Source organism: Pseudorasbora parva, chromosome 5 (assembly GCF_024679245.1).
Source record: "Pseudorasbora parva isolate DD20220531a chromosome 5, ASM2467924v1, whole genome shotgun sequence".
In the NCBI taxonomy this organism is placed as follows: domain Eukaryota; kingdom Metazoa; phylum Chordata; class Actinopteri; order Cypriniformes; family Gobionidae; genus Pseudorasbora; species Pseudorasbora parva.
In genome coordinates this window covers 2,350,424-2,408,429 of record NC_090176.1, presented here as the reverse complement: position 1 = coordinate 2,408,429, position 58,006 = coordinate 2,350,424, and the positions used below count along the sequence as shown (strand labels likewise).

General features: G+C 38.5%; 3 protein-coding genes across 5 annotated transcripts; all 3 read left to right on the top strand.

Annotated features, from left to right (window-relative positions):
- The first annotated feature begins 5,342 nt into the window (after window positions 1–5,342).
- On the top strand, window positions 5,343–13,485 carry LOC137074936 (gastrula zinc finger protein XlCGF57.1-like). The gene is made up of 3 exons (XM_067443036.1): window positions 5,343–5,416; window positions 9,263–9,392; window positions 12,647–13,485. The coding sequence occupies exons 2-3, from the start codon at window positions 9,308–9,310 to the stop codon at window positions 13,441–13,443; spliced, it is 882 nt and encodes a 293-aa protein (XP_067299137.1). The 5' UTR covers window positions 5,343–5,416; window positions 9,263–9,307; the 3' UTR covers window positions 13,444–13,485.
- A 2,327-nt stretch (window positions 13,486–15,812) lies between these two features.
- LOC137075905 (gastrula zinc finger protein XlCGF8.2DB-like) lies at window positions 15,813–33,748 on the top strand. Of its 2 annotated transcripts, none has more exons than XM_067444857.1 (3): window positions 15,813–16,169; window positions 20,839–20,971; window positions 32,212–33,748. In XM_067444857.1, the coding sequence occupies exons 2-3, from the start codon at window positions 20,887–20,889 to the stop codon at window positions 33,009–33,011; spliced, it is 885 nt and encodes a 294-aa protein (XP_067300958.1). In that variant the 5' UTR covers window positions 15,813–16,169; window positions 20,839–20,886; the 3' UTR covers window positions 33,012–33,748. The 2 variants fall into 2 exon arrangements, with proteins under 2 accessions (XP_067300958.1, XP_067300957.1); XM_067444856.1 differs by lacking the exon at window positions 15,813–16,169 and adding an exon at window positions 19,854–19,896.
- A 6,448-nt stretch (window positions 33,749–40,196) lies between these two features.
- Window positions 40,197–56,533, top strand: LOC137075903 (gastrula zinc finger protein XlCGF57.1-like). 2 transcript variants are annotated; one of them, XM_067444855.1, is made up of 4 exons: window positions 40,197–40,562; window positions 40,722–40,845; window positions 45,402–45,582; window positions 53,103–56,533. In XM_067444855.1, exons 3-4 carry the CDS (start codon window positions 45,450–45,452, stop codon window positions 53,882–53,884), a joined length of 915 nt encoding a protein of 304 aa, XP_067300956.1. In that variant the 5' UTR covers window positions 40,197–40,562; window positions 40,722–40,845; window positions 45,402–45,449; the 3' UTR covers window positions 53,885–56,533. The 2 variants fall into 2 exon arrangements, with proteins under 2 accessions (XP_067300956.1, XP_067300955.1); XM_067444854.1 differs by lacking the exons at window positions 40,197–40,562; window positions 40,722–40,845 and adding an exon at window positions 44,528–44,587.
- The last annotated feature ends 1,473 nt before the right edge of the window (window positions 56,534–58,006 follow it).

Sequence of the window (58,006 nt, the reverse complement as noted above, 5' to 3'; positions counted from 1 at the left end):
CTGTGCTTGTAATGCTACGAGTACAAGCTGAATAGTCTGTGTACAGTAACGTATATAATTCAATTTCACAGATCTCACGCATATTAATTGCACTGATCTGCATAGTTTAGCATAATGTCCAGTCTTTTTACACTTCCTGCATGTTGCAGTTACAGCCGGGCAGTAGTTTGCCCTCGGTAGAGATCACGTTCGGGCAGATTGTTGTAAAGTTGTGAAGTCCCCCTGTAGTCAATAATTGTATCCCTTAAAACTCATATTTAATCACCAAAGTTATTTTTTTATATTTTTTCCTTAAATAAAATTAGTGATTTTAAAATCACTTAAAATTGCTTGAATGTAATTCTACACCCTTGCCTCATTTAGTAATTTAGTGAATCTATAAATATTCAAATTAGCCCCGCCCCCACTCACACAGCTCAGAGATCAACCCGTTGATGTGATTGGTTACAAGGTAGTTTGTGACGTAAGAAACACCAGCGATTTCAAACTGTGTTCTTGAGAATTCACTGCAGTTTTAATTTTAATGATATTAATATAATTTTAAGCATATTAATAAACACCACAGGGGGTCGGTCTTTAACAGCGCTCCTGGAAACTACAAAATGAAGTCATGAAAACAGCAGACATTTACATTTTAAATATTAGTTAATGTGCATCATGACAAAAAACAAGGTTTATTTGTATAGGACATATAGGACATACAAAGGCAATTCAATGTGTTTTATATAGCAATGAATTAAAGTAGTGATAACACGCATAAGAAAACCATGTGTAAAACAAAACAAAAAAAACAAGGATAATAAAAACAATTGTAAAAATAATTACTTTTTTTTTTTAATTGGGTACCCCTATCTGAGATTTAAGAGATGGAGCAGGCTCACAACGTCTCCTGGACCTTACAAGACGGGCTCCTGTAGGGGACGTTACCTTTGCCCCGCAGGGCCTCCCCTTTCTTGAGTCCGCTTCTTTACACTGTCTGCTACCGCAAGCAGAATGAAGCGAAGCACACTACTCTCCTTTTCCAATCTGCAGTCAGAAAGTCACTAAAGACTTCATTACAAAGTCCATCTCACTACTACAGTGGCTGTACAATAATTTTATGAAGCGACGAGAATAATTTTTGTGCGCAAAAAAAAAATCGAAATAATGACTTTATCCGCCAAGATATTGTCTTCCGTGTAGGTCTCTGACGTGAACCTGGAACTCACACGATAGCGGCGCTCCTCCTCTTCCGGGTCATGTATTCGAACGGTGGATCTGCGTCATATTCTCGCACATGCATCGAGTTCACGTCAATAACTTAGTGGATAATGTGGTTATTTTGATTTTTGTGCACACAATAACTATTTTCTTCGCATTGTAAAATTATTGTACAGCCACTGTAGTGAGATGGACTTTGTAACGACGTCTTTAGTGCCTTTTTTGGGTCTTGTGAGTGGTCAGTAGAAATGTACTGAATGTCAATGAAGGCCTTTCTGAAGCCTTTCTCAGCTTTCAACAAAAATATCTTCATTTGTGTTCCGAAGATTGTCCAACGACATGAGGGTGAGTAATAATTTTCATTTTTGGGTGAACTAACCCTTTAACTTCATCAATACATTTGCACTGGGAGTCAATGGGGCTGTACTCATTAGGTGATAAGTAGATCTGGGTGTCACCATCATAGCTGTGTTATGCAATTTAGTTTTCATTATTTGGCTGAGTGGCAGCATATACAGGTTAAACAGGAGTGGTGGAAGAATTGACCCTTGTGGGACTCCGCATGTCATGGATGTCCACTCAGACTTATGGTCACCTATACTCACATAATAACCTCTCCCTTCTGTACGACCTGAACCATTTGAGGACCATCCCAGAAAGCCCAACCCAGTTTTTCAGCCTGTCTAGAAGTATGTTGTGGTCAACAGTGTCAGATGCAGCACTGAGGTCGAGTAGAACCAGAATTGATGTTTTGCCTGTATCAGATGCGGTCGGAAACCCGATTAAACATTTGTTTGTATTTCATTGATCTTACCTATGAAGGGAAGATTTGAGATTGTAGTTGCTCAATATGGAGTTCCCTTTCAGTCGATCACGTTCGACGTACGTCGGAGTGACCGACAATACTTAACACTTAAAATTACTATGAAATGTTTCTTGTCTTGACAGCAATGTACTGTTCTAAACGTTTAAAAAGCGTTGTAATCCTGTTAACCACAACTATCTCTTTGAGGTAATAGAGCTTAAAAAACAAAAACAAGCTTAAACTACTTAATTTAAACAACACACCTACACTTGAATGTATGTCTGGCGGTGGTGCCGTTTTTTCATATAATATATAAAAAAATATGACGTTTGTTAACAGTAAGCGCGTTTCCATTACCCTTCAAATTGCGCAAATTGAAATTGCGAATTGAAAATACGCCCAATGGAAACGCGGCAATTTTGCAAAAACTCATATATCGCAAAAAAGTTTTTACGCTCTCATGAGGTGGTTTTTCAGGTGATTTGAAAAAGGACATTTTCGCAAAACTGCAATGGAAACGTTTTTTCCGCATTTACATGTCACCTGTTGCGGTGACGCATTGCTGCAACATAGGGCCTATATATTATATTTTCCTCTCAATTGTGTCGTAATAACAAGATAATGTAGTTAAAAGGACATATATTTTCTCCTAATAAGGACTACAGGCTATATATACTGTAATTAAGACATATATTCATGAAATGTATTAAAACTGAAAGAGATAGCCTATAGTTTCAGCCTTACTCAAAGGCAGAGGAAACAGGCCAGCTACGCACGTCAATCCATTCCAGACGATCTTAGTTTGCTTCTTATTTAATAAACAGGCAATTAATTGATGAAACATCGATCAAAATAAAAATACAATTTATACAAAACTAAATATATTTTTTAAGAAAGCCTTTCTAGAAAATAAAACTCGAAGTGATCAAAATCATGTGACTCTCCAGGTCTCAAACATATTGCGATTCTTGCGCATGCTGCTCACTTTTCATAATCAACATATAAATTAAAATAATAATATTACAGGCTAATGTTTAGTCCTAAACGTAGCCTATTTAGTTTCGTAGTTAGGCTATGTTTTCTTTAACCCATCGCCGATAAAAGCGCCGATGTTTCCTCATTTTTTCCTTCTTCCTTTAAGAGAGATGCAACAATTTACAATACTCTTGTCATTTTTAGCTCTACAGATGAGTTCAAGACATAATTATAAACTATAAACTGTCTATTTTTATTTGTGGACTCGGGGAACTCATTATTTTGCATGCACTCACTCCAAACGCCGTCTCCATTTCAAAAAAATATTTTGTTTATTAAATGCCAATTTTTTCTTTTCCAAAGCATTTCTAAATTCAGTTCAAATGCTCATCAAACGAAATATCTAGCAAAATAACGAAAGTGGTAAAAATAAAATTATATGCGTCAACCTGCCGCGCTTAAAAGTCGATCATTCTTTACAGATGACGGGTTCGGTTTGGAGAGAAGAAGAGACGGAGTTCTTTATTAAACTCATAAAAGACAATATAATTACAGGAATACTGGATTCTAAACACAGAAACGCTACATGATCATGAAGACCTTGAATCAGATCTGACACACACACACACACACACACACACGCACCTCATATCCGTGCCGCTTAAGTAACCTAAGGGGCTTTCCTTGCCATTAATTGTTGGATAACACACACGTCTCCTTCCAATAAAAATAATGGCTAGTGTGATGGATGGGATATACAAACCTACCAAGTGCCATCATTTTGGACTGACCTATCGCGAGAGGAAAGTAAGATGTTTTAGTTGCATAACTGCAGCTATGGAAACGCTGTCATTTCGCAACAGTTTTGTATCGACATTTAAGAAATATCGCAAAAGTTTTTCGCAAATCTGTAATGGAAACGCAGCTAGTGACACAAAGAATTGTGGGTTATCTCCAGCCGTGAAGGCTACACCTCATTCCGAAATCCTCTGAAAGAAGGACGCATTCGAAGGCCGCATTTGGAGTGTCCTTCTCACTTTTTTTAAATGAGACGGCCTTATGACGTATGCAGCCTTCAAATGCGGCCTCCGGAGGACACAGCCTTCTGAAATGAGACACAGCTAAAGACCAGACATGTGACAATGGCTGCATCCGAAACCTGGTTAATGCTGCCTTCAGAGGACACATTTGAAGACAGGAAGGCATCAAGCAACATCCGAATCTAATGTTGGCTTCACTTCCTGTCTCCTGAGAGACCTTCATCTGATCGATTTTTGAAGGCAGCACACGTGTCCTTCGCTGCCTTTGGTATCCCACAATCCTGTGCTTTCCAATCAGTGACAGTTGAGCGCAGTTGAGCTGGGGGGAAAAGATGGCATCCGAAAGTTGCGTTTGCGGGTCAGTTTGTGTGTAAATGTGTTTTTTACGAATATTTTCCACTTCTGATGTCATTTCTAGCGAGAAATTACTAATGTATTAATGTGTTTAGATCTCACCAAAGCTCTCTCTATTTTGCTGTAGATCACTAAAGTGTTACACTGCCTTCTGTACACAAGTCTGTCCGAAATCAGTTTTGTGAGGTGACTTCATGCCCAAAACGCTGCCTTACAAGTCATTGCCTGATGAGGCAGCGAGGCAACGAGTCAGCTGTCTAGGTTTTCGGACGCAGCCAATGTCAAGAGTTGAGAATAATTAATGCACGCCTCTGCTTGAAGTGACGAGCGATGCGCCATCGCCGTCTGCAGGGCATTAGAACGTTGTTTTCAAGTCGTATCCGTGCTTCATATATATATATATATATATATATATATATATATATATATATATATATATATATACATATAACAAAAATAATCTACATTTCCCTTTCTCAATAACTATTTGACTGAGTAAAAAAAAAAAAAATCTTATTCATGATATAGGGAGATAAATAAGACATATCTTATATATTATTTGATTAAACTAACGTGCATTAATGTTAAATAAAGTATTACAATGTTACATTCAATAATGATTAATTCATGTACATCGTCTACTTAAACTATAATAAAGATTAAACTATTTGTGTCAATTTAAAAACACAAACCTTTCTCCAGCATTCACGTACGCGGACTCATGACGTCACTGCTCATACGCTCTTAAATGTTTTTTTTTATATATATATATATATATATATATATATATATATATATATATATATATATATATATATATATATATATATATATATATATATATATATATATATATAAAAGCATATACTATAATGTTTTATTACTTGTTTATTGTTTATATATATATATATATGTATATATATATATATATATATAGGATCCATGATTAGACGCCGAAGTGAACAGGACTTTTATTTTGCTCTGCGATGACATCATAAAGCTGCGCCGCGCTTCCGTGACTGTTTGATAAGACTGAAGAAAGGTTTGTGTTTTCCGTTTTTTCGCATTGAAATAGACACACACCAATTGATAGCTTTTACAAGAGATGTAACATTATGTATTATTAAAAAAAATCGCTGTAATATGCTTCATGTAACATTAGTGCAGTGTTTATGTAAGTAAACCTCTTATGAAAACGAACCAGTTTTACATTAAAAATAAATAAATGATTATAGTTAAACCATGGTAACTACAAATTAACAATGGCTCCGCTACTCTATCCATAGTTTAATCATGGTATTTGTGGTAAAACTGGAGGTGTGTGTGTGTGTGTATGTATGTGTGTATATATATATATATATATATATATATATATATATATATATATATATATATATATATATATATATATATATATATATATATATATATATATTAGTAAACAAGTAGCCAAAAAACAAAACATGGTTACTACACTTTTAATATGATAAACCATGGTTAATTTATACAACAGAAGCATATTCACATGTAAGTAACAGAAAGTGCTAGCCTGGCTTAAACCAGAGCATTCTCAGTAGTAACTGAGTTGAGGTATGGCAAAGCTTCATAGACAAATACTTTCCAATGGGCGTTACAAACAGACGATGACGTATGCAGAGCAAACTTAGATTCAAATTCAGAAATTTCAGATGTGTAGAACATTTTCAGACTTGAGCATAGTCACACTAGTTATTTATTTATAATTTTTACATGATTACCAGATCTAGTGTGAGGAAATAAGCACAGAAAGGCCACATCCAGAGGTGTCACAGCCATTTCAATTGTGAATAAAATATCTTAAAATGGTATAAATGTATATATTTTTTTATTCTGGCATGATTTTATAACATCATATATCATACATCAACATAAACTATTTGAAAAATTCATGTTTTCTCTTGCTCATCCGCATGTCCAGAAAATTCATTCGGTTTAACCACTATAAAACGTGGAAAATGTTGTAATATTTTAAAAACGTGTACTAAATATAACACTTTTGTGTCCTTTTGCTAGCTAGCAAGCTATCTAGATATCAGCCTGTTTAGCATTGTTTGAAAATATTGTTATACGGTATAACCAAAATGTCATTCAGTAATGCCGAAATTTGGATATACCGAATGACCTACTGGTTGTACCGAATGATAGCAATGTATGTTGGTCATATTTGTACTCATCTGGAATAAATATATACCCCATTTTATTAATAGTAAATGTGCAGAATATATTCTTGAATCATTTTGACTGCATCTTACCTTTGCAGATGTTTTTAATAAATAAGGGAAAAGCGGCTCACTACTGGGAAAGGATCAATGCTGATCCTGTTAAAAAAGAGATACTTGCCAAAAAAAGAAATATATAATTTGTTTTTAAAATTCATATTATATAATTATTATTATATGCACTAGCAACAATTTAGAGCACCGTAGCAACTAGGGATGTCACAATACTCAATATAATATTGAACCGTTCGGTACGGCATTCACAGTTCAATAAGCGCGGTTTTGGATTTAATTATTTCCATTTCCCTCCGCATGAAATATTCCTCTCAGTTTATTTCAACTCTGTTTGAGTGTGCCTGTGAGTCTACGCGCTGATATGAGCAAATATCCAATCATGTGCACTAAAGTTAAGGGGTGTTTACCCGCGTTTTAAAGCCTTGCCGGTTAAACATGCACGCGAATGAAATGTTTAACCGGCAAGGCACGGACTGTTCAATGCATGCACTGTTTTGCATTGAGCGAGCGCTCTAAACGTCTGTCAAACACGTGATTACTGGACAGTCTTAAGGGTCCTGCACACTGTGCGATTTTTCAAAATCCTTTGCGAATGTCCCTTGTCAGACTGTACGAACATGATCGCCGTGTCACACTGTAAGATCTCAGTTGACATTAATGTCAGACTGCACGATAGTGAAGGCGCGCTAAAAACGGACGCGCGCAAGAAAACTCACCCGGAGTTCATATCATCAATGAATGACGCGTTCGGTGACGGTGAGCTGCATTACACGCGGGACTGAAATGCTGGCTACAAAGAAATCTCTAGCACTCGTTTTGGTCATAGTTTGTCTTGAAAAACGGAGATATTTGACTGTCGTCGTAGGAGAAGTCACACTGCAGGATTCTGTGCCAAATCTTCTGACACTGCCAGAACTTCGTCTGAGGTAAAATTTGTTCGCAGCGCTCATTAATCGGCTGCCGGTGAACATGTCAAACTAACGACCAAAGACGTCAGATTTTAGCCTAGGATCTGAGGAATCTTTTAGGATTTCCTAAATTTGTCTCAGACGGCCAAATCGTGGCCAAAATCGCACAGTGTGCACCCGGCTTTAGGGTGTGTTCACACTTGTCATGTTTGGTTGGATTAAAACGAACCCTGGTGCGATTGCTCGTTTAGTGCGGTTCATTTGAACACATGTGAACGCTGCCATCCGAACCCTGGTGCGCACCAAACAAGCAGACCGAGACCGCTAAAAAGACGGGTCTCGATCCGCTTCCAAACGAACTCTGGTGCGGTTCGATTGATTTATGAACGCAACACGGACCAAAGACATGTAAACGGACCAAAAACCGGACGTAATGTCACAAGATGCGACGCATAGTCAGCTGATGACGCGGAAAGATCGGTGTATCCAAAATGAATAACGTACGTTAGAGGGCAAACGTGGAGCAACGAGGAAGTGCCTCATCAATATTTGGTCAGACGAGCATGTTTCGAAAATGCTAGAAAAAACACAAAAAGCACACCTGGTTCTTCTCATCAAAGGACCTGTTGCCCATCAGTCGGTACAGACGACAGAACTGTATGGGATGATTTTAGACTCAAAAGGATTAATACATTCACGCACAATTATCCATGAACGTTTTACACAATTATCCATGAACGTTTTACTATCCACAAACACATGCCTTTCAACTTGTATGTGCAAAACACAGACTTGCATGAATGTGCTGCAGTTTGTATAGAGACATTTTTGTGAATGCAAATGTTTTTTTTTGCATTTGTGTATCATCATTTGCGCATTCAACAACGAAGATGATGTGCATTTGTGGATCATGTGACGCGTGCATTAATTGGCGTCTTTTCTGCATTGATCTCATTTGATTCATTTGGATTTTGAGACTTTCATTTCGCGTTTTCAAGCATTTCACAACCCACACACACATAACAGCCAGTGAATATGCCTGATGCTGAGTATTAATGTTTGCACAAAAACCAAATGTGCATTTCTATATTTAAACTAATACTTTACCGCTTGTGTGTGCAAAATCCAGATATACACGAATGTGCAGCATTTTGTACAAATAGAGACATAACTGTGAATACAAAAACTAAATTTTGTATTAATGTTGGCCAGAATTTGTGCGTGCAAGCAGTAAGATGTGCATTTGTGGATCTGGTGACGCGCGAGCATTCATTGACTCGTTTCCGAGTCAATCCTATTTGATTCATTTGGATTTTGAGACTTTCATTTCGCCGGTTTGGCCTTGCACGATCCACACACACAGCTTGTCGAAGAAAACCTTTTAAATTTTAAAAGCGTTTGAATCACCGGACGCTGATGAATCCTGCCGCTCAAAACAGTGAATGTCATGTATAATAAAACAACTTTTATAAGCGAACCACAAATGTTTTCATGACAATGTATCTGTAAATATATACAAATCATTAAATACTAAATGTAAATCATAAATTAGTATGACGTGTCTGTGTAAATCTTTTATTAATTTGTAGGTTTTTTGTGGCTATTTTTAAGGTCATTCATTATTTTCTTAACTACTGAACTAGGAAAATAATTGAGGCAATTATTTTCTTTTTAGTCTCTTAAACATGACTTTGTCCAAACACACAGGAAAACTCCTGGAGAAGGCTCTGAGATCCACGTGACATTATAAAGATGGTGTTTAATAAACAGGAGAGTGAAGACGTAAGGATTGAAGAAGTGTTCAGTGTGAAACAAGAAGAAACTGAGGAACAAACAGGTTAGTTTCATTCTCAAAGCTGAGCTCAGTCCTGTGATCCTGAATGAGAAATGAATGTTATATTTTAAGATCATCACGAGTGTCCTAATTAAAGCAGTTTTATTTGACATGGAGCCGGTCGCCTCATGTGAGATCACATGACCAGAATGGAAATAAAGTGTTTGGACATTAACTCTCGAGGACCTCTACACTTGCATTATATGGACTCGATAAGATTTTACTCTAATATACGTCAAAATAGGGCAAAAACTATGGAGCTAGAAATATGACAAAATGATCTGAATTTGAATTGCATAAATCTGAATTATTGACAAGTGTAATCTAACAAATTTAATATTATGTTGCCTTTGACACAAAATACAGATTCAAGATTTCAGATGAAGAAGAAATTCAGATAATCAAAATCAATAATCTAAAATTCAAACTGCAGAAATTCAGATCTTACAGAGAGTAGGCCAGAGGTCATCATCAGGGAAGAGTAAAGGAAATTTTAGGTCTAATTCTAGTTGGGAAATAATCCTTTTGGGACGACTTGCAAACAATATTTGCATTCATTTGTGTCAAATATATTATTTGTTCCGAGATTCCTCAGATTAGAGAATAAATGCACAGATATGCTGATGATATACTAATTCCCCTGGTGGTCTAGTTGTAGAATTCTAGAGGCAGAATTTTAGGAAACCGTGTTAAAGGTTCTAATCCACCCTCATATATGTTTTTCTTTCTTATTGATCATCAAATTTTGATGATTTTTCTCATCAAAGATGTTCAATCAAATTTCAAAATTTGAAATCAAACTTGACCCTATTTTCTTTGTTAGCACATATTACAGGTATTGGGGTGAACAATCCCTAGGAAGGTACACACAAATATACACTATATTGCCAAATGTTTTGGGACGCAACCTTTACATGTACATGAGCTTTAATTACTTTAATCCGTAGGGTTTAATATGAAGTTGTCCCATTGCAGCTCTAACAGCTTCAACTCTTCTGGGAAGGCTTTCCTCAAGGTTTAGGAGTGTGTTTAGGGGGATTTTTGCCCATTCTTCTTGAAACTCATTTGTGAGGTCAGGCACTGATGTTGGACGAGAAGGCCTGGCTCTCAGTCTCCGCTCTAATTCATCCCAAAGCTGTTCTATCGGGTTGAGCTCAGGACTCTGTGCAGGCCAGTCAAGTTCCTCCACACCAAACTCCTCATCCATGTCTTTATGGACCAAGGCTTTGTGCACTGGAGCGCAGTCATGCTGGGACAGGAAGGGGCCGTCCACAAACTGTTCCCACAAAGATGGGAGCATGAAATTGTCCAAAATGTCTTGGTATGTATTTCTCACCATCTTGGAGTCCTCCCGGTGTTTTTTATTTTAGCACTTTCATGTGTCTTGCACTGAGGAGAGGTTTCCGTCAGGCCACTCTGCCATAAAACCCAGACTGGTGAGGGCTGCAGTGATGGTTGACTTTCTACAACTTTCTCCCATCTCCCGATTGCATCTCTGGAGCCCAGCCACAGTGATCTTTGGGTTCTTCTTTACCTCCATGACCAAGGCTCTTCTCCCCCGATAGCTCAGTTTGTCCAGACGGCCAGCTCTAAGAAAGGTTCTGGTCTTACCAAACATCTTCCAATTAAAGACTATGAAGGCCACTGTGCTCTTAGGAACCTTAAGTGCAGCAGAATTTTTTTGTAACCTTGGCCAGATCTGTGCCTTGCCACAATTCGATCTCTGAGCTCTTCAGGCAGTTCCTTTGACCTCATGATTCTCATTTGCTCTGACATGCACTGTGAGCTGTAAGGTCTTATATAGACAGGTGTGTGGCTTTCCTAATCAAGTTCAATCACTATAATCAAACACAGCTGGACTCAAATGAAGGTGTAGAACCATCTCAAGGATGATCAGAAGAAATGGACAGTCCTTGAGTTAAATATTTGAGTGTCACAGCAAAGGGTCTGAATACCTAGGACCATGTGATATTTCAGTTTTTCTTTTTTTTTAAATCCAGCAAAAAAACATCTCAACCATTCTGTTTTACTGCCAATATGGGGTGATGTGTGTACATTAATGAGAAAAAAATGAACATAAATTATTTTAGCAAATGGCTGCAATATACCAGAATGAAAAATTTAAGGGGGTCTGAATACTTTTCGTACCCACTGTATATCTTATCAGAGCCAAGGATGACAGCCAAAGAGTCACAAAGTTAATTATTATTTGCCTTTTATTATTTTTACTGTGGCGAGGTTAAGCAAAGTCTGTGACGGGAGAGATAGCTGAAGGACGAGCGGCACATAAGTGGGTCGTACGAATGATAAACACCTGTCTCTTGAGAGTCCAGACCTCAACCTGATAGAACACTTTTGGGATGAATTAGAGCGGAGACTGAGAGCCAGGCCTTCTTGTCCAATATCAGTGGCTGACCTCACAAATGGGCTTCTAGATCAGACATCGTCAAAAATTCTCATAAACACACTCCTAAACCTTGTGGAAAGCCTTCCCAGAAGAGCTGGAGCTGTTAGATCTGCAAAGGGTGGGCCGACTCCATATTAAACCCCTCTCTGTAGATTTTGATGCCTTGTGTTGGTTTTTATGTCTGTTGTTCTGTGCCATTAAACTGGTGTTAACTACTTTGTAGTTGTACTATCTGCCAAGAGAGTTTACCAATATATTTGTCTGGGCAGTGTATATCCCACCTAGTGGGTAAGTTCATAGGGCGGCAAGTCAGATTGCAGGTTGTGTTCAAAAGCATTTACAAATTAAGCCTGATGCACCTCTATTGATTCGTGTTGATTTAATTCAGTGTGGATTGGAGAAATCCTTACCTGGGGTATTTCAATATGCGAAGTGTGGAATGAGGAAAAATTATATCCTTGACTTGTGTTATGGCAATATTAAGGACACTTATGTGGCCAAAGCCAGACCAGGTCATGGGGATACAATCAGCTCTTTGCAAGATAATTTTGAGCTTTGCATGATACAGGGTTCAATTATGCAGAAATAATATATATAAATACTCATTTTCGCATTGTCTGTTAAATTAATTGAGCAATTACAGCAGTATGATAAGTAAATGCAATAACGTTAAAAAATATTTTAACGGTATGTGTTGTTTTTTGTGGTACGGGTTATATGATTAGAATGGCTGTTAATGTTGTATGTGTTGTGTGTTGACGTTGCAGCAGTTCTCTAAACTAAAACACATTTCTCCTAAGAGAGACAATAAATTATACCGTGACCCTTGATTTGTCTTTTTTCGCTCTAGGCCTGATGCCGCTGAAAGATGAGGGTCTGGAACTGAATAATAAAGAAGATAAAGATCAGCATCAGGATTTCATGACTGGAGAGAAGTCCATGACGATGGAGAAGACTCGGAAGACCAAACCTTGTTTAATTTGTGGTCAGTGTGGAAAAAGTTTTGGTCGAAAACAATACCTGGACATCCACATGAGAGTTCACACTGGAGAGAAACCATACCAATGCTCACAGTGTGGAAAGTGTTTCACTCAAATGGCAAGCCTTTATGCCCACCGGAGATCTCACAGCAAAAAAGACGGTTTTACCTGCCAAGAGTGTGGAAAGAGATTCACTATAAAAAACAACCTTATTATCCACATGAGAGTTCACACTGGAGACAGACCTTTCACCTGCGACCTGTGTGGACAAGGTTTCATTCATAGAGGAAACCTTAATGCCCACATGAGAGTTCACACTGGAGAAAGACCATTCAACTGCCAACAGTGTGGAAAGAGTTTCAGGCAAAGAGGAAACCTTAAAGTCCACATGAGAATTCACACTGGAGAGAAGCTTTATTCGTGCTCTCATTGTGCACAGTGTTTTGCACATAAAAAGACCCTTAAAGGCCACGAGACACTTCACTCTAGAGGGAACCATTTTAGATGTCCTGACTGTGAAAAGAGTTTTCCCCTCAAAATTGGCCTCAACAATCACATGAGGTGTCACAACATCTGTAAACAGTGTGGCAAGGATTTTGCACTAAAAAGACATTTTAAGACTCACATGAGTACTTGCAAAGGAGGGAAAATTGTCCATGTGTCATAAATGCTTCACAAATAAAGTAACCACAAGGATTTTCTCAAAGAAGTATGATTTTATGTCATCAGTAGCTGTTTCCATTACCCTTCAAAATGCGCAAATTCGAAGACACGTCAATGACTACTTTACATGGACAACAGTACTCCGATACTAACCTGATTAAAACAATGCTCTGATTAAGAGGCTACCATGTAAACAGACATTTCTAATGACCTTAATCCGATTAAAGTCACAATCGAACTAAACATAAATCGGACTTAGACATGTAGCGTTTGCCTATTTTAGTTGCATTATCGGAGAGCATTACAGACATGTACACCTTAATCTAACTGTTAACCTTGTGTCAGAGATTTCGCTGCATTTTGTGACGGGAGACATAACGTTAAGCACACCATACAAGTCCAGAGGGGCGGCTTGGGGGTTGAAGCCCCTGCCCTTTTTGAAAATTAATCAAAAGTGCCCCTCTCAACATTCATCATTAATATTGTGGCCAATAAAACCGAATCTGAATTATAATTAATATAACAACGTGTACAAATCTCTAACAAATGGCAGAAAATTCCTGTTTATCTTTTATCTGTCAGTCTGAAATGTCGTTGCCATAACGCGGTGTGGTATCTTGTAAAGATATATCAGGAACGACCCGAGAGACATGTATCAGTTTTTCCTCACTTTATTCTTCTGCGTCTCCTCTCCACATCCAACACCTATCCTCACTGCGCACTCTAGCGCCCTCAGTGTTCATTAACAGTATTAACAGGACACATTTCCCCTTTTCTTAAAGGAATTAGTCCCTTAACCATAATACCTGCAACTGCTGTAAAACAACCCTTTACTTAGGATAGTGTAAAGGATGTGTAATAGGTAATAAGGTAAAAAGTGTAATAGGATAGGTATTTAGTGCCGTCATGTTTCACCGATTTCCAATTCACCACAAACGGCGGAAAGCTTTGTTAGCTGCTTTGAACATTGATGCAACAACACCGCTGGAGATTCTGAAGAAATGGCGTGTTTGCTCCGAGCATTTCACACAGGAGGACTATACCTCCACAGGATTTCGCCTAAAGGATTCTGCCACACCGACAATAATCAAAGCAAGAACACAACAAAGTGGATCATCACCTAACACTGTAAGTGTCCTTTTGCATGGTATTTGGTTGTCCTGAAGTGGCAGTAACCTTAGCTTATTAAACTTTAGTGGTGTTTAACCTAGTAAACACAAGTAACTTTGCTGCGAAATCAGTGCGCTTATGAGACAGGCAATACAGAGTTTTTGACTGTTTGATGTACTTGAGAAGTGAGCTCAGAAATAAAAATGAAGTATAAGCCTAAGCCCGCAGTGTAACGTTATAACTTAGTGTCACAAAATCAACAGGCACTGTCAGCTTTCCAAGTGATCTTAAGTAAAAGACAAAAGCCAATATTAGTATACTTTAACATAGCAACGTTTAATATTACAAATGGAACAGTCACGAGAACATCATAAAAACAAACACAGATTTTATGAGATGAACCTCTCAATATAGAAACCTGCAACCGCAGTGAGAAAATTAACATTAAAAACTCCCCTTACACTATAAGCTTTAATGTCAATATGGTAATATGTGAAATGCTCGGAGCAAACACGCCATTTCTTCAGAATCTCCAGCGGTGTTGTTGCATCAATTTTCAAAGCAGCTAACCAAGCTTTCCGCCGTTTGTGGTGAATTGGAAATCAGTGAAACATGACGGCACTAAATACCTTCGCCTTGTTCTCACAACCCTTTACGATGCACATTATAACCATGATTGTTCAAACTATCTTCCTACAAACTGGTACTTCGTCAACTCTGCTCAAACTACTTCTACTGATGCAGGCGTGCAGGTCACGTTGGTTCTATTTACGGAAATGAGAGAGGGAGGGGGAGATGTGAGGGAGGATGTTTCGGCCGGGACTTTTTACTGCGCCGAGTTGAAGTACTCTCAGAAGTGCTATTCCGCCATACATTATAGTTTTCCTTTTTAACTCGGTTAAAAAAGCACTACGTTTTATTTTGTGTCACCATACTTGATCGTCCAACTATTCGTGTAACTGTATTTAAATAGGGGAAACGTGGAGTTGATTGGTTGCTTCTAACTTGATCTCTGTTTGGTTCCATAGGAATGAACTGTGATTAGTGTGCTAAGCTAAATGCTATCAGAATGTCACCCCGCGTCAGAGAGGTTAAGTGCACGCACTCAGACGACAGAGGTATGTATCAACTCATTTTAGTTAAGGGAATAACATAGTTTAAAAAACGGTGAAGTATCCCTTTAACTTTAAATGTAACCTGAAGTGAAGTTATTCTCATCTAGCTATTAGAACTCAGACCTCAAAACAGTATGACAATTTGTTTTCACATAATATTCACCATTCACACGTTGGTTCTGTATCCTATTCATCTCTCAAAGTCTGTTAACCACTGAGGTGGTTTTCTGACTCTGGGGATGCGTCTAGGGGCTGGTTCTTGCCCAACTTGCACATCCTCGGTCACAGTGAGTCCATCCAGTGTAGTCTCGTTGTTCTCACTGATACAAGCTAGAGTCTCCTTTGAGAAACGCGCCAGCTTTGAGGCATTCCATTTCCGACCATGCTGAGAAGGTAAGTACTTGGCCCAAACTTCTTTACGACTGTCAAAGGTTCTGTGTATTTGGATGACGCCTTATGGACATGTTCCGGTCTCCGGACTCGCACTGCATCGTTCACTTGGAAGGTGGGCACTTTTGCTCCTCTCTTTCTGTCTGTATACTCCTTACTGTTTTGTTGATTTGTTGACTTGTTCGTGTGATGCAATTTTGTGTGAGACAGGACACTGCTTGTTTCCACGGCTTGTGTGTTCTTTCTGCAGTCTGGAGACACTTTTAATACCCTATTAAATCTCTCAATCGCTCCATTGGCTCTTGGATAGTAGACGCTGGAACGCAGATGCTTTATCTCTCTCTCTCTCTCTCTCTCTCTCTCTCTCTCTCTCTCAGGAAATTAGCAAATGCATGGGAAGTAAACTGACATCCATTGTCAGAGACCAAGCAGGTCGGATTTCCTTCACGACTGAACACTGTTGCTAAAAACTAAATAATTACCTCTGTTGTGACTGTAGCGGCAAAAGCTACTTCTGGCCATTTGCTATAGTAGACTGTGAGAGTGATGGCGTAATGACCGTCCCATGTAGCCAGTTCGAAAGGACTGGTTATGTCAATGGCCACCTTTTCCCATGGTCCATCTGGCAGCTTGACGGGTGTAAGTGGTGCAGGTGTTGTTTTCACAGTGGACTTTTACGTTTCTGCCGGGTCCCATTTGGCCTTGCTTCAGCTCCATCAGCATTCTAGAAGATGATGACAACCATACTAGCAGGCATACCAGGAGTACAAGCATACCTGGGTGATGTGATTTGCTACGGAACCACTCAACAGCAGCATGATGCCAATCTAAGAAAGGTGCTACATGCTTTGAATGAGGCGGGATTCAAGTTGAACATGCAGAAGTGTAAGCTCAACCAGACTTCTTTGCGGATCCTAGGCCACACCATATCCAGAGAGGGGCTTCAACCAGATCAAGATCGTGGCCAATGCATCTGCCCCACATAACACATCCTCCCTACGATCCCTACGATTGTTGGGGGTCCTGCCCTAGCACTGTACGACCCCAAACTGCCTACATATGTAACTACGGATGCCTCTGACTATGGGCTAGGGGTTGTACTTAGTCAACTTCATTCAGATTTCACAGAGAGAGTGGTAGCGTTTGCATCCAGAACACTTTCTTCTGCTGAAAGGAAATATTCCACTGTTGAACGTGAAGCACTGGCATGTGTTTGGGCAGTAGAAAGGTGGAGAACCCACCTTTAGGGACATCACTTTGTGTTACGCACAGACCATCAAGCACTCACTACCCTGCTCGCATCCAAAGGCACTGGCCTTGCTGCAGTGCGAATTGCAAGGTGGTCTGCAAGACTGCTTTGCTTTACATATGATGTTGCTTACCGCCGAATAAATTTAATATAAAACCTTGAAATGGTGCTCTATGGCACGGCAGGATTTTAAACAACTTCCTGAGTCGCCACAGACAGGTGCCGAATGCTGCTGCCGGTGCGTGTAGGCTTCAGGGGTTGTACACCGGACATGAAGATGTAAAGTTGTTGTTTGTTATCTGTAGCAAGTTACTGTGACCCCCTCGCCCTCTACTTTAACTCACATTACTATTTGAGCAAAATACACACTTGAAATGTTATGTAAAATTAAGTCTAGACACTTTGAATGTTATTTATATTAATATAAATGGTTCTGAGTTACTGTAAACATTTGTCAAAAGTAAAATATTGAATACAATTTTGTTGTTTTATTTACCATGGAGTTAGTAAGACTTTTACATAATAAGGGTCATTAGATTTTAACAAAACTCAGCCATACTAAAATTCCATATAAGGGCCACATAAATTTTAGTTGTTTGGCTCATGTTTGGTGGAGTTATGGCACTGCTTTGGCTGAGCTGTGGTAAGAAGTGGGCCAGAGCTAGCCTGGCTCTGCCCTCCTACGTACTTCCGCTCAATTTTCATTTTCCTTCAGTACTACGTCTGGGACTGCTGTGTAGTCTTAGGTTTTCTCCGAACAAATTTTTACCGGTCCAATCCGCGAACAGAGGGAGTGGCTGAGAACGATGACGTTGATGTCGAGCACTAGTTTGAGATGTAACGTTAGTTCAGTAATGGCGGCGGAGAAAGATGCGAACGAAACCATTCATTGCATTGTGGCACCGCTGCTGAATATCCAGAAGTTAAAGCCGGAGCAATAACAGTCTTTGCTGGGGTTTGTTGTGGCCCTCCAACAGGGTAAATTCGGGAAAAGTTTGATGTTCCAGATCGCTTCGTTAGTGATGAAGGAGTTGGCTGAAGCTATTCGGACGGTAACTGTTTCTCGTGGGGTCGGAAGGTATTGCCATCATTTAAGTTACAGGGACTGGTCAGTGATTTTATTGCCATCCGTCTCTCACCACCCGCGGAAAAATCCCCGGCCGTGTTGATGTAACAGCTGTCCGAATTCACATCTCCGAGTTTTCAACAATATATCACTTCAAAATTCACTGTTTGTAATCATTTTTGACCACTGCAGAACACCATACGGTTGCTTTGCTGTTATTAGGATGCATTTCTAGACTTGTATTTCCTTAAAATGCTGGAAAGTATTTACAAGAGCAATATATTTCATCACCGCTCAAACAAATTAAAATAAAAGCACTTAAACATTTGAATTGGTCCGTTATTTATAGCAGCATTTATTATCATACCAAGCATATGACATTTTATTTACAGCATACAATGATGTTACGGACCACGTGAGCGCCGCGTTCCCGGTCACAGAACTCTCCTCTCCATCGTGACGTAAATAAATCACAATCCAAATGCACGAGTTCTAGGTTTTATCCTATAGTTTTATTACTGAGGTGGCCTGCACATGTGCACTTTTACTTTGTCAGATTTCCATGAGTGAAACAGGCGAAGGGCGCATGACATACGTCACGACCAAAAGTTAGCGATTGGTTATGGCAGATCCAGAGTGGCTCAGGACAGATCCAATAGTTTTAAACCTCAACAGAGTGCCCGCCTTCGCAGAAATAAACCCTTGTCAATGGAGAGTGGCCAGACTCTGTGTACAAATGAAATGTACGAGGAACCAGGCTAGGCCAGAGCTGGGCTGGCAAACACAAACTAATCTGGGCAACGTCTAAGCTGTACATTTGGCCCAGATCTGCCAAAGGAAATTTGCTGATTGGGCAGGGAACATAACTACTGTGTTAAACACTTTTTTAAATGTTCAAATATGTCAAATAACTTGGATGCTAATATTAAATGTTAAATGAATGAAATGGACACTAAAAAGAGTAAATTATTATTATAAAACATTGTACACTAATCTACACTATTTTCATGTTGCTGTGGGACAGTATTTTCTTTGTGATTTAATAGATGGAATGCATGTAAATATAAATAGATGAATACAAATAAATGCTGCCCAATAATAACTCTCATTGCAAGAGTCTGTAGCACATCTAATATGTGATATTCTGTCTAAAACAGGACATGTTTGAGTGCAGAAACCAGTTACACAAGGGATCTTTTTTCAGTTATCTTCTACTGATTCCTGAAATAGATGCATTTCAGTGCTACTTACTCATACAAACTCTGCTTTAAGAAACTCATACACTATTTTTAATGTTTTTGAAATCACATTTGTCACAATTTGATCATTTTGATATTGGGGTATCTGATAATAGTTTCTCCATGCAAACATTACATATTTTCACATAATTGGACAACATGTAATAAAACATTATATTCTATGATCTTCTGTGATATTAGACACCGCAGTTAACAGGACTTTTATTTTGCTCTGCAATGACATCATAAAGCTGCGCCGCGCTCCTGCGACTGTTAAGACTGAAGAAAGGTTTGGTTTTTCGAATTACAATAGATACAGATACCAATTTGATAGCTTTTACAAGAGGTGCAAACTGATGTATTATTGAAAACATCGTTATATGCCTCATATGTCATATTAGTGCAGTATTTTTGTTAGTAAATTCCTTCTGAAAAATAACCATAGTTTTACTACAAATAAAACAAACAAAAATACATGGTTATTATTATAGTTAAACCATGGTAACCACAAATGAACCATAACTTTTGTACTCTAACCATAGTTTAACCATGGTGTTTGTGGTAAAACTGTTTGTAAGTGGTAATAAAAAAACATAGTTACTACAGTTTTACTATAAACCAGGGTTAATTTATTTAAGGGAAGCATATTCACATGTGAGTAACTCAAGGTGTGACTATTATCGCGACATATTTCGGTAATTAATTCATGGTAAACACGAATTCAGACACTGCAGAAACGGAGCTTTTGAAAACTCCGACTCAAATGAATCGAATGCTTTGTCAAATGATTCACCGATTCATCACCGCGCGCTGATGAATCCTGCCGCTCAAAACAGTGTAAAAATACAACGACAACAAAACATGAATTACTGTTTTAGGCAAACCACAAATGTTTTCATTTTAGTACTGTAACATAGCTGTCAACCCTCCCGTTTTTCCCGGGTTTCTCACGTATTTTAGCTCTTTTCCCGCTGTCTTCCCGTTTTAGTATTTTCCCGTAAAATATCCCGTTTTTTACGCTCTGATTGTGTTAACTCAGAACACGCAACTACATGTATCTATATATACAAATCCTTAAATACCAAATGCAAAGTAGTGTTTTTTGTGTGGCTATTTTAAAGGCCATTAACTATTTAATAAGTACTGAACTAGGAAACTAATTGAGACAGAATTATTTTTCTTTCAGCGAATTATTGTTCTTCTCTAAACATGACTTTGTCCAAACACACAGGAAAACTCCTGGAGAAGCCTCTGAGATCCACCTGACACTGTTATAAAGATGGCGTTTCATAAACAGGAGAGTGAAGACATAAAGATTGAAGATGTGTTCAGCTTGAAACAAGAAGAAGCTGAGGAACAAACAGGTTAGTTTCATTCTCAAAGCTGAGCTCAGTCCTGTGATCCTCAGTGAATTATCTGGTGGTAAAATTTAGTAGATACCCAGATAGCAGACAAACAGTGAATCAGCGTTGAATCAATGTTAATGCATCAACTAAAATATCATTGAATCAATGTTGAGATGTCAATGTTGAGAATGTTGATTTTTCATCAGGTTTGCACCCTGAAATAATGTTATTTCAACGATGAAAAATAGATCAAGATGGGCTTAAAATCAATAGTTTTCCAACTAAAATTAAACCACTTATTTAAGTGAAACAATGTTGAATCAATGTTAATGCATCAATCAAAATATCATTGAATCAATGTTGAAATATATCATTGATTTTTCATCAGGTTTGCACCGTGAAATAATGTTATTTCAACAATGAAAAATAGATCAATCTTGCTTTATGTACAGCAGGATTCTATGCCAGTTCATTTGTCTCTATTTTATTTTTGATTTTGATCAGAGACCATGTGTGGCTGCAGTCGATATGATTTTGCATCAAAAAGTCACTCAAAGTAAACAACATCCTTCAGTTTAGATGCAAATGTATTTATTTATGCCACCACAGTTACATCAGGAAATCTCACATTGATTTAAAACAATTACATCTGAATTTATGACACAAATGAGAAGAGCCTGGAAAAACATGACAACGTGCATCTGCAAAATGGAAGTAAATACAAATGTAAACTTGCCAATAAATACAGAAATGACACAGTACTACTGAAAGAAAGAAGGTAGAAGAAAGAATAAAATACTCCAAACTCAGGGGTTTCCACCATGAGCAATGCCCCGAAGCCTTTCAGGTTGTAATGGAGCCAGTTTTGCACCGTCCCAGCAAAGATAAACTCTGATGCCTCTTTTTATCAGCATTCATGGCATCTAAAACAACAAGAAGTTAGTAAATATTTGGAAATGTGATTAATTATACATTACAAATATAGCCTACTACAAAATGAAGTGAAACTTTAAATTGTATCAAAATCTTGATATCCCAGTTAAAACGGTAACATTAAATTCAGATTTAAGGCATTTTAGTATAGACTTTAAAGGACCAGCAGTCACACAATGAATGAAAGAGCAAAGTGAATATATCCGGTGTTTTATCTAATAATATTATTGTATTTAATAGTAAATAAATAAAGTGTGAAAATGAAACAAGTAAATGAATGACCAAATAGCTAAATTAAGAAAATAAAAGAGGAGCTGTATAGGCTACATGGTGGTTTGGAAGAGATTTTTTTCCATTTACAACACGAACTGGAGGCACAACTGTTTACTAAATTTCTGTAGTTTGATATAGCTGCCAACAGAACTTAAAGATCTCTTTTCTTTTCTTTTTCTTGCTGCATTAAAGATTAAACTGTAATGATGTAATTGTGATCTGCTCTCGTGATATCTCACAGCTGAAGCAGTTATGAACTGATTGTATTTCCCCTCACCGCGCTAACAGGTCAATCAGTTCTAGCTCTGCTTCAGCTGTGAGATACTCTCACGAGTGGCGAAGACAATTACTGACAAGCCAGAAATTCATCTAACCTTCCGATCGCCTCTCGTTTATACACTGGACGAATATAGGATGATTCATCTGTGTGCAACGAGTAAGATATGTTTGTGGATCCGCGCATGCATTCATTGACTTGAGTCGATCCTATATGGTCTCAAAATGAATCAAATAGGATCGACTCACAAGTCAACGAATGCATGCGCAGCACCGTAACTAGATGAACACCTCACAACAAACGACGCACGACAAAAAAAAGAAAAAGAAAAAGAAAAAAAGAGTTGCACGAGTCAGAATTCGGACGCAATTCACAGTGTATATGCCAATCTTAAGGGAAAAAAAATGAATATAAATATGATATGGTTTGGTGAAAAACAAACTGAAACTCAATGTATTAAGATTATCCTGGCCGTTGGTTGTGTAACTTACGAGGGCGCTCATGTGACTATTATTAACATTGCAGTTCACTAAAACTCGCTCAGGAGAAGCAAACAAGTTGTAAAACATAAAGATGAATAAAAATACTAAATTAAAATTGAGATGAATTTTATACATATATTTTTGTAGGCCACTTACCTCTAAAAAAAACGGTCGTTGTCCTGTGTGTCTCTTTTTTGCGATTGAAGTCTGTTCAGCTGCGCTTGCTTTGATCTGATTGGTGGATGTCTTGAAGGTGCATTACCGCCACCTGCTGGATTGGATTGTGGCGCATTCGAAAGGGACACATATTCTAAATTCTTCATTAACTCTGTATTCTTTAGATAAATAATGAAATGCATGTACATTCTACATGATTTAAATAATAATAATAATAGGCTACATTTTTATTTATTTAAAACTGATAGACTACATTTATGGTTGAAGTTCTTTGTTTTTTTTATTTGTTTTTTACATTTTTTATTTTAATAACATGAAACACAGAATGACAACATTACATGCCAGTAAGCAGGAAAATAATATACCTTTTAAAAAGATTCATAGTTTTTACAGCTTTCTTATTGGAAGAGTCAGAAATCAAACACGCATACAATTTTAACTCTTCCAGAAAAATGTAAAGAAAGGCTTACAATTATGTATTCTTTGTTAATCCACACACTCGTTGGTGTACTCGTCGTATCCTTTGAGGATAATAAATGTGCTCACATTCACACAAATGTAGCCAATTGATTTGGACTTGCCTTAACATGTTGAATAATGTGACAGATAGATTGACCGTAAGCCTCACCGGTGGAGAATTAAGATGACCAAACATCAGCATTGATTCAATGTTTGTCTTTTCAACACTGAAAAGCATGGAATTTTCAACATTGATCCAATATTATTTAGCAGTGAATTTTCAACCTTGGTCCAGTATGGTGTTAGCATTGAATTTTCAACATTGATCCAATATTACTTAGCATTGAAATTTCAACCTCAACCAAAATGATGATTCTGATGGAATTTCAACATTGAATCAATGTCACCATGCTATCTGGGTATGATTTCCTGCATTATGGTGCATTTGAGGCCATGTCCCTTCTCTATACCAATAAAATAACTCAAACCAGTCAATACTGATAGTCTAAGAAGGCTATTTTAATTTAACTGCCACGTAGAAATCAATAGTTTCACAGGTAATGATAATGAACAAGTTGCATGTTTAGTATGCTCCGTGTCCAGATTTTAAAAAGTGCAAACGCACAACGATAAATTATAATGGGGAATAAAACAATCTAATCTTAAAAGTTCACTTCAAATAGAAATTGACATTTGGATAATGGATAACATCTGTTTTGAACTTTGAATAAGAAGGGGGAAAAAAGCAAAGCAAACATGGCTACATTACGTTGAGATCACTATTTTAATGGCAAATGTGGCAAAACATGGCATGAGTGTGAGAGACAGAGAGACAGAGAGAGAGAGAGAGAGAGAGAGAGAGAGAGAGAGAGACCTAGTGTGTGTGTGGTTCAAAGTGAGTGAATTGGAGTTTCAGGTCTACGAGCTACCAGAAGCACTTGTTTTAAACGGTAAGCAAGGAAAGCTAAATATTTCCTTGGCGAACCACAGCTAGTTAGCCAAGCCTTTCGATCGAACCAACCTTGGGAAAAGCTTCTCTTGTAGGTTTTCTCCTTTTCTCGCGCCTATTCCCTTCTGCGTAGTAAACGGGAAACCATTGGCTTAAATTACAGCACTGTAGGGCTGAGCGAACTGAGCCCAGGGAACACCGCCTATTCGCTACTGCACTAACATGATAAACGTAACGACGTTCAAATCATTCTGGAGAGTTTCTAAACTCATTCTAAAGTAATACCATTATTAGCAGGGGCGAGCTGCTGCTGAATATATGTCATAATAGGGCAAAAACACCAGGATGAGAGTAACGCATACAACTAGGGATGTTTGTTTAATTTGTTTTCCTTAAACTGAAAACCTTGCAGTTGCTTTGCCGCTGAGCTTTAGGCCTCCGTTGCACCATTAGCTAGATCTACGGATCGGCTTGCAGCTGATCTGGGGTCTCATTTATAAAACGTTCTGTAGATTTCATCGTTAAAGCTTCAAACCATTATGAATCAGTGTATCGATTCAGAATTCGGATCGCCACAGTCACGTGATTTCAGCAGTTTGGTGGTTTGAAACCATACACTGTAAAAAAAATTATGGACGTAGTGTCCGTGACGTCACCCCATAGGATTCTGATAAGCCGTTCTGAAGCTTAAAGCTACACTGTGATATTTTCCCCCATCTAGCGGCGAAAAGGTATATCACCATCCAGTGAATAATAGTTTCTGTTCCTCTCAATTCTGATTTCGTTTTAACTCCTACGGTGGCCGATTTAGTCCAAGATTACCATTGCAATCCCCCTCTTCACATTCGACACGGTGCCATCATGTGTTAAAACGCGAAAGGCGAAGCTTGAATTTACGGCTATGTCCCTCTTTGGCTAATGTAATTTCAAGATGGAGGGGCAACATGGTGACCGGCATTCAAACCCCTCACCCGTATGTATTTTCAATGGCATATTATAAACTTACGAGAATACTTTATTCTCGTGATTTATGATGGGCATATATGCTGTAAATGTGACCGTTTTCCCCTCTGTCCCAAAAACACATGCATATAACATGTTGTATAGGTAGTTTACATGATAAAAGTAACCTTAAAGGGGGTGAAATGCTGTTTCATGCATACTGAGCTTTCCACTGTTAAAGACTTGGATTCCCATCCTAAACATAGACAAAGTTTCAAAAACTAATGTTGGACGTTTGATGGAGTATTTCTGTGTCAAAAATACTCCTTCCGGTTTCTCACAAGTTTCGGAGAGTTTTTTTTGAGTATGGATCGGCTTGACGTTAATAGAGCGGAAGGTCCTTCTATGGGCCGTACGGGCTCTTCTCCTGGAAGGGTACGCGCGCGTGACTAGAGCGAGAGAGCAAACGCACGCCAATAAACACTCAGCTGCAGATCCACTCGTCCGTGCAACACGTCTGTTGTGCCGCGCTCCACTTTATTCCTATGGGTGACGTCAAGCGACTTCAAAAAAGAAGTGTGTTTTTGACGGAGTGGTCCCAGCGATAAAGGTTTGGTCCTGCTTTGGAAGCAGGCGGTGAGTAAAACTGCTTCAAATGTCTGTGCTGTTGGCTATCGTCGCGTAAGTAAACATCAGTAAACAACACGATCGTATAACGTTAGTTAATTTATCAATGGAGCATGCGATCTATGGTGTGTGTTTAAATACATTTGTTTAGCTGACTAATATGTCAGTTTGTTTATTGTAAAACCACCCAAACATAAGGCTAGCGTTCTCTCAAAGCGTGCTTCATCATTCAGATGCACTAACGTTACTCCATTGTTTTTTTATACACTAGTCTGACGTGCAAAACTGTTTTGCTTGCTACTGCTAAGGTTTAGTCGCATACAATAGTCCATAAACCAAATCATGTCATCATAAACCACGAGTAAACAAACGCAAATGTTGACAGACCACTAAATACAGTCCATACCACAGAGACGGACGTCCTGCTGTTGCTGTTTCTCCTATTCAGTTTATTTCATCCTCCGGATCCGATTCTGGATCGTATTAGTTGAATCTGATTGATAGCCATGGTTTATTAGAGTAATGTTTTATTTTCTACGCTTGACGATGTCAGCTTTCAGAAGCTCTCGTGCAGTAGCTCCGCGCTCGTCATTCTTTAGCTCCACCCACACGATACGCCTCCAGCCGCTCGTTTTTTTCCGGAAAGACTTGGTACAGCCTATCTTTCTTTTATAAATATAATAAAACTAAAGACTTTTCAGAGATATGAAGGATGCAATACTACTCTATAGGTACTCAAGATTGACATGAGATTGACTGAAACTGAGTGTTTCACCCCCCCTTTAATATGCTCTGGGTTTAATAATTTGTGTGAATATTAACAGTGAGTATTATTAGTAAACGGTGTGATTGCTCTAATCTGTTAACAAGGGTGCCGAAAAAAACATGCGCTGCTTACGCCCTGCTAACGCGTGCAGTGTGAAACCAGCCTTAGTTTGTTTCTGGCTCTGGAGCATAGACCGTAAAAAAATACTGGAGGCTCAAATGTATGGCATTTGAGTGAGGCGGAGGTAGCTTTCCCGCGAGTGGGGGTGGTTTCGGCGCAGCCATCGGACACGCCTCCAGCGTTTGAGAGCAGAGAATACTGCTCATTTTTTCAAGATTTTGATCTCTTATTTTTGCTCAGCCATAATTTGGCTGGGTGTTTAATAACATATTTTTCTGTGGTGTGACAAACTCAGATCACATACTTAATTTTGACTTTACAGGGTCTTTAAAAGAATTCAGCATAATTAACTGAGATTCAAAAGTGCTAAAAGATGCAGAAGTTTAAGTCAACACTTAAACTTGTCATTAAAAACAACTGCAAGACCACCGCCACGACCAACAGACCTAGGGGTACTAAAACTGCAGCCAGGAGGGGAGAGTTCAGAAAGAGAGGTCATTTCACATAGCCTGACAAGCCAGACCCACATCAAGATGTTTGGTCTGGAAACTCACCATTGACGGCTCAATCCGAGGGACGCGATAAAAGGTGAAACGGAGCTTGTTGATAGATTAAACATTCGCCGTATCCGGTCAGCAAAACTCTGAACACATCTTCCCTTTTTAAGAATGACTTCAGTGCCGTTCTTTGTTCTTTTGTCAGAGAAAAGCTTAACTCCAAGTCTTCCAGAGTCTCGGTCAGAGCTGATTCAAAAGACCGCCGTTCGCCAGTTTCTGTGTTTACTAGAAGCACGCAAACGCAACTCGGCCGTCGTCATTATGGCCCCACCCACCGACTCTATACACGATGTGATTGGCCCGGCAAGAGTTAGGCGAATACAGCTCAGAAGGGTATTGAAAGTTGCTAGACGACACTCGCGGGCAGATTAAATTTGCTGCCGCGATTTCTAGGCTACATTTCACCAGCATTAAGCCAAGTCTCAGTAACAAATAAAAAATCTATTTCATGAGAAAGAAAAAAATCGATCAAGATAAAGGTCTTATTTGCCAGAGATCTCACGTTTATCAACGCCATTGTCACTGGAGTGAGAGTAGTATTTGAAGAAGACTATCGCAGAGAGGAATCATAAGTTGCCGGACTCCCGTCACGTAAATAGCGAAGATTCTGATGGTTAACTCCTCGATCTGCAGACCGTCGCCTCACGAACACCATCCGTGAAGACTGAGACATCAGCACCAAAGACGGAAAGACGGGCAGAATGTATGAACACCTCAAGTTCACGAGCACGGCCTCTGCCATCAAAGAAGAAGAAAAAAAAAAGACAAATAAACATAATTTTTGTCTTTTTGTTTATTAAAACTTAAATTATTAATATAAAATATATAAAATCAACTTAAAGTGCACAAGGCATAACTTATTTTTAACATAATTAATGAAAAACAACTTAAAGTGCAACACAAAAAGGCACATCTCCTTCCTTTAAACATGGACCAATTACCACCATTAATAACAAAACAACTTAAAGTGCAACATAAGAAGGCACATCATCTTCCTTGAAACATGGATAGTATGTCCACATCATCAAAGAAGAATAAAATAAGAAAGCAAAGCAAACCCGAGCTTATATTTTTAAATTCTTTTTCAAAAAGACAAGGATGTCTACATTGTCTGGGGAGAGTGCGGACCTCTTTGCAGTCTCTGTCTCCTGCTGTTGAGAACACTCTCTCAGAAGGAACTGAAGAGCCTGGCACAGCGAGATAGCACCTTGCCATCTTGGCAATATGAGGGTATTTACACTCATTGCTTTTCCACCATGTCAGTGGATCACCATCCACTGTAATGCTGCTTGCTGCCAGGTAGGATGCCACCTCCTCTTTGATGATGTCAGCAGGAGTCATGTCCATGTCTTTGCTGGCAAAGGTCTCTCCAAAAAGCTCTGCCATCGCCGACTTCTTTTGTGGAGGAGATGTGTCCAAGTTTGCTCCTGTTGACTCTGCAGCTTGACCCTGCAGGAAAAATTTTGTTGATTTAATTAAACCTATTATATATTTTCATGTTTCATAGACATGAAAAATGTGGCAGTGACATTTAATAAAAATCATTATTACTGAAAATAAATATATATATATTTTTAAATATTATTTTTCTTTACCTCATCAGAGTCTTCAGTGCCCAGACTGCTCACAATCTCAGTGGTAAGGTCACTGTATGTCCTCTGGCGTAGTGCTGGGTCCATGTGAGACAGGGACTTGATCCTCGGATCCAGGGCAGTAGATCTGTGAAGGCAGTCCTGTAGAGTAGGGGGTGAAGTGTATCTGGGCTGCAGGTCCTCTCTAATGGCAGTCTTGACATCTCGAGTGATGGTGCTGTCTTCCACACTTGGAGCCATGGATTGTAGAATCCTTGTTTTCAGTGGCAGAATCATTGACACAGATGGTGAAGTTTCAATGCTCAGCAGAGATGTAACAGTTTTGAGGGGTTTAAGCACCTGGAGGACCTCTTCTGCTACATTCACATCATCATCAGACAGGCTGATGATGTCTTTGACATTTTTCTTAAGGGTCTTGTCGGTCAATGCAGAGTATATAGCTGCCTGCTGCTCCAGATAACGCTCCAACATATCATAAGTGGAGTTCCACCTTGTTGGAACATCATGTATAAGCTTATGAGTAGGCAGCTTTAGCATATCTTGCTTTGTCTTAAGCACATGAGCAGCTGTTGTGCTTCGGTGGAAGTAGGAAACCACCTTTCTGATTCTCCCAAGGAGGCGGTCCATCCTATTGACTGAAATTCCCTTCTGTGATGCCAAATTCACTACATGTGCAAAGCACCCTGTCTGTGGGCCCAGTCCTGCCTCATTCACTGCATTTTTTTATTTTTGGCATTATCAGTTGTGACTGGGATATTACTAGTATTGGGCCTCTTTATATTCCATTCCTCCACTGCTTCTGTCAGTACCTGTGCAAGATGAGTGCTTGTGTGACTCTCGTAGATGGGGCGTGTTTGCAGCACCGGACTTCTCATCTCCCAGTCTGCTGTGATGAAGTGAGCGGTTATCGTCACATAGCTCTCCGTTCCCCTGGAGGTCCACCCGTCTGTCGTGAGCGCAACAGATGATGCTCGGGACAGTTCAACTTTTTTCTTCTCCTGCTCATAAAGATCCGGCGCAATCTTTTCGCTGAAGTGAGTGCGCGACGGGATGTCGTAACGTGGCTCAAGCACTTTCAGCATGTGTTTAAAGCCTTCGTTTTGCACAACTGAATATGGCCTCATGTCTGCACCTATAAACACACCGATAGCGTTTGTGATGGCTTTAGCCCGGTCTGATTTTGCATCAAGGGGCTGCCTAAATGCTGCGGTGATAAGCGGTTGTTGAGCAGCTTTCGTTTTCACTCCTGTCAGTGAAACACCGGGGTGATGTCGCTTCAATTGCGTGGCCATGCTTGATGTGTTTCCATTGTCATATGGCTTTCTTGTGCCACAGTGCCTACATACCGTCATGGTTTTATCCACTAACCTCTTTCCGTCATCACTATATTTGACAGGGAAGCCAAAATGCTCCCACACCGGTGATTTAAATGACACGGGGCGTTCAAGCTCCTCCGTTCCTCTGCTCGCCATGATCACGCTGTGTGGACTGAACATGCGCACAACTTCTTTTTTTTTTCCAGAAATCAATCCGTGGATCACGTGTGTGCCGAACCGAAGATATTGATCCGAACGGATCACGGATCAATGACGATCCGTTGCACCACTACACTATACAAGGGGTTATTTCGGGGGTTTTTGTGCACAAAAACTATTCTCATTGCTTCATAAAATGATTGTAGAGGCGCTGTAGGGAGATGGGCTTTGTAACAACGTCTTTAGTGCCTTTATGGGTCTTGAGAAAGGAAATTACATTGGTGTCAATGAAGTCCTTTCTGAGCATTCGGGTTTCAACACAAATATCTTTATCTGTGTCTGAAGATGAAAAAATGTCTTACGGGTGTCGAACGGCACAAGGGTGAGTAATTAATGACAGAATTTACATTGTTGGGTGAACTAACCCTTTAAAGACATTTGCTGAGGAGCTCACACCGGCCTGGCATCACCTTTTCCAGCTCTCAATTGATACTCACACAGTGCCAGAGCTGTGGAAAAAATCTATTATAATCCCAATTTCAAAAAATTCATGCACTCAATCTTATGAAATCATTTGAGAAGGTCATAATTGGAAAGCTGCATAAGGAAGTGGTTATCTTTAGGTCAGTATCAGTTTGCATATAGAAGTAATCGTGGTACTAACGATGCAGTCTCTACATTAACATACTTTATTTTAAAGCATTTGGAGAGTCTGGCTGCTTACGCTAGGCTACTTTTTTATTTTAATTCTGCGTTTTACTCAATTCAACCACATACATTTTTGGAGAAACTAGGTAATTAACGAGTCAATCCTTTTATAATCAATTGTTATTATTTATTTTTGACAAACAGAATGAAACAGATTTAATTCAGTGTTATCGGATGTTGCAATAAATAAACAAGGGGCTCTGCAAGGGTGTGTGAGTTCGCCACTTTTGTTTACTATTAACACAAGTGAGTGTGCTAGCCAGCAGTCAAACCAATTCATGATAACATTTTTGTACGACACTTTATTATTGCTCCTGTTGACGAGAGACTGCAATATTAATGATAACATAAAGACCATAGAAGGGTTTGTGGACAGGTGTGATGACCATTATTTACAGATTAATGTAAACAAAAACTGAAGAGGTAATCATTGATTCTAGATTATTGGGGGACAGGAGCTCTGTCATGGTTCATGGTGAAGTTATCAAAGTTATAAATATTCTTATAAATAGTTTTGGGGTCCACATTGACAGTGACCTTAAATGGCGCACACGTGTCAAGTGTGTGCACAAGGGGTAATCAGCGCCTACATTTTCTACGAAGATTAGGATTATTTTGAGTGAGCAGTTATATAATGTTAATTTTGTATCAATTAATTAATGAGCAATTACAGCAGTATGTTAAATAACTGCAATGACTGGTACAGCAGGTAACAAAGGGTTGTGCTGAGAGTTTTTTTTTAATGTAATTATTTAAAGGTATGAATAGATTTTTATTATATAGGGTTATATTATAAGAATGGCTGTTAATGTTGTATGTGTTGTGTGTTGACGTTGCAGCAGTTCTCTAAACTAAAACACATTTCTCCTAAGAGAGACAATAAATTATACCTTGACCCTTGATTTGTCTTTTTCGCTTTAGGCCTGATGCCGCTGAAAGATGAGGGTCTGGAACTGAATAATATAGAAGACAAAGATCAGCTTCAGGATTTCATGACTGGAGAGAAGTCCATGACGATGGAAAAGACTCAGAAGACCAAATCTAAAGGTTTCATTTGTGGTCAGTGTGGAAAAAATTTCAGTCGAAAACAAAACCTGGAAATCCACATGAGAATTCACACTGGAGAGAAGCCATACAAATGCTCACAGTGTGGAAAATGTTTCTCTCAAATGCAAAGCCTTTATGCCCACATGAAAACTCACAGGAAAAAGAAAGGTTTTCCCTGCCAAGAGTGTGGAAAGAGATTCGCTTTAAAAAACAACCTTAGTGTCCACATGAGAGTTCACACTGGAGACAGACCTTTCATCTGCGAACTGTGTGGACAAGGTTTCATTCAAAAAGGAAACCTTAATGCCCACATGAGAGTTCACACTGGAGAGAGACCATTCATCTGCCAACATTGTGGACAGAGTTTCAATCAGAAAGGAAGCCTTGATGTCCACATGAGAATTCACACTGGAGAGAAGCCTTTTTCGTGCTCTCATTGTGCACAGCGTTTTGCACAAAAAAATGCCCTTAAAACCCACATGACACTTCACACAAGAGGGAAACATTTTAGGTGTCCTGACTGTGAAGAGAGTTTCCTTTTCAAAAAGAGCCTCAACAATCACATGAGGTGTCACAACATCTGTAAACAGTGTGGAAAGAATTTTGCACTAAAAAGACATTTTAAGACTCACTTGAGTACTTGCAAAGGAGGGGAAATCGTCCATGCGTTATAAATGCTTTACAAGTAAAATTACCACAAGGATTCTCTCAAAGAAGTATGGGTTTATGTCATCAGTAGAATTGAAAATGGAAACATGTCAATTTCACCAAAACACCAAATTGTTTTTTTTACGCTCCCATGAGGTGGTTTTTCAGGCGATTGGAAAATGGACACTTTTGCAAAACTGCAATGAAGAAAGTTTTTGCATTTACAGGTCATCTGGCATACGAAAAAGTCGATCATTTTTTATAGGTGACTGTATATTTGGACAAAAGATGAGACCTTTATTAAATTCATAAAAGACAATAGATTTACAGGAATACTGGATTCAAGACAACAAGGAAGTGCTACAAATTGTCATTAAGACCTTGAAGCATATGAAGGAGAAACACCCACAAACTCCTCATAAGTGGGACTCTTTATAGATAGGGTTTCCTTGCCATTAACGCTTGAATAACATGCCGACGTCTCCTTCGATTAAGAGGCACAAGGGTTAGAAAAAGATTCAAAAATCCTAGGCACTTTCACTTTGGTGGAAGGCAACTGGAACATTTCCAGTTTGAACAAAAGGCAGGACCAATGCCTCACCATTGATTCTTACATACCATTACACAGGGCTTTGCCCATTGCAAAACACGTCCAGAGAGCAAAGAGATAACAACAAATGCAAATCTTGGGGAAAGGATGCGGCTGCCTCTCCAGCTAAAAGGAATAATGTATCATGAAGCCACTGCAACCCATCATCATTCATCCCAATTCCCCTTCATCACGGACACTATATCACCCCAGCACAGATACAGTCAGCGTCTGGTCTCTTCATTGTATTACCTTGTAAAACTGTACGAGTAAGACTAAAGAAAGACTTTGTGACCAATTTGAGACTTCCAGTGGATTCATCTCCTTTATGTTTCCTCTTCTTTGCTCATACTCTGCAAGATCACAACTGAGTTACTTCCAGTTAAATCTCCTCTTCAGTTTCTGTATTCCACCAGTACCTGATGAGTTGTGAGCACTACAGCCGTGACAGTTGGCAGTGACCATATTGTTTTCACAACATTTTCTTCAGGTTTCTATGGCATACTGGAAAACGATGAGCATTTCATAACACTTAAAGGCTTTTATTACCAAAAGCATTGAGAGAGTCAATATTTACAGCGTTGACCCTTCTTCATAGCCTCTGCAATAATTTGCTCTGGCATGCTGGATATCAGCTTCTGGACCAATTCCTGACTACTGGTGATCCATTCTTGCCTTATTGGGAGTTGATACAATTAGTGGGCTTCTGCTTGTCCACTTGCCTTTTGAGGATTGAACCACTGGTTCTCCATGGGATTAGATCCCGGAGTTGTCTGGCCAAGAATCCAGAATTTTAACGTAATATCTCTGAGCCACTTCAGATAAGATGTGATGTGATGTGAAAGCCAGGAATAGTAGCCCATACTGGGAATTTGTCCTCTGCCTTTAACCCATGCAAGTTAGTCCACACACATTAGGAGCAGTAAGCAGTGAGCACACACACTTGGAGTAGAGGCCATTCGCTGTGGCGACCGGGGGGCGATTAGGAGGTTAGGTGCCTTCCTATTGCATTTGCGTACACACATCTTTTTCTTCCCTGCATTTCTCCTTTTCTCTATCTTGCTTCCTAATCGAGTCTAATAAACATGGCAGTGTATATTACTGTTACTGTTCATACTGTTATTGTGTATCACTTTGGATAAAAGCATCTGTTAAATGTATAAATGAAACTGTAAATAAATAAGATGTCACTTTAGATAAAACAACTTTCATTGACCAACTGATCAGTTTAGATGTTTTTTTTTTATAAGCACATGATTATTTATTTATATTTTTTTAAATCATGTAGTTCATACCATACTACTGGCACAACAAGGGCATTGGGAAGCAGGCTTTGTTTTTTATGTGGAGTGCAGACTTTAGGTCCCGATCCATGAGATCCATCCAGCTGAATTTGGTCTTTTGAATTCATCACCAGCCTGGGTGTGAGTTGCGACAGCACAACATTACTTATGTAGTGCTGTAGAGCAGGATAGATATGAAAGACCCACTTTCAACCACCAAATCCACCACAAGTCTTGAGTTATTAGTAGATATAGTCACTGTGCTGTAAGTGTAAGATCAGTTTCTACATTGCATCAATGCAGCAAGTCAACATAACATTTGAAGATCGACCTTATAAATCTTTTCAGTCAATTTTTTGTGATGGCAAGAAATGACAAAGCAACCAAACGGGGGTCATGATTTACTATCTAACGGGACCAAAGTAATATTGTTTAACAGAATCCCTATTCAGTTGTGTCCTGCATCTATTACATTAAAGAGCTATTTCTGCTTGATTTAACCCTTATACTTAGTTCTTGCCATCAATCAGCTGAACCTGCCAGCATATTCTCAGTGAGCCAGTAAACCCAGTTTCTTTTGGTCTTCTCCCCCTTTTTAAAGTGCCAGCAGTGTTTTTTTTTTCTTTGTTGTTGTTTTTATTTGTCCTCCAGGAAACAAGAATAGATACTTAAGTTATCTTTCTTATATAGAAAATCCACATTGATTTAAAAATCTTTAGATATTTTGACTGGAAATTACAAGGGGGAAAAAAGCATTTCTTGCAGTGCAGGTACATTCATTCACTGTGGATATTTTCATCAAGAGGACACTGTCAACATGACAAAAAGATCATCCTGTAGATGAGGAGGCTGCAGTCATTTGTAGAGAGTTACATTCATGTCAGGTGAGGCTATATAGATTCTTGCTATATCCATATGTATAGTTATTTGAGCAGTACCATGTTTAATGCAAGTTTTCTTTATAATGTTAGGGATGCAGAGCATATTAGTAAGCCCGCTTTATGCAGAGAGGTAAGGAAAGTTTGCCTCACTCTCACGTGAGCTTTTTCTGAATATGTGTGTGTGGTTTTCCTGTCCGTCTCTCTTGCTTCCCCTTTCTACGTCTCTCTTGCTTCCCCTGAGCCCATTGAGTTTTAACAGTCCCACGAAAGCATGTGGTGGGTTTGGTGAGGAGTACGCGAAAATGAATGCCATTAATGGGAAGGCCCAATCCCAGTTCTACCCCTTAGCCCTTTCCTTTCCCCTACCCCTTCGTTTTGTGCGTTCACGTGAAGGGGTAGGGAGAAGGAACAGATAGCCCTTCAAATGAAGATTTTTTTCAGGAAAACAATTCAAATTAAGGGCTAGGAGGATTTTCTCTGCATACATGACTATGACTAGCATGCTGCTACAATGTGTGAAGGAAAGGCAAGACTATCTGAGATGGAAGAGATGGAGCAGGTTCGCAATCTCTCCTAAACCTTACAAGTTGATCCAAGACGGGATCCTGTAGGGGACGTTACCTTTGCCCCGCAGGGCCTCCCCTTTCTTATGTCCGCTTCTTTACACTGTCTGCTACCACAAGCAGAGTGAAGCGAAGCACACTGCTCTACTTTTCCAATCTCTTCCAGTAAGACAGCCCTAACCAAAAATAATAATCAACAGATGCATAAGAAATAGAAATATACAGTTGTAAAGATAATTAAAAATAATAAAATGATGATGTATACAAACCCAATTCCAAAACAATTGGGACACTATACAGATTGGGAATGCAATAATTTACTAATCTCCTAAACTTATATTTTATTCACAATAATGTACATACCATTTCAAATATTGAAAGTGAGACATTGTGAAACGTCATGCCAAAACTGGCTTAATTTGGATTTCATGAGAGCTACACAAAAAGTTGGGACAGGTAGCAATAATAGGCTGGAAAAGTTAAATGTACATAAGGAATTTGAAGGACAAATTTGCAACTTATTAGGTCAATTGGCAACATGATTATGTATAAAAAAAGCCTCTCAGAGTGGCAGTGTCTCTCAGAAGTCAAGATGGGCAGAGGATCACTAATTCCCCCAAAGCTGCATAGACAAATAGTAGAGCAATATCAGAAAGGAGTTTCTCAAAGAAATACTGCAAAGAATTTGAAGTTGTCATCATCTACAGTGCATGATATCATTTTAAGATTCAGAGAATCTTGAACAATCTGTGTGTAAGGGTTAAGGCCGGAAAACCACACTGGATGCTCGTGATCTTCGGGTCCTTAGACGGCACTGCATCACATACAGGAATGCTACTGTAATGGACATGACAGCATGGGCTCAGGAATACTTCCAGAAAACATTGTCGGTGAACACAGTCCTCCATGCCATTCACCGTCTCTGCCTAAATCTCTATAGGTCAAAAAAGAAGTCAGATCTAAACATTATCCAGAAGCGCAGGTGTTTTCTCTAGGCTAAGGCTCATTTAAAATGGACTGTGGCAAAGTGTAAAACTGTTCTGTGGTCAGATGAATCAAAATTTGAAGTTATTTTTTGAAAACCAGGACGCCGTGTCCTCCGGATTAAAGAGGACAAGGACAACCCAAGTTGTTCTCAGCGCTCAGTCCAGAAGCTGCATCTCTGATGGCATGGGGTTCATGAGTGCGTGTGGCATGGGCTTACACATCTGGAAAGGCACCATCAATGCTGAAACTTGTATCCCAGTTCTAGAACAACATATGCTCCCATCCAGACATCGTCTCTTTCAGGGAAGACCTTGCATTTTCCAACAAAATGCCAGACCACACACTGCATCAATTAAGGTATCATGGCTGCGTAGAAAAAATATCCGGATACTGAAATGGCCAGCCTGCATTCCAGATCTTTCACCCATAGAAAACATTTGGCGCATCATAAAGAGGAAGATGCGACAAAGAAGACCTAAGACAGTTGAGCAACTAGAAGCCTGTATTAGACAAGAATGGGCCAACATTCCTATTCCTAAACTTGAGCAACTTGTCTCCTCAGTCCCCAGACATTTGCAGACTGTTATAAAAAGAAGAGGGGATGCCACACAGTGAAAAACATGGCCTTGTCCCAACTTTGTGATGTATTGATGCCATGATGTGTTTTGAGTCTGGATTTGAATGTGACTAGTATTAGAGCACATCTAATCTGTTCAGAGAGCTGGTTCCAACTACGGCTGGCATAAAAACTAAAGGAAGACTCTCCTTGCTTTGAGTGAACTCTTGGTATTTCGAACTGACTTGATCCTGATGATCTGAGTGATCTGTTGGGTTTGTATTTAATTCTTTACAATTCTTTACAGTGTTCTGTATGAGCTGCAGCTGTCTAATTGTCATGAAGGTAAGAGGATCAGACAGCAGATGCGGAGAAATAATGTAGTTTTAATTCAAAACCAGGCTTGCCAGAGAGTTCAGTACAATACAAAAAAACAACTCAGAGCAGTAGTCGTAGAATAAAGTTCAAACTCAGGTCTCGGCTTGTAGACAACGCAACCACAGTCAGCCCGGTAGAGACGAGTGATGCTTCTCCGGCTCAGAGGAGTACCTCTAATATAAATCAGCCTCCAACACGACAGGACTATGCCAGAGGCACAAGGTAAACAGACATTCTTTACATGTAGGAAAATGCAATACTCAGGCAAAGACGAGTAGAAAGAGGTGGAAGAAATAGGGACATTAATGAGAGGAAAAAAGGCATCAGGTGAGGGAGAGAATGTACCGGCTAATTGCCAAAGAGAAAAAGCTGAGGGGAATAATGATCAAATGAGAGGGTGAGTGCTTCAATAAGGAAATAACAGAGGAGATGGGGAGAGAAAGAAACAGGATCATGTCACTAATGGCCTTTTTGGGAAGGCCAATGAGAACACCATTACAATAGTCCACCCTGCTGGTGATGAAAGCATGAACCAGTTTCTCTAAGTCTTGCCTGGAGACAAAACATCTAATCTTTACAATATTTTTCAGATGATAGTATGCTGATTTAGTTATTGCTTTGACATGACTACTGAAACTCAGGTCTGACTCCAAAATCACTCCAAGATTCCTGACTTGATTTTTTTGTTATTAGACCATTAGCATCAAGATGTGCATTCACCTTGAGAATTTCATCTTTGTTTAACTGTAGATGGTTTTGACACATCCAGTTGTTAACTTCATCAATGCATTTGAACAGCGAGTCAATGGGGCTGAAGTCATTAGGGGATATTGCTAAGTAGATCTGAGTATCTTCAGCATAGCTGTGGTAAGCAATTTTGTTATTTTTCATTTCTTGGCTCAGTGGCAGCATAAACAGGTTAAACAGGAGTGGTGCAAGAATTGACCCTTGTGGGACTCCGCATGTCATGGATGTCCACTCAGACTTATGGTCACCTATACTCACATAATAACCTCTCCCTTCTAAGTATGACCTGAACCATTTGAGGACTATTCCAGAGAGCCCAACCCAGTTTTCCAGCCTGTCTAGAAGTATGTTGTGGTCAAGAAAGTCAAATGTACACTGTAACAAATTTCTGTAGTTTTTTACAGCATTATTACTGTAAAATGAGCAAATACTTACTGTAGAACCTGTATACAGCATGTTGCTGTAGATCTGCAAAGCATCATGGTCTTTTTTCAATGGTGGGTAAATTCTACAGTAAGAATAATAATAATAATAATATAAATAATAGTAGAAAAATGTTTTCTCTGAATCACAATACAGCAATTTCTAGAATTTTTTTTTTTCAGCCAAGGAAAGCTACGAGATCCCCCACTTTCATCCAAATTTTTACCTCAGAAAGGTAACATAATTTATTTCCAAAGTTTACTCTTGTAAAGTCAACTGTTTGTTCAACTTTAAGAATGCACTGAGAGAGAAAAGAGTAATGAGCGGCACACTTTCTAGTAAACTCGTCTCATGTTGTGTGTGCATTTTATAATTTTATTTACACAAATATATATTTCTGCATGATTTCGATATATTTTATAGTCTGGCAACATTTGATAACGTCATTAGTTTAGAGAAGGATAGCATTGGTAAATGCTAAATTGGAATTGTGTATGTGATCTCTTTTGGTGCAGATACGTCACATAATGTGATCACTTTTTTTCTGTCACCACCGCCGACTCTCGACGGTCTCGAGAGGTTAGGTTAGGCCTAAGACTTAACATATTTTTCATAGTGATTAATCATGATTTTTCTGAACGTAAACCCCCAGAAACGAGATTGGTAAAATGCTTTTTTTTCTCTTGCTTGCTGTTGCCGTCTGAGGAATCAGACATTGAAGTTAAGCGGGGCAAGAAAACGCAGCTAGAGGTATCTGTTAAGCTACTTTACTTAACATATTTTAAAATAATTTCATGATTTTTCTGAACTTCATTGCCTTCAAGCTGCAGAAACTATAACGTTAGATTGTTAATAGCTTAATTTGAAGTGCCATTCCCGACTTTTGGGAGCATATATTGTATTAATATTTGTCTTATCTGGCGAAATTACATTTATAACGTCTTTTATTTTATTAAATAGTAGCTAACGTTAGCTTTGTTTAATAAAAAATAATTTGAAATTGTAGTTTTTTACAGTAGCCTATTGCCACACACTTTCTCTTATGAATATTGTACTTGTGATTTCTAAAAGTGTTTTTTCATTTTATTTTGTGTTACGAGAAACTTCCACCCAAGCAAACGCTGAGGCCCAGATTTCCCTGCCAAACACTCCCAAGACTCATCATGCTCGGTAAGATCGACATACATAATAGATGCCAATATCAAGGGTTACTTCACATATAAAGCATATTTGCATCGAATTTTACGTCATCTTGCACTTAGATTCCAAATAGTGGGAAAAAAGGTATTTTTTCTTGGATAGGGTAATGCGTAATGTTTTTATTTTCAGATTCTTCGTCAGAATTAACCCAGAGCACAGCGAGTGCAATTCAAAGGTCCAGATTAGCAGACAAACTGGGAAGGTGGTCATCAGGGACTTCATTGAGTATGACTGGCAGAACAACTAATACCAGGTGAGACTTTTAATTGTTACCTTAAATACCTTGAAATAACTGGAAGCCAGTTTGGGTGAGTAGTTGGTGGTTGAAAGTCAGGGGTGGCCAGCAACTTGTCTATTAAAGGGATAGTTCACTTTAAAATGAAAATGCTATCATCATATACTAAACCTCAAGTTGTTTCAAACATGTATGAATTTCTTTCTTCTGCTGACCACAAAAGAGGATATTTTGAAGATTGTCTGTAACCAAACCATTATCTGGAGCCATTGACTTCAATAGTAGGAAAAAAATATGGAAGTCAGTGTCTCCGGTTAACTGTTTGGTTAACGACATTCTTCTTTTTCATGCCTGAGGAAGATCGAAAGATCGAAACGTTGCAATGAAACAATAAATCTTTTTAATTGCGAGTTGATAGTGTGCGGGACTTTTCATTTGATGATAATAGGACTGTTTTGTCCTGCTCTCCTACACACCTATCACACACAGGTGTGCGACGTTTATGTGATTAACGACATTCTTCAAAATATCCTCTTTTGTGGTCAGCAGAAGAAAGAAATTCATACAGGTTTGAAACAACTTGAGGTTTAGTATATGATGGTAGCATTTTCATTTTAAAGTGAACTATCCCTTTAGGCCTGCCAAATATCATTTTCAAATCAGGCAGTTCTACAGCGTCAACACAAGGCGATTCAACAACACTTGACATGAAAAACAGGAGGAACATTGTGTGACAACACCAGCCAGTTAGAATACTTTTCCATTCAGAACTCACAAACATAAATTGCACTTGTATCACTAACTGTAAACATGGTATTGTTGCAGAAATGTGGGATATTCATGTGCAATTTTATAATATTATTCATGTAGACAGTTATTAAATAATAAAGTAATGGCAAATGACAGAAACCAATTTTGTCTAATAAGAGTCGTTCCAACTCCATAAGAATATTTACATTTTATCTTTTAAAAATAGGTTGTTATTTTTACAGATGTCACAGTTTGTGTTAACAAAAATAAATGTACATTTTACATCTTTATTGAAGCTATAAAAAAAAATATCAGCCCCGGGGGATGCTACTCCACAAACCACCAACAAAGCATATAAAAAATACTAATATTTATTTTAAACTTTTATGTGTATGTCATCAACCCATCTGTCTTACTTTTAAAATTTTACATTAATAATGAATTTCTGCCTCTACAGGATAGAAGACTCCAGCCCAGGAAGTCCAGGTCAAGTTTTAAAAGAATAATAGTTATGAAAAAAAAAGAAGCTTCTTGGAGAAAAACAATATTCAGGTTTGAAATCCTGCTGTTTTTAAAGGGATAGTTCACCCCAAAATTAAAATTGTGCCATCATTTACTCACCCTCAACCTGTATGAATTTCTTTCTGCTGAACACAAAGAAAGATATTTTGAAGAATGTCTGTAATCAGACAGTTGATGGGTCCCATTGACTTCCTTAGTATTTTTTTTTCTACTATGGAAGTCAATGGGGTTCATCAACTGTCTGATTACAGACATTCTTCAAAATATCTTTGTGTTCAGCAGAAAGAAATTCATACAGATTGAGGGTGAGTAAATGATGACACAATTAAAATTTGTGGCTGAACTATCCCTTTAAATCATTTAATTTTTATAGATTTGTAATTTTAACCAAACATTTGAATACATATTGATTGTTTTGTTTGCTCAGAAAAGTGCTGAAATTAAATTAATTGTTCACAGAGAAATGTTAATTTATTGAAAAAAAAATGTATATGTTCAGAAAATATATAGGTTTGAAATCCTGCTGTTTTTAAATCATTACATTTTTATACATTTGTAATTTTATCCAAACATTTTAATAAATATTGATTTTGTCTGTTCAGAAAAGTGTTTTTTGTATGTTCAGAAAAGTGATGAAATTAAATATTCATAGAAAAATTGTAACATTGAAAAAATGCTGCTATACTAATGTTATTTCATGAATTTTTGAAATTAAAAGTGAGAAAATAAATGGCATTTGTGACGGTGTCTTTATTTTACAGTACACAAAATTAATGCAGTTATCCCGATTATAAAATACAGTACTGTGATGATTACTGTACAATTTTTTTACAGTAATTTAAGCTACTGCGATTATATTTACAGTAAGAATACTGTGAAATGAAATACATCCACTTACTAGCTAATTGCGGCCAGCAAGTTACTGTATTTTTCACAGTATTCTTTTTACAGTGTACCACTCGCTGCCCGGATCAAATTCAAAGCCCTGACTCTTGCTTATGGATCTTCCACAAGCTCAACACCCGCATACTTCGACTCACTCCTACGAGCAAATGAGCGGAGGCTTGTGGTACCATCACAGAGAGGCATGAAATCCCTCTCCAGGACTTTTTCTTTCATTGTTCCTGGTTGGTGGAACGATCTTCCGTCCTCCATACGCGCAACAGAATCACTCGCTTCATTCAAAACTCATCTCTTCCATGAGCACTTAATCTTACAAAAAAAAAAATTCTCCCCTCTATTTCTCGTTTCTTCTTCCCTTTCCTGGTTTTGCTACTCTGAGCAGTGTACAAATCTTGGTATTTGGGGCACTTTTTGTGTTTCTTTGCCTCTTCTTGACGGATCGCTTCCTGTTCTTCTGATTTGTAAGTCGCTTTGGATAAAAGCGTCTGCTAAATGCATAAATGTAAATGTAAATAAAAAACATTAAGACTGAGGAATTTGCCTCCTTATTTTAGAACACCACTAAAGAGAAAAATAAACTGGGATAAGAGAATGTATTTTTAACATAAATCTTGCATAGTAACAACTTTGAAAATGCAGAGCCATTTTAATGTTGATTTTTAATGTCTCCTTGATATGTGAGGACACTTCTAAGGCTTCTCTCCATTGTGACCTCTTATGTGAGTCTTAAGATTTCCTTTAGTTCTGAAACTTTTTCACACAGATTGCAGATCAAAGATTTCTCTCCAATGTGAATCTTAAAGTCCCAGTGAACGGGAAGGAGCGAGTTTTCTTCAGTGCTGTGACGTATTTCCAAGTGAAACAGAATATTGAATAGAGGGCAGGGTTTGACTTCAGCGCTCCTCCTCTCCAACGCTCACACTCATGCCAGTGTTGGTCATGTTCATTTAAAAAAGTAATTAGTTATAGTTACTAGTTACTTCTCACAGATAGTAACTAAATTAGTAACTGAGTTACATCATTATAAAATTAACTAATTACCAACTACTGAAAATAACTAGTGTTACACTTTTTTTAAATGTTCAAATACATCAAATAACTTGGATGCCCCAAAATGAAATGTTAAATGAATGAAATGGACACTAAATAGACTAATCTACACTATTGTTATGTTGCTGTGGGACAGTATTTTATTTGTGATTTAATAGATGTAATACATGTAAATATAAATAGATGAATACAAATAAATGCTGCCCAATGATAACTCTCATTGAAAGAGTCTGTAGCACATCTAATATGCGATATTCTGTCTAAAACAGGACATGTTTGAGTGCAGAAACCAGTTACACAAGTAATCTTTTTTCAGTTATCTTCTACTACTATTCCTGAAATAGATGCATTTCAGTGCTACTTACTCATACAAACTCTGCTTTAAGAAGCTCATACACTATTTTTAATGTGTTTGAAATCACATTAGTCACAATTTGATCATTTTGATATTGGGACTTTTATTTTGCTTTGCGATGACATCATAAAGCTGCGCCACGCTCCTGCGACCCTCCTGTTGTGATAAGACTGACGAAAGGTTTGTGGTGTTTTTATTCGAATTTTAATACATACAGACCGATTTAATTGCTTTTAAAAGAGGTGTAAAATTATGTAATACTTAACATATCGTTGTTATATGCTTCATGTCATATTAGCGCGATATTTTTGTGACTATATCCCTTAAGAAAATGAACCATAGTTTTACTACAAATAAAACAAACAAAAATATTTGGTTATTATAGTTAAACCATGGAAACCACAAATGAACCATGGCTTGTGTACTCTAACCATAGTTTAACCATGGTGTTTGTGGTAAAACTGCCTATATAAGTGCACATATATAGATTTTTTACCATGGTAATACAAATAAATAAAACATGGTTAACGTTACTACAGTTTTACTATAAACCAGGGTTTATTTAAGGGACGCATATTCACATCTGAGTAACTCGAGGATCGACTCGTATCGCGACTTATATCGGTAATTAATTCATGGTAAACACAAATTCAGACACGGCAGAAACGAATCGAATGCTTTGTCAAATGACTCACTGATTCAAAGCGTTTGAATCACCGCACGCTGATGAATCCTGACGCTTAAAACTGTGTAGAAATACTACAACACAACTTTTATAAGCAAACTACAAATGTTTTCATGATAGTACTGTATAAATTATTAAATACCAAATGTAAAATGTTATTATGCATCAGTTATTTGTAGTGTTTTTTATTTGTGGCTACTTTTAATGCCATCAACTATTTTCCTAACTAGGAAACTAATTGAGACAGAATTATTTTTCTTTCAGCGAATTATTGTTCTTCTCTAAACATGACTTTGTCCAAACACACAGGAAAACTCCTGGAGAAGCCTCTGAGATCCACCTGACACTGTTATAAAGATGGCGTTTCATAAACAGGAGAGTGAAGACATAAAGATTGAAGATGTGTTCAGCTTGAAACAAGAAGAAATGTTCAGCTTGAAACAAGAAGAAGTGTTCAGCTTGAAACAAGAAGAAGCTGAGGAACAAACAGGTTAGTTTCATTATCTGGTGGTAAAATTTCGTATATGATTTCCTGCATTATGGTGCATTTGAGGCCATGTTTCTTGCCTATGTCAATAAAATAACTCAAACCAGTCAATGCTGATAGTCTAAGAAGGCTATTTTAATTTAACTGCCACGTAGAAATCAATAGTTTCACAGGTAATGATAATGAACAAGTTTCATGTTTATGATGCTCCAGATAGTAAAAAGTGCAAACACATAACGATAAATTATAATGGGGAATAAAACGGTCTAGTTCTAATATTTAACGTTTACTGTAGACAAATTGACATTTGGATAATGGATAACATCTGTGTTGAACTTAGAAAAAGAAAGGAGAAAAAAAAGAAGCAAAGCAAACATGGCTACATTAAATTGAGATCACTATTTTAATGGCAAATGTGGCAAAACATGGCGTGTGTGTGTGAGTGAGTGAGTTGGAGATATATGTTTCAGGTCTGTGTCCACGAGCACTTGTTTTAAACGGTAAGCAAGGGAAGCTAAATATTTCCTTGGCGAACCACAGCTAGTTAGCCGAGCCTTTCGATCGAACCAGCCTTGGGAAAAGCTTCTCTTGTAGGTTTTCTCCTTTTCTCGCGCCTATTCCCTTCTGTGTAGTAAACGGGAAACCATTGGCTTAAATTACAGCACTGTAGGGCTGAGCGAACTGAGCCCAGGGAACACCGCCTATTGGCTACTGCACCAACATGATAAACGTAACCAGTGTTGGGCAAGCTACTTGGAAAATGTAGTGAGCTAAGCTACCAGTTACTCTACATTAAATTAAGCTTCACTACATTTATTAACGCAGTGCGCATTTTCGGTTTGATCTGTGGCATAGCCCATAGTTGGAGAAATGGAGATAATCCATAGACGTAGCAAGAGGATGCAGCAGGAAACATTAATAGGGAAAGAAAAAGGTCAACATTAATATTACTATTCTAAACCAAAAGTGCAGTTATTGCCTATAAGCTACCATATTTTCTGTTGAACTTTTATTAGACTCCAGGTCGAAAGAAAAGTGCATTTTTACACCGAGCACATTCTCTGCCGTCCGAGCGACGCACTGAAGCTCACTCTCGCTCATATCTGAGGTCTATCATTAACACCATCACCACTTACAGTACATGTGAACTAAATACATTTACGTACATTACGACTAATCTCACATTTATATATCTGTTAAAATACTGGGTGCATGGAGGACTATAGCTCCTTTTCAGCAAAAGTAGGCTAATAATAGCCCTGCTGTATTTCGTAAAAAATAGAGGTAAACTTAAACAAGTGTTTACTAAATCAGTGTCGACTGCAGACATCTCTATACATCTCTGCTTTCGATTCGATTATTATATAATCAGACATTATTTGCTTTCGATTAAACTTTTCTGTTTGTAATGGACATTTAAATTTTTGCTCTTAAAAATGTTGTCTCTTTGGGGTGCACTTTGGGCTTTTTCACTTTGTAAACTTAATAACATAAACAAAAAAATATATATAACAAATTAAAGAACAGGGGGAAAAAAACAAACAAGCATAATATGAGCACTTTAAGTAAAAATTGATTTACCTTTGCCGTTTTAACCTAGAAAAACAAATGCCGAAAAACAATGCAACTTTTGAGAAAAGTGGCCGCACTTTCAGCCATTTTAGGTTTCAACAATCACAAAAAAGGGCCGCGAAATCCTGGAGGGACTGTTTAGGTCTCCATGGCACCTTTAGGTAGGTCTGCGGATTGCAAGATTTCATAAGGCTTCAGTTGATTCATGAAGGAGGGGATAACCAGATAGTGATAACTATCGCAGTGTCAATGTAAACAAGCCAGATTATAGACACATTGCTAATTTACATTTGCAGTCCCGAAGCAGGTACACACAAAGACACTTACTCAAATATATACTATATTGCAAAAAGGTTTGAGACGTCTAACTTTACATGCACATGAACTTTAATCCGTAGGGTTTAATATGGAGTTGTCCCACCCTTTCCAGTTATAACAGCTTCAACTCTTCTGAGAAGGCTCTCCTCTATGGAGGGATTTTTCAGTCAGATTTAAAACTAAAAGTCTTAAACCAAAACTAAAAATCTAAATTTGAAACTTAAAGTCCAAGTCGAAAATGAATTTGGTATTTAGGATTGGGCATTTTCTATTTAGGGTTGGGCATTTGGTCATTTAGCCATTTAGGATTGAGGATTGGGGATTTAGGATTGGGAATTTGGTATTTAGGATTGGGCATTTAATCATTTAGCCATTTAGGATTGAGGATTTGGGGATTTAGGATTGGGAATTTGGTATTTAGGATTGGGCATTTAATCATTTAGCCATTTAGGATTGAGGATTTGGGGATTTAGGATTGGGAATTTGGTATTTAGGATTGGGCATTTAATCATTTAGCCATTTAGGATTGAGGATTTGGGGATTTAGGATTGGGAATTTGGTATTTAGGATTGGGCATTTAATCATTTAGCCATTTAGGATTGAGGATTGGGGATTTGGGGATTTAGGATTGGGCATTTGAGGATTGAGGATTGGGGAGTGTATGCAAATTAGGAGGCGTGGCCCAAATACTGGAGGCTGGGTTTGAAATGGCTGGTGCGCAGATGCACCTTATGGACAGCAGAGGGAGCTCCCAGTGCTAAGGAGCACACTTTAATGAAACCAAACGGAGCGAGTGAGCGGCTTGAGCGAGGACTGTGCGATAACTTCAACTTAATGACAGCTTTGTAACATTTGTGGCCTCAAACACAAAGTCACCAGTGAAAGGAGTGCTATCGGTCTGACGACGAGAAAGCAGCAGACAGTGCAGCAGGTAAGATGCTAACATTAGCTACTAGTTATATAAGCTGATATTGCTAATATGCTTTAGTAGGGAATTATTATATTGGGACATGCTGCCTTGTTTTTTAAACTGTGGTTAACCCCTCTGACATTAGTAGATACACTCCTTTCCCATTGCCACTAGATGGTCTTGTTTATGTTTTTTTCTTTTTTGCTATATAGCCTATATACATTTTATTTAAATTGTGAGAGAAAAGAAATTAGGCTTGTTCGACTTGAACGCTGCACACTGCAAGACCTATCGGTTTATGACATCAAAGTACTGCGATTCAAAAGCATAAGGAGCGTCTACTCTCTTTGATGTCATATGTTGTGTGTGTATGTATGTATACGTTAAGACGGATGTCAGTCAGAGCATAATATAGCAATATATTGCGGTCCTTTTTACACTGCACAAAAACCCTGCTGTTACATCGTCACTGGCCTTCATGATTGCTTTCCTAACCTTGTTTATATATATATATATATATATATATATATATACACATACATACATACATACACACACAACATATGACATCAAAGAGAGTAGACGCTCCTTATGCTTTTGAATGCCAATATAATAATTCCCTACTAAAGCATATTAGCAATATCAGCTTATATAACTAGTAGCTAATGTTAGCATCTTACCTGCTGCACTGTCTGCTGCTTTCTCGTCGTCAGACCGATAGCACTCCTTTCACTGGTGACTTTGTGTTTGAGGCCACAAATGTTACAAAGCTTTCATTAAGTTGAAGTTATCGCACAGTCCTCGCTCAAGCCGCTCACTCGCTCCGTTTGGTTTCATTAAAGTGTGCTCCTTAGCACTGGGAGCTCCCTCTGCTGTCCATAAGGTGCATCTGCGCACCAGCCATTTCAAACCCAGCCTCCAGTATTTGGGCCACGCCTCCTAATTTGCATACACTCCCCAATCCTCAATCCTCAAATGCCCAATCCTAAATCCCCAAATCCCCAATCCTCAATCCTAAATGGCTAAATGATTAAATGCCCAATCCTAAATCCCCAAATCCCCAATCCTAAATGGCTAAATGACCAAATGCCCAACCCTAAATAGAAAATGCCTACACACTGTGCGATTTTTCAAAATCCTTTGCGAATGTCCCTTGTCAGACTGTACGAACATGATCACACTGTAAGATCTCAGTTGACATTAATGTCAGACTGCACGATAGTGAAGGCGCGCTAAAAACGGACCCGCGCAAAACTCACCCGGAGTTCATATCATCAGTGAATAACGCGTTCATTGACAGTGAGCTGCATTACACGCGGGACTGAAATGCTGGCTACAAAGAAATCTCTAATACTCGTTTTGGTCATAGTTTGTCTTGAATATTTGACTGTCGTCGTAGGAGAAGTCACACTGCAGGATTGTGTGCCAAATCTTCTGACACTGCCAGAATTTCGTCTGAGGTAAAATTTGATCGCAGCGCTCATTAATCGGCTGCCGGTGAACATGTCAAACTAACGACCAAAGACGTCAGATCTTAGCCTAGGATCTGAGGAATCTTTTAGGATTTACTAAATTTGTCCTAGACGGCCAAATCGTGGCCAAAATCGCACAGTGTGCACCCGGCTTAAGAGATCTCAAACTGAAATTGGACCAATCAGCTGTGAGTAAAGTGACACATCTCTGATGCAATAAAGCCACTCCCCCTGTTTCTGCTCCAAATTATAGGTCATGACAGAGCAAATGGTTTTTAAAGACTAAAGCGTCTGGCTTTTGAATGATTTAGATATCATTTATACCCTTAATCAATTACACATTTATCATTTTAGTTAATGAATCATTAATAGGCACTTTGTTAAAATTAATATAAATAGCCTACATAAAGTCATATAAATAAGCTTTAAAATCAATAAATAAAACTATTAAAAAAAGAAGCTTACTGAGCTTAATGTTCAATTTTCTCTATATCAACTAAACTTCATAACTTTTACTTGCATTGACGTATAATTTTTTTTATTTAAGTTGTCCTCTTTCATAGACAGCTTTTCTTCTTGCTGTTTTTTTTTTTTTTAATTCTTTATATTTTTCAATCATGTAATATTCTGCAGAAGAGAGAAATTAATCTCACTGCTTCTCTCGCGAGAAGTGAATCTCAGTTCCACAGCGTCTGATTGGCTGTTCACTGCTGATGTCACACTGTCGCGATGTTAACACTCGCCACCGGCCCGCTTTTTCTTAGCGTCTGTTTCCATGGTGAATTATTGATTCATTGCTCTGTTTTGTGTGTTCATGGTTTTCATTCTCTGGGTTGTCTGAACTTACTCCCAGACGTGTTTTTGGAACCAGTATACCTCAAGTAAGCAAGGTTTGGGTTAATCAACTAAGAGTTCATGGTAGAGGTCTTCACAGGGTCCAAAAATGTATACCTGAACCCAAAGAGACCCATAATGTGCTACACAGAACCGACCCGGACCCGTCTATTATTTCAAAAACTGGACCCGGACCCATCTGGATCCGAGAAATAAAGTATATTAAGTATATCCAGAAAGTATAAGCCGAACATAGTATAAGCTGTTATTTTGGCAAGTTTGCCTGATAAAATTCGCACTCATGGGTCTATATGTCACATAATAGTCACTTAAACCTGTGAACATGGAAAACAACCCGCAGAAAAAAAACGCGGACTTGGCAACACAGTGCAGTTGAGCTCTGTTGACATTTGACAATGCTTCGCTTCGTTGCTCTGATTGGTTGTAGGTCTGTCCAATCGAGGTCTTTCCTGGTTCCGTTAGGCTTGTTGTGAATTACATTAAATACATGAATTAGCGGCCTTCAGAGGTCAGACAGTGGGCAACAAACCCAGTAACACTTTAAAGTAAGGTTCATTAGTTACCATGAACTAATAATGAACTGCACTTATTTATCTTTGTTAATATTAATTTTACCATTTACTAATGCATATTAAAATCTTGGTAACATTAGTTTATGCACATATGAACTAACATGAACAAACCCCAGGAACAGATGGATTTTTATTAACTAATGTTAACAAAGATTAACTAATGCTGAACAGAGGTGTTTTTAATGGTTAGTTCATGTTAACTAATGAAACTCACCACAATGATTTGTTATCGATGCATCGAGAAAACAAGTGAATCGTTGCACCCCTACCTAAGAGTCAATACTTTATGATGCCCGTGGCACTGGGAATGGACTTAAATGGAGGGACACACGTATTATACACACATTTACCCCCCCAAACAAAAAACTTGGCAACCCTGTCTGCACGCGCTGGAATAAACGATCTTTGCCGGTGTTGTACATTTTTTTTTATAATTGAATGATACACAGAGCACTTACCCAACATGATCATCATTTCTGAGAGAAATTGTGAAGGTGATGTAGATACAAACAAGCTCTCCGTTTAGGATTTGAACAAATATAATCCAAGCCCCTTTGATGACGTGCATGATTTCGTTACTGTTGATCATCTGTCCATCATCGTCTAAAGCCCTCCCTGATGATTTCATTGGTCCGAACAGTTTCTTTTCGGAGATAATTACTCCTCTATGGATCAAGGCCAGACCGAACCGCCCGACCTAAACATTTTGTGAGTTCGGCTGGCATTCAGGCTAATTCACACCCTGACTAAGACGCATTAGGGGAAGCATTTTAATTATCCTATGAATGCATATAAGAAAATGCATAATCAAATCGTATTGAATTTTAATGAGAATCGCATCGAATCGCTCTGAATTGGCAAAAAACGCTCTTGAATCGAATCAAAACCTATGAATCATGAATCCAATCGATTCGCTCCCTACCCAAGATTCACAGCCCTACTCTTAGGGCATCAAGACGGCTGTCCATTCCTCTCAAACTTTGGATCAAAAAGATCCAATAAATGTCATAAAAGCAATGTAAAAAATAACTGAGTGCTTGCCCTGTTTTTTTCAATATGTGAAGTGTGGAATGAGGAAAAATATCATCCTTGACATGTTATGGCAATATTAAGAACGGTTGTGTGGCTAGAGCCAGACCCTCACTCTCTGAAATTCTGACCATAATTTTCTTCACCTGCACCCTACCTATCGGTTAGTTTTTAAGACAAATAAACCAATTCCTAAGATTGTTAAGGAATGGTCAAGCAATAGTATAGAGGAACTGAAAGGATGTTTCCTCTGCATGGACTAGGACTCTTTTTTTTTTTAATAAGGATGTAAACATGGATATGGTCACTGAATTGGTCACTAATGGTCCCTTTTGTGTGGATTTGGTTATCCCTCAAAGACCAAAGGGGTATCGGCTCGGGGACACAAGGGGACTCAGGACTCCCCCTTAAAAGTGTCAGGACAAATCATGGGGATAAAGACAATCGGCTCTTTACAAGATATTTTGAGCTGTTTTTGATACAGAGTTCAATTTTGCAGGCATAATCTATATAAATACACATTTTTCTGTTAAATTGACCAATTACCGCAGCATGTTAAATAACTGCAATAACTGGTAAATAAGGGTTGTGCTGAGAGTTCATTTTATTTTCTATGTAATTATTTTAACGGTGTTGTTTTTTATGATACAGGGTTATATGAGTGTTTAAGAATGGCTGTTAATGTTGTATGTGTTGTGTGTTGACGTTGCAGCAGTTCTCTAAACTAAAACACATTTCCCCTAAGAGAGACAATAAATTATACCTTGACCCTTAATTTGTCTTTTTTCGCTTTAGGCCTGATGCCGCTGAAAGATGAGGGTCTGGAACTGAATAATATAGAAGATGAAGAGCAGCTTCAGGATTTCATGACGGAAGAGGAATCCATGACGATGGAAAATCCTCAGATGCCCAAACCTTGTTTCATTTGTGGTCAGTGTGGAAAAAGTTACGTTCGACAACAAAACCTGGAAATGCACATGATAATTCACAATGGAGAGAAGCCGTACAAATGCTCACAGTGTAGAAAGCGTTATTCTCAAAAGGCAAGCCTTTACGCCCACAGGAAAACTCACAGCAAAAAGGGTGGTTTTAACTGCCCACATTGTAGAAAGAGATTCACTTTGAAAAACAACCTTACAGTCCACATGAGAATTCACACTGGAGAGAGACCTTTTATCTGCCAAGTGTGTGGACATGGTTGCATTCATAGAGGAAGCCTTAATGTCCACATGAGAATTCACACTGGAGAGAGACCATTCATCTGCCAACAGTGTGGAAAGAGTTTCACTAGTAGTGGAAGCCTTCGTGCCCACGTGAAAATTCACACTGGAGAGAAGCCTTATTTGTGCTCTCATTGTCCAAAGCGTTTTCCACTTAAATCCTCCCTTAGAAGCCACATGAGACTTCACACTAGAGGGAAACATTTTAGGTGTCCTGACTGTGGAAAGAGTTTCGGTCTCAAAATTGGCCTCAACAGACACATGAGGCGTCACAACATCTGTAAGCGGTGTGGCAGGGATTTCGCACTAAAACGAAATTTTAACATTCACATGAGTACTTGCGAAGTTGGGGAATAAATGCTTCAGAAGTAAAGCAGCCACAAGGATTCTCTCAAAGAAGTATGGGTTTGTCATCAGTAGCTGTTTCCATTACCCTTCAAACTGTGCAAATTAGAAGTGCGAATTGAAATTGGAAACGCGTCAATTGCACAAAAACTCCCATATATTACAAACTATTTTTTTACACTCCCGTGAGGTGGTTTTTCGGGCAAATGGAAAAAGGACATTTTTGCAAAACTACAATGGAAACAGTTTTTGCATTTACAGGACATCTGGCATATGTAAAAGTAGATCATTAATAATAATACCATTTTTTTTTTTTGTATTGCACTTTACGTTTGGAATAAATCTCAAAGTGCTAAAGTTAATTTAAAGGGGTCATATAATGCCATTTTTATACTAGTTAATATGATTCTTTAGTGTCTAAATGAAAACTTTGTAATTTACTTTAATTAAAAATTCTCATTAGTATTGTAAGTAAACACTCATTTTACCTGGTCAAAAACAGCTGTTTTCACCAAGCCATTTCGGCGCATACGACTTTAAATGAAGAATGACCCCGCCCCTCTGTAATGTGAGTCATTGCCCGTGACAACAGAGGCGAAAGAACTGCTACACGAGTCTCTGAGAGGACAGATCATAGACCGTAAAAAAGATCAACTCTATCAACATTTTTTTTTGGAATACTTTATTTTCAGTTTTTCTCTATCAATTTTAACCAGAGTCGGACCGGGACAAGATCACAGCTCCAACGAAATTCGACATTTAAGGCTATAAACAGGACGTTTCTGAATGGTTGGTTAACGTAATGTCACTTTGATCTGTCTTTATGGACTGGCAGGGTAATGTTAGTGCGAATGCTGTGTGTTTACTGATGTATAAGTTGGTTCATTGACAGATTGATGTTACACCTATTGCCAATAAAAACTTTTTTTTCCGTTAATGTCGGTTTGTCAGTGATGCGTAACGTTATCTATGCATTGTAATAACTGTTACAACACGATTAATTTTTTAACAGACACCATTATAAACCATCTACATAATTAAAACTTACCACACCAGCGTACACAGTTTGTAATAACACAATAACCATAACATGTTTTTCATTATAAATGTGGGATTATGAATTATATTGAGAACATCATACATAGAAAGCATGCCGTAATTTAAAGGTCCCGTTCGTTGCATGTTTTCGAAGCTTTGATTATGTTTACAGTGTGCAATATAACATGAGTTCATGTTTCGCGTGTAAAAAAAACAATATTTTTCACACAATTGACTGATCTGTACAGCGCGGTTTCCTCTGTCCTAAAAACGGCCTGATGATTTCCTTGTTCTGTGAAGTCCCTCCTTCAGAAACGCGTAACGAGATCTGATTGGGCCAGCGCTTCCCGTGTTGTGATTGGACAGCAGCTCAGCGCACTTTGCCCGGAAAGGTCCTGCCTCTTACCATAACGGGGTGATGCAAGTGCGCTCTTCTTCACGTGGGAGAGCAACGAGACCACGCCCCCTATTATGCGTATTCTTGTGGGCGGAGCGTTAGTCACCAAACGGTTCTAGTGACGTCATCACAGCAGGAAGTGCAGCGCTGTAGTCCAAACCGGCCGCTCGCTGTAGGCTTTGAAAGGGAACTTCTGTTAAATAAAATATCTCGCTTGGCATTGAACTTTGAGCTTTATAATTGTACAGGTATTATTTATGCTCCAACAGCAACATTACACACTAACTAAAGTTTGAAAGATGGAATCGCGAAGAACGGGACCTTTAACGTGACCCTGTAAACTTTAGCTGCAGTTCATCGTGAAGCATTTCAACTTCTTGTGGAGGGGCAGCATTAACACGAAGAGCTGCTACAGATCTTTATTCAGGAGCAGCTGAATTAAATGTTTGGATTTAAGAACATCAGAATGACTGCTGTGTTCATTATTACACCCAAGAACAGGACACTACAATCGCCCAGCGTCTCTACTTATACAAAAGCGGACTGTAACGACCATAGACGTCATATAGATGCTCAGGGGGCGGGTCTAAATTGAAACGCTGCTGTCAATCAACAGTCGTGGGAGGGGTGTCCGATCATGTGACGCCACACATCGAACGGCTCGATTTGAGACAGGAAAACAAAAGGAGATTTTTTTTTTTTAAAACACATGATGTATTTTTATCATTATATGATGGTTGTGTACAGCCACTGCCAACACACATTTCCGTTCAATCAGCTTGTAAAAGTGCATGTACCATTATATGACCCCTTTAACCCAGACAACATGTGTATGTGAGGCCCATGTGGGTTTGAAATGGGCTAAAATGGTTTCTGTATGGAATTGTCTGTGGGTCCTATAAAGGGCCCACATAGATTTCATATAGGATGGCTCTTGTGAACAGATGGGACCCACGTGTGGAACATATACAAGATCATCTCTGTCCCAGTTTTAAATTATTTGTGGGTACTACAAGGTTACTACATGGGCTAAAATATGGGCTTGAAGTGGGTTTGTCCACGGGTTCCATGTTGACCCTAGCAACTTACTCACATAGGTTTTATTCAGGATTTCACATGGTTTTAGGTGGGGCCCAACTAGAGGTCTAGTAATCTGGATTACATCTAAATGAGTAGCAACACCACACAAAAGAGCATTCATTTTAAAGCAGGGGTCCCAATCTCGGTCCTGGAGGACCACTTTTCTGCAGAGTTTAGCTCCAACCCCAATCAAACACGCCTGAAATGCATTTATAGATGTTGATTAGCTGTTTAAGGTGTGTTTGATTGGGGTTGGAGCTAAACTCTGCAGGACAGTTGCCCTCCAGGACCGAGATTGGGGACCCCTGCTTTAAAGCATTAGAGCACACAGCTGGATACCAGAATAAAAGGCTTTGAACAATTTAAAATAAGATAAATGCCTTCCTTATTAAGTTATAATACTATGTTAATGCACAGCTTCTTTTTTATATACATGTAGTTAACATTTAAAAGATATTGTTCTATAATCCATGTATAGGCAATAGAAGCTTGTTTCCATAATGGAATAAAAAATAAAAAGGTAATTACAACTTATTTCACAATTCTCAATCGCAAAAGAAAAATGTTGACTTGTGAGATAAAAGTCCCAATTACCTTTTTATTTATGTATTCCACAGCAGAAGCAATCTTCCATATTATAATGCAAAATCTGAAAATAACAAATAGCAAATCTGAATGACAAAACCACACATAAAACAGCAAATCATTTCCATGGCAGAAAGCAGTAGAGAACACAGTGAGAATTAAATAGTTTCAAATTCCAGTTTTATTTAACTAAAAATCATTAAATGTCTTAATGTCACAATGGCTAAACATTATTTTATAACCAGCCTTGTTTTGGACAACTTTTTACCCAGTTTAATAAGGAAAAAATACAATAACTACTAGTTGTACAAACTTGTTAGAAGCAGCAACTTCTAACACTTTTAGTAAACCTTAATTTGCAGCCTTCTTTTGGAGCGTTCATGACGCCCTCTGTCCTCCTCGGTCTCCTGCTCCCATACACCATGTTGACGGTGCCCTCTCAGCTTCTGCTGGTTGATCTTGGATGTCAGGGGGTTGTTCTTAAGAGCCTCTGCAAAAACAAATACATTTTTAAGATACGCTTTAAAGCAGCACTAGGTAACTTTTCAACCATCATATATTTTTTAAGACTCTTGTGATGATAAATCAACTTACAATAGGCTGAATGACACGTCTGCCATAGCCTGATGGGGTCTGTATCGTTTTTAATCGTACTTTTAAACTTCGGGTTTCGGGTAGTAACCCGAGAACAAAAAGAACTACAAAATTGGACTGCTTTACGGCATATACGTCACTTCCACCAACACACACACTTCCTTACATTCGGACGTGCGAGCCCAACTGTGTTTGTCGGATAATATAGTCATGTCCGAAGCAGCACAGACAAATAAGAAAGAAAAGGTTTTGTTGGAGGAAAGCAATAAGAGGAAACGAAAAAGTGATGGGATTAAAGGCAGGACGAGGATCAACATGTGACCAGTGTTTGCTTGTTGGCGTGAGCTGAAGGAGGCGTGCCCGACCGATGCTGTCCTGCTTGTCACGGTGAGCTACCACTCAAACATTGAACTGAAGGATCATATACATTCTGGAAAACG

Bases quoted from the DNA above. Each gene is read 5' to 3' on its own strand.
- LOC137075905 (XM_067444857.1), top strand. From the start codon at position 20,887: ATGGCGTTTCATAAACAGGAGAGTGAAGACATAAAGATTGAAGATGTG. The intron at 20,972-32,211 runs GTTAGTTTCATT...TTTTCGCTTTAG, and splicing joins AGAAGCTGAGGAACAAACAG to GCCTGATGCCGCTGAAAGAT.
- LOC137074936 (XM_067443036.1), top strand. From the start codon at position 9,308: ATGGTGTTTAATAAACAGGAGAGTGAAGACGTAAGGATTGAAGAAGTG. The intron at 9,393-12,646 runs GTTAGTTTCATT...TTTTCGCTCTAG, and splicing joins AGAAACTGAGGAACAAACAG to GCCTGATGCCGCTGAAAGAT.
- LOC137075903 (XM_067444855.1), top strand. From the start codon at position 45,450: ATGGCGTTTCATAAACAGGAGAGTGAAGACATAAAGATTGAAGATGTG. The intron at 45,583-53,102 runs GTTAGTTTCATT...TTTTCGCTTTAG, and splicing joins AGAAGCTGAGGAACAAACAG to GCCTGATGCCGCTGAAAGAT.